At 39.9% G+C, this 72,089-nt stretch overlaps 1 protein-coding gene across 4 annotated transcripts; it reads left to right on the top strand.

Moving 5' to 3' along the window:
* The first annotated feature begins 26,026 nt into the window (after positions 1-26,026).
* On the top strand, positions 26,027-59,063 carry HMGN3 (high mobility group nucleosomal binding domain 3). 4 transcript variants are annotated; one of them, XM_066253000.1, is made up of 7 exons: positions 26,028-26,202; positions 46,689-46,739; positions 52,912-52,941; positions 56,764-56,820; positions 57,947-58,060; positions 58,179-58,265; positions 58,589-59,063. In XM_066253000.1, the coding sequence occupies exons 1-7, from the start codon at positions 26,188-26,190 to the stop codon at positions 58,625-58,627; spliced, it is 393 nt and encodes a 130-aa protein (XP_066109097.1). In that variant the 5' UTR covers positions 26,028-26,187; the 3' UTR covers positions 58,628-59,063. The 4 variants fall into 4 exon arrangements, with proteins under 4 accessions (XP_066109096.1, XP_066109097.1, XP_066109098.1 ...); XM_066253001.1 differs by having other exon boundaries at positions 58,179-58,278; XM_066252999.1 differs by lacking the exon at positions 58,589-59,063 and having other exon boundaries at positions 26,027-26,202; positions 58,179-58,325.
* The last annotated feature ends 13,026 nt before the right edge of the window (positions 59,064-72,089 follow it).

Raw genomic sequence — 72,089 nt, 5'->3', positions numbered from 1 at the left:
TATTTAGATAGTAGAAAAATAGGCCCTGGCCGGTTGGCTCAGCGGTAGAGCATCGGCCTGGCGGCGGGGGACCCGGGTTCGGTTCCCGGCCAGGGCACACAGGAGAAGCGCCCATTTGCTTCTCCACCCCCTTCCCCCCCCCCTCCCCCGCTTCCTCTCTGTCTCTCTCTTCCCCTCCCGCAGCCAAGGCTCCATTGGAGCAAAGATGGCCCGGGCGCTGGGGATGGCTCCTTGGCCTCTGCCCCAGGCGCTAGAGTGGCTCTGGTCGCGACAAAGAGACGCCCGGGAGGGGCAGAGCATCGCCCCCCGGTGAGCAGAGCGTCGCCCCTGGTGGGAGTGCCGGGTGAATCCCGGTCGGGCACATGCGGGAGTCTGTCTGACTGTCTCTCCCTGTTTCCAGCTTCACGAAAAAAAAAAAAAAAAAAAAAGATAGTAGAAAAAGTCACTTAGTGAGCCCTCTTTGTTTCATTTTTATCTTGTTAAAACTTCTGACAAATCTCTAAGGGGGATTAGGAATGGTGGTGACATAAATGAGAGAAGCTATGTTAGGCAGAGAACAGCGTAGGTGATTGAGTAGAAGAAGATGCCAATTGCTTCAGGTAGTTAAGCAACAGTTTAATGTTCTGTTTTTATGGAACAAAATTCTGTAAACCTTAGCACTTAAGGAAGAAAGCCCAGCAAGAATATTTATCACTTTGTCTCTGCATTTTGAAATATTGAAAATAATTCATGATACCCCATTACCACCTTTGTAATTATTTAAAGATCTCAGACTAGACACCACTGTACAAGACGATCCCTGAGGTCCCTAGAAAAAGTGTAGTCTAAAATAAATTTCCATCAAATGAGCTTTGGGATCACTGACTTCTGTAATCAAGTGTGGGAAATTTTTTTGGAAGGGAGAAGTTATCGCTTGTACATATGAAATTACATGTAAGAAGACAAAAATAATAAATTATATAAATCAAAGAAAAACATTTTTTTCTTGCAAGTATTTCTCTTATAAATATTTTTTATCAGCGGTTTAAATTCATTTACAATATGGACTCTCACTGGGGCATTACTGCATCCAACAGGAAAAACATTGTTCATTAGAAAATATTTTAAAAAGAAAATCTTGATAATATATGAGTATGGCCCTCCAAAGCTCAACCATATCTAATAAAATATTATTCCTTAGTATTTAATTCCTCTTTTGGGTTTTGGGTTTTTACGGGTATCATATGAGCAGCATTGGCATTGAATTCAAGAAAGGTACACAAAATGCATGCCAGGTCAGTCCTATGAAACAGTGGCTATAGAAAGCCTATGAATCAAGGACTTTCTCTTGCTCGATCTCCAAGTCATACTGTGAGAGGTGGACTACACACGACTACAGGCCTCTGTTGGCCTTGTGAATGTTTTCATGTTTGTTCTTTACACTTTTGTGTGCAAGTTGGATTTTAAGAACTAGGTAAAAACAGTTTATATCTTATTTGATACAACAAAAAGTATTTAATGCATTACTAATTATGTCAAGAGCTAAACAATATCAGCAATATCTGCATAAATAGCTAACAGCTAAAATAAAAATTATATTCTCATATCAAGTAAAAATCTAAAGTTTACTAAAAAAATTAAGAAAGTAATTGAATTCAACTATTTTACTTTTGCTGAAAAAAAACCACTGATTTTTTTAAAAAATTCAGGTACATTAGTACCATTATTATGTATTTATATACAGTACATTGTTAGGCTTTGTCCCCTCTCTAGAATGTATTTCCTTCAGACTTGTACTAAACAGCTCTCGTCTTTTTTAAAATACTCTTTTCTCGTCGGCCTGGTGTGCAGGAGTCCTGGGTTTGATTCCCAGCCAAGGCACACAGGAGAAGCACCCATCTGCTTCTCCACCCCTCCCCCTCTCCTTCCTCTCTGTCTCTTTCTTCCCCTCCCACAGCCAAGACACCATTGGAGCAAAGTTGGCTCCGGCGCTGAGGATGGCTTTGTGGCCTCTGCCTCAGGCACTAGAATGGCTCTAGTTGCAAAAGAGCAACGCCCCAGATGGGCAGAGCATCGCCCCCTGGTGGGCGTGCCAGGTGGATCCTGGTCAGGTGCATGCAGGAATCTGTCTGACTGCCTCTCCGTTTCCAACTTCAGAAAAATACAAAACAAACAAACAAACAAACAAAAATACTCTTTTCTTTGTCTACTATTTTTTAATTTAAGTATGGACATGATTGTCAGTCACAACTTCCTGCATCCAAATGGGAGCAGAATGCCACTTTTTTTTTTTTTTTCATTTTAGAGAGGAGAGGGAGAGACACAGAGAGAGAGAGAGAGAGGAGAGACAGAGAGAGAGAAGGGAGGGAGGAGTTGGAAGCATCAACTCCCATATGTGCCTTGACCACGCAAGCCCAGGGTTTCGAACCGGCGACCTCAGCATTTCCAGGTCGACGCTTTATCCACTGCGCCACCACAGGTCAGGCCTGCCACTTATTTTTATTTTACCACTTTGATAAAGAATTTTCAAGGATTTTACATGCTATACAACAGTGTTTTTCAACCAGTGTGCCGTGAGACATGGTCAGGTGTGCCGTGGGGAGATTAAACATGGGTCCCCAAACTACAGCCCGCGTGCCGGATAGGCCCGCAGAGGCTATTTATCTGGCCCGCCGCCAGCCGCCTCCATCCAAACATAAACATTCCCCTCACAATCCCTCCAGCTATCAGCAACAGGAAGAGTGGAGGTACAGGGAACGCTCACTGACCAATCACCTTCTAGGATTCATCTCGACCACTAGCGATGAACCAATAGTAGGCTGCCTCTCATCCACACCCAGGAAGGTCCCCGCTCGGACTGCCGTGCACTTGTCATTGTGTGGCCGGGCAAGTAGTTGAAGCTACTACTCCTCCCCATGGTCCCAATTTCTAATACTGGTCAGGACTGGAGGTAAATGTTGCCACCAGTAGATGAAGCCTCAGCCTCAGCTGGTTATGTCTATCCTGATGGTGTATATAGATATTTGACCTTTTTCTTTTTAAAAGAGGCCCCCGCAGAGGGTGATATACAATCCATCACAATGCATCACAATGTTATCTATATTGTATATGGCCTCCTGAAGGGTCATCTTCTTAAAGAGCTCAAATCTCTATATACACCATCAAAACAGACAGAACCAAGGTCCCTGCACCCAGCTGACCATGGGATTTGAACCCACAACCTCAGGGAGAACTCTAGTACTTATCAGAATCCTTACCTAGAAAGCAAACTTCTCAATCTGATAGTAGAGATGCTCTGAGGACTTATGATGTTACACAAGTACCCAACATTTTCTAAAATTGATTTTGTCCAGTCTCTATATAGAGTATTTGCCAAATTGATTTGAACCCACAACCTTGATGAAAGCTCCAGTATCTATTAGCAGGACTGTATATATGAGGGGATACATGGGACTGTATATATGAGGGGTTACATGGGACTGTATATATGAGGTTACATGGGACTGTATATGAGGGAATGTTATGTGGGACTGTATATGAGGGGATGTTATGTGGGACTGTATTTATAAGGGGATGTTATGTGGGACTGTATATATGAGGGATGTTACATGGGACTGTATATATGAGGGGTTATCCTTTTTTATTTAACTTTTTTTTAAAATAAATGTAATTTATTTAAAGGACCTCTGCCAGGCATATTTCACTCTTGTGACAGTTTGAGATCTCAGCAAGACGAGCAAGTGACAGTGATGGAGAAGTTTTTGAGAAGGGAAAATGCAAATGCCGAACAGGGCCCTGGACAAAATTCTGACCCAGATGAAGGCCCTAGTATGAGTGGTCGACAAAAGAAAAAAGACAAGACGGTGAGCTCGAGGCAATACAGCGAAAACTATCTTTCATCTGGATTTACTTTCACTGGGGATGAGACAGCACCGACTCCGCTGTGCTTGGTGTGTGGTGAGAAGCTTAATAACACCATGGTGCCAAGCAAGCTTAAACGCCATCTCCAAACAAAACACCCTTCCGTTCAAAACAAGCCAATGGACTATTTTGTACGCTTACATACAAACAATGAGAAACAGGCAACTTTTTTGAGAAAAACCACAAAGGTAAACAAGAAAGCCCTCAAAGCTAGCTACCTTGTTGCTGAACTCGTAGCTAAATCAAAAAAGTCCCACACTGTGGCAGAAACATTAATACTGCCAGCTTGTAAAGCCATTGTATATGAGATGCTTGGCCCTACTGCAGCCAAAGAGATAGCTAAAGTACCTCTCTCAGATAACACAATTGCTAGGCGGATTGATGACATATCTGGGGACATTGAAACTGTTGTTTTGGAAAAGGTGCGCATCAGTAAGAAATTTGCCTTGCAACTTGATGAGTCAACGGATATTAGTGGACATTGTCAGCTCTTGGCCAATGTGTGTTTCGTGGATGGAGAAGCCATTAGAGAAAACTTCCTATTTTGCAAGGCACTGCCAGAAAAATCAACAGGAGGGGAAATATTTTGGGTCACGTCGGAATATCTTGGTAAAAGTGGGCTTACATGGGAAAACTGCACAGGTGTCTGAACTGATGGAGCCACAGCCATGGTTGGGCGCTTCATAGGCTTCGTAAGTAGGGTCAAAGAAAGAAACCCACCCTGACCTGTGGTGGCGCAGTGGATAAAGCGTCGACCTGGAAATGCTGAGGTTGCCGGTTCGAAACCCTGGGCTTGCCTGGTCAAGGCACATATGGGAGTTGATGCTTCCTGCTTCTCCCCCCTTCTCTCTCTCTGTCTCTCTCTCTCCTCTCTCTCCCTCTTTGTCTCTCTCTCTCCCTCTCTCTCTCCTCTCTAAAAATGAATAAATAAAAAAATTAAAAAAAAAAGACCCCGGTAGGAATGGGGCCAACTCCTTTAAATAAAAAAAAAAAGAAAGAAAGAAACCCAGATGTTATTGTTATGCACTGTTTTTTGCACCGTGAGGCCCTTGTTGCAAAGACCTTACCTGCAGATCTACCTCCTGTGTTGGATGATGTTGTGAGCATAGTGAACTTTGTGAAGACGCCACCTTTGAGATGTCGCTTATTTGCATCTTTGTGTAAAGAAATGGGAGCGAAACATAAAATCTTATTGCTCCACACGGAGGTCCGGTGGCTGTCATGTGGCAAAGTGCTGACCTGTGTGTATGAGTTGCACGAGGAACTTAAAGTATTTCTGACAAACGAGAGGTCTGATTACTCAAAGCTGCTTGCAAGTGATGAGTGGTGTGCAAAGCTGGCATACCTGGCTGATATATTTCATTATCTGAATGAACTGAACACACGGATACAAGGCCGAAATGAAAACCTGCTTATAAGCACTGATAAAATGAACGGATTCCGTTTAAAGGTGCAGCTCTGGCAACAACATGTGCAGCGTGGCAACCTTGAGATGTTCCTGCTCACCGAGAAACAGCATGATGGCAACACTGCTGCAATGTGCGAGGTGATTGGCAGACATTTGAAAACTCTTGAGAAGATGTTGTCATTTTATTTCTCTTCAGCCTTCACAGAATGCCTTGACTGGGTTAGGGACCCATACAGTTCAGTATCCATTGCTGGAAAGGACATGACTTTAAAGGAGCAAGAGGAACTCATTGAACTGAAACAAGATCGTGGTTTAAAGTTAAAGTTTGCTGATCTTCCTTTGGACAGTTTTTGGTTATCTGTTGCCAAGGAGTTCTTCATTCTGGCCAACAAAGCTATTTTGACATTGCTCCCGTTTTCAACCACATATCTGTGTGAGCTGAGCTTCTCAAGCTTGACTGCGATAAAAACTAAAAACAGAGAGAGGCTGAGAACTGTTGAGGAAGAGCTTCGTGTGTGTCTTTCTACCATTCCTGCCAGGATATCCCTTTTGTGTTCATCGAAACAGGCCCAGGTTTCACACTAAGTGAGTATAAATACATTTAGAAACTATATTATTAATTATATGTATAATATGTACTGTGTTAGAGTGTTATTTTGTGTCATTTTGGTAGGTGGTGTGCCCCAGGATTTTGTAAATGTAAAAAATGTGCCGCAGCTCAAAAAAGGTTGAAAATCACTGCTATACAAGGATTTTATATGTTTGAATTAAACCTCTAAGGAAGAAGGGGCACATCAGCAATTGAGATGAGGATTGCTTCTGTCTAAAGACACTGACACATCAGGTGATTTACTCTGAAGGAGGTCTCAGTACAGGGAAGTGGCCCAAATGAAATTTTTAGAAATGAGCCACACCACTGGAGACAGTGCTGATTCTCAGATTGTGGGGCTATAGCTCTTTAAATTTGTTCTTACAGATAGTCAGTTGATCCTCACCTTTGAACTAAAAATTTTCATAGTTTCCTCGTAGGGTCAAAAGCAGATGTGAAACCTCATTAGAGCCTTTCCTCTTTGGTCTAGTAAAAGATGTTTTTAAAGTAGTGTAAAATGTGAGTAGATCAAAGATCAAGAGAGTCATTCTAGTTTCTGATGTCACTGTATGATGATCCTCTGCTCAGCAGAGAGTATAGAGGCCAGAGCCAGGCAGAGCATGTGTCCTTCGCAAGCTTTGTTTTCTGATAAGTGAGCATGCCCCTGAACTGAGCGGTTTTTGTACTCCAAGTAAAGAATGCAATAAGTTAGCTGAAAACAATGCAAAAACAATCTGAACATAAAAAATATATATATAATCATTTTGTTGTGTAATAAGATTTGATTTATTATATTGAATGTTTCTTCCTGCCTTCATCCTAAAGCTTTAAAATGCTTCTTTGGAAACCACTGACCATTTCTCAAAGCTTTTCTTCAAGGCAGAAGACGTAAGTTAAGCTCCTTCACCTTCTTCCTCCATCTTTGGGAAACAGAGGCCAGTGAAATTCTCAATTTGTTCATGGTCTAAAATACAAAAAATAGTTCTGAACTTAATCAAAATGTTCAAGGCTTTTCCCATTATCAAGAGAAGCAAAACAGGCCCTGACCGGTTGGCTCAGCAGTAGAACGTAGGCCTGGCATGTGGATGTCCCCAGTTCAATTCCAGTCAAAGCACATAGGAGAAGTGACCACCTGCTTCTCCATCCCATTCTTTCTTCCTTCTTACTCTCTCCTTCTTCCCCTCCTGCAGCCATGGCTTGAAAGAGCAAATTTGCCCCAGGTGCTAAGGATGGCTCCATGGCCTCACCTCAGGCAGGTGCTAAAATAGCTTGGTTGCTGAGCAACAAAGCAGTGGCCCCAGATGGGCAGAGCATCAGCCCCAGACAGGGGTTGCTGGGTGGATCCTGGTCGGGGCACATGTGGGAGTCTGCCTCTCTGCCTCCCTGCCTCTCACTTGATAAGAAAAGAAAAAAGAGAGTGAGAAAGAGAGAGGTAAAAAAGTTTGTTTTATTATATCTAATTAACAGGGGTCCCCAAACTTTTTACACAGGGGGCCAGTTCACTGTCCCTCAGACCGTTGGAGGGCCACCACATATAGTACTCCAGTACACTGACCACCAATGAAAGAGGTGCCCCTTCCAGAAGTCTGGCGGGGGGGAGGGGCGGATAAATGGCCTCAGGGGGCCTTATGTGGCCCGAGGGCCGTAGTTTGGGGATGCCTGATCTAATATTACAGAGTTAGATTTAACATTAAGGAACTGTCCCAGTATCTAGTCTTCCTTACAGCAAGAGGAATGTATCTGTGTGATGGCTAGCCACAGTGAAGATCATGCTGACTCCGTACCTCAGTTTTGCAGAATTTTGTAATCTAGGATGCACGATATCCAATTTTCATGAAGTAGACAGTTAAAGCAAAACCCATCTGGGTCTTTGGGAAGCACAGCCTAACACAAAAGTTCCCATTTACACAGCAGATAGCCAATGTAGAAAATAGTTAAGGTACTCAAAATGCTAGCAATAAAAGACTGGGGAATGACAGCCATATCTCCTCCAGTTCTTTTCTTGCTTTCATCACTATGAGCTCTCAACACATTTGAATGACAAAATTTACCCCTCAATGATCCATCGCAGAAATGCAGCACCACCCATTAAAATGCAGCTTTACCAAGTTCAACTCACCCAATTCCCTGATGTGACTTAACTGGTGTCCACAAATAAAAGCACAGTGCAGCAGAGAATGCAGCTAACTACACCCTGATTCTTCTTCAGTAATGGAAGTCCCAAATGTTAAGCTAGACACATAGACACCCAAAATAAAGACTGCATTTTCCCTTGTAGCCTGGACTGGCTATATCAATAATTTCTCACAGATGGAATAGTGGGTACAACCAACAGAAGATATCTTTAAAGGGAAATAGGAAGTCCTTTTCCTTCTCTTTTCTTTCTTTCTCATATCTGATGGCTCGAATGCAAACACATTGGCAAAAGATGGTGCAACCACTGTAGACCACAAAGTAGAATCTGTATTTTGAGGACTGATAAAGTCTGGGAATCCAATAAGTGTGAAGCTGCCGATCAGCCCCAAACCTCACTTGTATGTGAAACAGAAAAAAGTGCTCACCTGTTTAAACCACTGTTGTTTCTGATATCTGATACTCACAACAAACCTAATTAGATTTGGTACATAGAAGTCTGGTGATACAATTAACAGAATCAAACATGTGAATTAATGAAAGTGGCCAAACAATGAAAGAGAAGCAAACTAGAAAACTGATAATAATTGTTATTCTATAGCAAACATTTGGTAGTAAAACGGCCATAGAGCAGCAGGGGCAATGGTAAGAAAAACTCAGAATGTAAGTATGTATTGAATGGTTCTTGCTACCTTCAACAAAGTCTTACAAGGAAAAGATAAGCTCAAGCTAGAACTGAATGATGCAAAGTCAGAAAAAGAAAGCAATATAGCTTAGCTAAGAGAAGGATATTTGCTTATAGCTTGCGAACGAAAAACTCTGAGGATGTGGGGTTAATGGGGTTAAGAAAGGTGGTATGCTCTGAATCAAGACATAGCTAGAAATAAGACTATGACTCCAAGTTGTTTTTCAAGCTATTTCTAATAAGATTATCTGCTAGACAGTGAGAGACAGTCAAGCAGCAAATATCAGAATAAAAGTATTTTTTTTCTACAAAAGTCTTTTGTTTTATATGCGCTCGAGGTAGCTATCATTTTGTTGAGAGGGAAGGACAAGAGAAGCACAGAGCCCAATATTTAAAAGAATAATCTTAAGGCTTAAAAATTGTATCTAGCCAATATCTGGCTATTACTAATTTCCAATGCAACTGACTGAAAGTAAATAAATTGGAAGCCTACCAAGTGATAAGAAGTATATTGCCAAAGAAACTACAAACTTAGAGAACCCAAAACTATTTAACCTCCAAAGCAATCCTCGAGCACTGAAACCCATACCAGAAAGAAGCGGGATACCAACGTTCAGCAGCCTCCAAATGGATGAACTCTTCAATGCCCACTTCATCTTGGCCCTGGAGGATGCAGCACAAGGAAGACCTTCCTAGAGGGCAGAGACAAAAGGTACGCAAAAGAGTAGGCATGGGAGATCCTCTTGGAGAGGGTCAAGGCTGCCAGATGAGCCAGTCAAGGAACTTAGTGCTAAGGAATGTGTCTTTTCTACCCCAGGGTACTAGGTTAGGTGTTCAGGGAGCTGATAATTTGGCTACATCCAGACCCAATGGATAGGACTGAATATTTCCTGGAAATCCTGGGCTTTGAGCTGGACAATCTAAGTGGAAGAGATGGATGAGAGAGTTGAGGGGTTTCTCCCTGAGACAGAAGGTGAGTTTGTTCTATGTGTGAAGAAGAGAATGTGCACAGATACTTGGGTGGACAAAGGGAAGCACTGTGGATGACATGCTAGTGTATTAGTTTTCTATTGCTGCTATAACAACTTGCCAGAAAATTAGTGACTTAAGACAATAAAAATTTATTATCTTACAGTTCTATAGGTCAAAAGCCCAACATGGCTCTTCACTGAATTGAGATGAACGTATTGGTAGATCTAGGGGAGAATTCGTTTCCCTGTCCCTTCCAGTTTGCAAAGGCCGCCTGCATTCCTTGGCTGATGATCCCTTTCTTCTTCTTCAAAGCCAGAAGTGGTGGAGTGAGTCTTTTTCACATGGAATCTCTCTGACCCTTTTTCTGTAGTCACATCCCACTGTGGGGGAAAGTTCTCTGCTTTTAAGAATCTATGTAATTAGGTTGGGCCCATCTGGATAGTCCAGGATAATCTTCCCATTTAAAGGTCCTTAGTGCAGTCCCTTTTCCATTAGCATATTCACAGGAATATTCTGGGAATTAGGATGTGGATGTCTTGGAGAGGGCCAATTATTCTGCCTACCACATCTAGTTATACTTCATATCTGTTTTCCTCTTCTTTAAAAGTAAGAACTTTCATGTTATTTACTGAAAGCAGGGAGCATCACAGCCCAGAATGAAGACCATGTTTCCCAGCTTTCCACGATATGTTTGATGGGACTATATTCTACCATGAGATGTAAGTAGAAGTGGTATATGCAGCTTCTGAAGGTTGGCTTAAAGAGAGGGCATTTCTTTCTCTTTTATCCTTCTTGCTGGCCAAAATGCACACATGAGGAATGCAGTTCAACCAGGAATCTTGGACCATGGCATAGAAGCTGCGTAATGAGGGTGACAGAGCAATGTGATGGGAGGCTGCATCCCAGCTGGTCATGGGGTCATGGAGCTATCACATCAATGTGATATGGAGAAAACTGACTTGTATTTTCTGAGCTTCTGTTATTAGGGGGATTTGATGCTCAAACTTACCCCTATCAAATATATAGGGTGCAATAATGTCAATTCAAAATATAGAAAACAAGATAAATGGATAGAAAATTAAAAAAAGGATTTGGGATTTCTCCAGGTTTTACTCAGTTAGAAAAAGGGAAGTCATAGGTATGACCAAAACAAAAACAAATAACAAACAAAAAACCACTTTGAGAAGGTGTAACCAGAGGGACAAAGGTATAGGATTCAAATACAGCAGTCTTCTCCACTACGGGAGCTTCCGACAAAGGGTTTTTTATCTGCAAACTTTGAAAGAGTCAAATTTTAATTTTAAAAGTTAAAACTTATCAGTTTTCACAAAGAAGAAAAAAAAGACCCCAAACTCTCAGTGGCTTAAAATAATAAAGGCTTTTTACTCACTATACATTCTATATGAATCAGTAGGGAGCATTGTTCATTTTAATAATTCAGGGACCCAGGCTGAGAGAGGCTCATCTTAATGTGAGCTTCTTTGCTCACAGCAGCAGGAAAAAGAGAGGATGGTGAATCATACACAGGGTGCTCAGCACAGCAGCACTATGCTGAGCCAAGAGGTGGACACAACTCAAATGTCCATTGAGGGTGAATGAATAAACAAAATGTAGGATAGTCATACAATGAACTTCAGTCAGTCTTAAAAAGGAAGGAAATCCTATCCCGTGTTACAACATGGATGAACCTTGAGGACGTTATGCTAAGTGATACTGATAGTCACAAAAACACAAATATTGTACAAATGATTCCACTTCTAAGAGGTTTTTAGAATACTCAAATTCATAAACACAGAAAGTAGAATGGTGATTACCAGGGACTAGTGAGAGAGGGGGCAGAACAGTAATTGTTTAGTGGGCACAGAGTTTCAGTTTTGCAAGATGAAAAGTTCCGGAGCTCTGTTTTACAAGCACACTCATGTGAATGTACTTAACACTACAGAATCGTATACTTAAAAATAGTCAAGATGGTAACTTTTATATTTTGTGGGTTTTACCACGAAGAAAAAAAATGCTGCTCAGGAATAACAAATGTCACTTCTCACATTTAATTAGCCAAAGTAAATTACATAGCTATGCCTGACTTTAAAAGTGGGGGGAGGGGAAGGATAATCCTAATCTGGGCCCATAAGAAGTAAAGCAGACATATTGGTCAGTCTCCTCTCCTGAAAATGAAATATTTCTTCCTACATACAAAATGCATTCATTCACTCCCTTTCCAGGAAAAATAACTAAAAAGTCCCAGTGATGACATCAAGCTCAAACCCAGTGATGACATCAAGCTCAAACCCAGGATCTGTGGGTGAAGCATGGTTGTCTTTATATCATGACTTAAAGTGCAAGTGCCTCTACAACAGGTACACCTGCAACTCCTCTTGATCCACAGACCCTTACTTTACCTCCTCAAACACACACACACACACACACACACACACGTTGTGGAGCAGAGTAGGACACCTTTAATAAATGCTCACATTAAAAATAGGAAGAATGAGAAACACACAAACTGTTGCAATTCTGATACTAGATTAGGAGGAAGTTCTAGGCCAGTGGTCTTCAACCTTTTTTGGGCCACGGACCAGTTTAATGTCAGAAAATATTTTCTCGGACCAGCCTTTAGGGTGGGACAGATAAATGTATCATGTGACTGAGACAAGCGTCAAGAGTGAGTCTTAGACGGATGTAACAGAGGGAATCTGGTCATTTTTTAAAAATAAAACATCGTTCAGACTTAAATATAAATAAAACGGAAATAATGTAAGTTATTTATTCTTTCTCTGCAGACCGGTACCAAATGGCCCACGGACCAGTACTGGTCCACGGTCCAGGGGGACCACTGTTCTAGGCCCTTAGCCTAGAGGTGAAAAATGCTCCGTGAACAAGCTCCTGGAGGGTTTCCTGGGAGAGGTTTCCCTGTCTGTTGATCTCCACCTTCTTTGTATTTTTCCTTTGGGAGGCTTCTCCTTTCCATTACCTTTCTGGGCCTTTTCTGAAGTAGGCATTGAGAAATATCTCTGCCTTACAGGTTGAACAGTTTTCTCAGCGTACTTCCTGTCCATCAATGGTAGGGAATCCAAGGGTCATTTGAAGTTTTGTTTGTTTGTTTTTTGTATTTTTCTGAAGCTGGAAACGGGGAGGCAGTCAGACAGACTCCCGCATGCACCCAACCGGGATCCACCCGGCATGCCCATCTGGAGGCAATGCTCTGCCCATCTGAGGCATCACTCTGTCGCAACCAGAGCCATTCTAGCGCCTGAGGCAGAGGCCATGGAGCCATCCTCAGCGCCCAGGCCAACTTTGCTCCAGTAGAGCCTTGGCTGCGGGAGGGGAAGAGAGAGACAGAGAGGAAGGAGGGGGGGAGGAGTGGAGAAGCAGATAGGCACTTCTCCTGTGTGCCCTGGCCGGGAATCGAACCTGGACTCCTGAAAGCCAGGCCGACGCTCCACCACTGAGCCAACCGGCTAGGGCCTCATTTGAAGTTTTAAATAGCCACAATTGCATCTAATCCAGGTTGGTGTTTTCTTTAGTAGTAAAACTGTTTCAAACTTTTGTGTGTGTGTGTGTGTGTGTGTGTGTGTGTGTGTGTGTGTGTCTTCAAACCTTAAACTTGGTTGACTACTTACTTAATCCCACATTTCCTTTCTAGGCGTATTTCTGTCCCAGTTTTTGCCAGCCAGACACCCTCCCACCGGCTGGCCCCCACTCCCGGTACTGGCTATCCCAGGCATGGCCAACATACGGCCCATGGGCTGGATCCAGCCCGAATTAGTTTATCCAGCCCGCGATTAAATTTTTAATATTTCTGCTACTTTAAAATCTCAGCTACTCAGAAGCAGAAGCGTCTTTGATTATTGGAAATCGAGATATTTAAGAAGATAAATAATATGCAGAAAAGAATTCTGCTTGTGACTAATCTAGGGTTAACTTCCAATTGGTCGAATGGAATTGCGATACTTTTTTTTAATTTTCATTATAAAGATTTACAAAGTTTGTACTCATCTGTACTCAATATGAACTGTTTGACGTTTAGCGGTGATATGAAACCCACATTCTTTTAGGCGGAGTTTGCCAGTGCGCACCCAAGGTCAAACAATTCATTATTTTTGTGGTCAAGTGTGCTGAATCGAGTGACATTGTAGCATAGACAATAGCTGCGTTGATAACTGAAAACGTGTCCAGGTTGTTTGTAAAACGAAATGTTTTATTTGCAATATAACACCTTCAAGCTCATTCTATTAATATTGTTTTGATTGATTGTGATACAGTTTGGATATTTATACAGTATGTAATTATATTTTTATTAAAATATATCTTTATTAAAATAATATTGTATATTAAAATTTTTTCCCGCTCACTTACATTTATTCATAAACAAATTACAAAATAAAATTTTGTTTACTTAAACGGATCATTTTTGTATTTAACATTTTTTAAATTTTACTAGTTCATCTGGCCCAGGAAAAAAATTTTCTTTCTAATCTGGCCCCAGGGGCAAACACTGTTGGCCACGCCTGGGTTATCCCCATGCAGTGGGACATACTACGCAGACTGTAATGTTGTTTGGTTTGCTTCGTCCAAACTACTCTTGACATGATTCAGAGGATTCTACGTGGGCTAGCCCAGTTTCACTTCCAGAGGAAAGACCTGCACCGACAAGTTGCAGTTGAAAGCATGGGCAATATTTATTCACTCAGTTAGATGCGGAGATACAGCCTAGGTACTGGCTTAAGAAGGGGCCCCACCGGTAATGCTCCTCTTGGCAGCGTCTGGTTCAAGATCCGGTACCACGGGGAGACGTGTCCACTTTGTGTTGGAGTCAAGATGACTAATGACTAACTGACTGCGGTTTTGGGGTCCCTCGCTTAAAAACCATTACATACAGCACCTCTTGCCATATGGTTAGCACAAATCACATAAACAGCTGGCCATTGCCAGGGTTCACTCTTATCACTTCTTCACATTTCTTGCTTGGCTGTTCGCCCAGTGCAGAAATATTTTTAGTTTCACTTTGTATTTATTTCAACTATTTACAATTTTTTTTCTATTAATATTTCCACAACTTATTTTACTATGTTTACTGTAACAATTTCTTTGCTGTACTTCTGTACCCCCTTCCCCTAATGACCCCCTCCTCCCTTTCTCCCCTCTTTTCTGCCCTCGCTCCCTAACTGTAGGTTCTTTGAGCCCAGCAGTGAGAACACCTTTACAAACCCTGAACCATTTTAAGTCATTTTAGCCATTTTTCCAACTGAGAGGAATTTCAGACCACCAAACCCAAACCATGTTTAATGATCTGATCCTTACTGGAAAGCTGAGTTTTGATAAGCCTTTGTTGTTCAAAGTATCAATTTTGCCTTATACTATATGTATTGAAAAGCAGTTGTCCTTTCCAACCTGATTAGATCTCTGAATTTGTAGACTCTTTTGTCTTTTTTACTTATCCTTACAAACTAACCAGTTATTCTCCAAATATATCTCTTGTAATATCTTGCTAAATGCAGCTAATAGCAACCAATTGAACAGGAATAGTAATGTTTTCCATCTCTTCCCCAAAGTTAGGTATGCCTTTTACCTTCCAATTTACTGTAGGCAGCACTTTACCAAATGTTTCACCATTAGAAAACCTGGATTTTCATTCTTCTAGTCTTTAATAATGGTTTCCTTGAGTCTCTGACCAGTTGTTAAGCCAATGCTACAGATTTTAGGGCTTATTTTATCATTAAAGCAGCACCCTGGTCTAAAGTTCTAAATTCTGTGTCATTTCAGGATAAGATAAATAATCCTGTGGTAAAAAAATTTCACCAAATATCAACAGCTTGAAGAAAGATTTAATTTCATTTGTGCCTTATCTCCATTGAAAGAGTCTTCAAAAGGTTCTGTTCACCGTGGTCACTCAGGGATGCACATAGACAGTCTCCATCACAACAGCCCTCTCCATTAACACCGCTTCAGGGCGAAGAGACGGCTCCTCTCAATGCTGAAACTATTTGGTAAGCAACACTACTAGAAGCTCTACATCTCTAAGTTCAGATGCAGGGAACAGAACTCACGGTATCTAATTTTAGGAGGAAGAAATAAATTCAAGGATTCAATGGCTTATGGATAGTTGGGAAGACTAAATAAATAGACTCTAGGATGAACTTTCAGAAAACTCTCCCAAAGTCATATCCCAGAACCAGGTCATCAAAGGAGATATGCCTCTTCTGCAGTCAGGAATGCACTAGTGGCAGGACTCCGTGAGAACAAAGACTCTTAATCAGTAAGTCACTATTGCTGCCACTTCTAGACTACACCACACCTGCTACAGTTTACATCTACAGAGTGGGTTCAGAGTGTCCTGCCTCTCAAAACCCACAAAGCTGGTGCCTCAGATCTCTGCTGATATTTGTTGCAGGAAAGTGGAAAGCAGCAGATGTAGCTGAACGTGGCCTCCTCCTAATTGTTACTTTCCAAATCCCATGCTAACACATGCAGCTGGCCAAATCCAAATCATGCCTAGAATCTGAGCTGAGCTACAGTGGGCTCTGGAATATGATGTTTACACTCCAGCATCAACAGTACAGGGAGGCACACTACAGCAAAAATGAGTTGAACAAAGAGCCAATATGTCCATCTTTTCTACATGGCAGGAGGCCACATATAGGGCAGCACATTTTACGGCAACCATAATATTTATAGATAATTTTTTATCCCTGCCTATTTTAATTTTAAGAGGCTTACACTAAGTGTTCTTAATCAGACCCTTTGGGATTCAGGACAAGTTAAAAATTTCCTGTGCTCTCCTTTATAATCCTTGGGGGAATATAAAATACTTTCTTCAAACAAAATATGTTAAGTACTATGCTTCAGGCATATGTGCATTACCATAGTTTGTCACCTTCGATTTTCACACCAGTTCTGTGAGGTAGAATGTCAGTTAAGGATTGCATTCAGCTGCATGTCACAGACACCCACCTACAGTGGCTTGATCAAGCATGGTGTTCACTTTCCATATGCAATAAGTAGTCTGGAGTTGGGCAATCCAGGGTCAGTCCAGGGACCAAGATGCCTGTCTTTCTGCTCTTTCCCCTAAACTTTAGCCCTCATCCTCCTGGACATAAAACACAGCTGTTCTGCCTCCAGACATCAGTATTAACTTACAGGATGGAAGAAGGGGAAAAACAAAGGCAAAAGACAGCTGCGGGGCTGGATCTGCCCCTGTTACAGGTGGTGTTTGCTCTACTACCTTATGACTTCTGCATGCATCTCATTCACCAAAACATTGTCACATAGCAGCCTCTCTCTGTTGGGGACCTGGGGAACTGAATGTTTTGTTTTGTTTTGGTCAGGACTTTTTGTCAAAATCAGAATTCTATTAATAAGAAAGAAAGCTAGTATGAATATTGGGCATGAAATTAGTAGTGTCTGCCTAGGATAAATATCATTATCTTCATTTTACAACAGGAAAACACGGTTCAAAAATGTAATTTAATCATAGTTCAATAACTTGAGATTTAAATTCAGGCCTTATCACTGCAAATCCATGGCTTTTTGATAAGCATTTATTTTAAAAAGTTAAAATTAAAAAAAAAATTTGACATATAGAGGCAAATCAGATTTTTCCGAAAATAAAAGAAACCCATTTGCTAATGATTCTAAATAGCAAAAGTGGGAATAGGATTGAGAAAGGGGAAAAGGATGAGATTCTTCTGTAGGAACAGAACAGTCCCTTGCTTAAAAACTACAATAACAAAAACCCTCTGTGCTTAAAAGCAGACTTAAAGACTATGGCACCATTTCAGGCTAGTTTTCCACTACTGGGTAAATATTTCTTGCTTTGTGGCTAGGATTTATTATGACCTGGCAAAACTCATTTTATTGCCTATATGAACTCTTTCTTACCTAGTATTTGAGAATTATCATAGTTAACGGAGCTATCCTGAAAATCATCTAATTGTTATATGGTATTTCCAGAATGACTCATTTCCCCAAACCTGGATTTTTTTTTTTTTTTTTTTTTTTTTTTTGGTCTTTTTTCCTTCATTGAGAAAAGGAAATAGTCCTGTCTGCGCTGAAAGGCAGGACTGCTGCGATTATTGATAGGTCGGGGTGTTGGACTTTTCTTACAAGCTCCCAAGAATTCTGAGGTTTGAAGAAAATGCAGAAGACATCAGAAATGGGGAGCCAAGACCGCCAGCTTAGGGGGCAGGGTGTGGTCCTGGGTGAGAGAGTGCTGGCAGCTGCAGTTGTCCAGAAGAGTGTATTACTCAGTCTGAGAATGGTGCATCAACACCTAACGGGCCTTTGGCAATGGGCAATTTGTGGCTTTTCCCCTAAGGGGATGGGATGTTTACTTACCTTGCTGTGTCCTCTCCATGAACCGAAGGAAGTCCCTCCCTTCACTTCTGACTCCTTAAATGTGGCTGGCTTTTGGCACAGGACATGCTAACACTCCGGCAAAAAGGGCTGGGTGACCAAATGTAGCCCAATCCCTGGTTCTAGCTACTGAGCATGTTTAATTCAACCCCAAATAGTCATTTGAGAGTTACAAAGAGCAAATTAATTACGCTCTGAGTTTAAACAGCAGCAATAAGAAGGAGACCTAAATAACACAGAGTATGAACCTGAAAAGAGTTGGGGGTGGGAAATCTGTGTAAAAGATACTTGAGATAAAGAATCAGCACACAGATTAAATTTGATTGAAAGCTGCTGGAAAAAACAAAAACTGGCTTCCTGTTAGATCACAGAACACCTTGCTCCTCCTTGCTGTTAATCCAATTACAAGGTATGCTTGTACAGTCATTGAAATAACAAAACCTTGAAAGGGTGCAGCTTGTGGGGCTTTGGGCAGGTTGGCTTGCCATTGAGGATGTGGGGTCAGGGAATTTTTCTCCTCCAGGGCGCTGCCTGGGAAGACGGGAGGAGGTGCTCTTCTAGGGATCTGGAGGTGTTCAGTTTTTAATCACCCTTCAGAGTCCTTGCAAGTTGAGAAGACGAAGAAGAATGTGAAGTAAGCAGGTACTGCCAAGTGAAACCGGATTTGTGGCGAGAAGAAGCACAAGCACAAGGTGAGGTCTGTGGGAGACAGTGGAGTTTCACCCACAGAATTATGTTTCTGCTTTGAAAGTGTGTTAAAAAATCAACAAGCTTTCACAGATAAATATCATTAGAGTCTAATTACCAGCATTCAGCAAATATTTGTTGAGATATAAGGCCTAGTCTATGTAAGGTATTTTTCTCCCGCAGAGAAGGAAGGAAGGGGGACGGAGTCACAAGGTGTGGAATAGCAAAGGCTTTATTGAGTACAGAGCAAGCATCCTGCCCGGTGAGGTTCCCTGGCCCCGAGGTAAGATAGAAGCCAAGGAAGTCGCAAGGAGTGACCCGTGTGAGGGATATTTAAAGGGTCCCTATGGTGGTCGAGCTTATATGACGTGGTGAAATCTCACTGGCTGGCAGATGGTCGCTTTTTCCAAAGGATTCCTGTGAAGCCTCTTTTGGCGCACTTGGTTGTGGGCGGTCCTAGCCAAAGTTAGCGAGTCTGACCTTTTCCATTATCCACTGACCTTACAGTCTACAATTCTCAAATTCTATTATTAGCCTGATCTGTGGTGGCGCAGTGGATAAAGTGTCGACTTGGAAATGCTGAGGTCACCGGTTCGAAACCCTGGGCTTGCCTGGTCAAGGCACATATGGGAGTTGATGCTTCCAGCTCCTCCCTCCTTCTCTCTCTCTGTCTCTCTCTTCTCTCTCTTTCTCTGTCTCTTTCTCTCCCTCTCTCAACTCTAAAAATGAATAAATAAAAATTTTAAAAAAATTTAAAAAAAATTCTATTATTAAAAGTCACGTGAGAAGTTTGTTTGAAAGGCAGATTCCCAGGTCTAGCAATAAAGATTTGGATTCACTTGGTTGGGGTCTGGGAATCTGCATTATCATCAGGCAGTTCCTGGAATTTGGGATGGGTGGCTCTTAGTCTAGTCTAAGAGCTAGGACTTTTGCAAAGTCCTAGCGACTGTAAAAAGGGAAGATGGATTCTTCAAAAGTTAGCATCCAATCAAACTAGAGACTGAGTCGATAAAAACAAGCAAAACAGAATATTCTTTTGCCAGCTCTTGTTTGTTGTTTTTGATATTTTTGTTACACTCCTAAATTTACTCACCTCTTGAATTCTTTGGCCTATTTACTGAATAGTAACATAACCCAGAAACACAGAAATATCAGAAGCATCAATATGTGGATTCTAAATCTGACTTCCCCAGTAATTTGCCACTACTTAGAGCAAAACCCTAAGAGGGAAGGAGGGGCAAACCCAGAGGATGGTGATTTGCAAGTGATCATTTTCTTTCAAGATTTGGAGTTTAAGGGCTTTTCTTCCAAAAGAAGAAATTGCTGGAACCCCAAAGATTCAGATTCATTAGGGTGTGAAGCCAGTAGGCACAGCCACCATCACAGCAGCCTGGCCCATGCAGGTTCGCATTGGATTCGGACAGTTGGTAAAGAAACAATGGAGCCAAAAACTGGTGGGCCATCATCTTTAATCCTAGCTTGCACCTGGCGGGCAAGTAAAAACACACACTGGGCTCCAAAACCCACTCATTCAGTGCTCACAAAGCTACTGACTTATCTGAGTTTCCTAGAATCAAAGGTTTCTAGCTCACCAGACTTATTCACCTCTGTTCCCCATCTCCTTCCTTCTCCCTGCACAAACTCTGCACAAACTGGCTTCTCCCTCAGCACTCCACCATCTTGGCTGCTTCTCCTGGCCTCCTCCACATGGCCTCTCTCTGCTCTCCTCTCTGCTCTCTCCTCTAATGTTAATCTCAGGAACCAAGAGCAAGCTCCTGTTCTGCCCCCATTTTATAGTGTAGAAATCAAAACCTTTAATCCAATATACAAAATAGGGAAGTCTCTAATTCAAAGTCACTTATCTGAGGCATGATGGGATTGTACCACCCCACATCAGAAAGGGTAGGAAGGGCTTAGTCCTAAAATCAAGCCCCAGGCTACAAGGATTCTGCCTGCCCCCAACACACATTAATATCACCTGGGTGACAGGCTTCCAGGTGGGCAGCACCATCTTTAACAAAGTGAGCATATTTTATCTGCCCAACAATCCACCCCTATGCTCACTTTACTACCCACAATCTACATCACCGGCATCCCTGTGCAAGGATATTAGGCACATTACACAAATTACAATGACATGACAAATCATACCATTTCAACAATTACAAAGGTACATTTCACCAGTCTCTGAGCACTTTGCCAAAAACGCAAAATGTCCTCAGCCTTCTTTCTAGCCATGGGAAAAGCTTCCGGGGATAGGGAAGTGCTTCCAGCAAAACCACTCCCCACCCCAATCAGAGTATTTCACATTGTCCAAAATCCATCCAACAAAGCAGCCAGTGCTCACTCTGGTCGTAGTTCAGGAAATCAGTCCACGCACATGGGGCATCAGCCACCCCCCTCATTCCTGCTGTCCTGGCAGGTCTTACACTGTCCCTAGACGGAGCACATGGCAATGACAGCCAGCATTTCCATCTCTGCTCGGGAGAGCATGATGGCATCCATCTCTATGTTCCAAAACTGCAGACCTACCAGGAGCATAACAAGTACTCCTTCCAGCTGGGCTCTCATCTTCTGGAGACTGCGGATTGCAACTCCATCCCGATTCTCCTCATCCTCCAAAGAGGAACTGGAAACATCAGCTCTTGTTGGCGGCCTTGCAGCCCCAGGCCCGGCCTCAGCCTCAGCCCCGGCCTCCTGCCGCTGCTGGCTTTCCTCAACGTCTAGGGCAATCTCCAACTCACGAACCTGTGAATCCTTCTCCAGCAGCTGCTCCATTTCCAGGTGAATCTCGCAAACCTGGTCAGACTCCTCCAGCGCTTCCTCCAGCTCCAGGGTCAGCATCTCTTTCTCCCACGTTTGCTCCAGCTCTTTTCATTGCTCGGTTTGCAGGTCCCAGGCAACCTCTTCCACAGAGCTCTCAGTTTCCTCACGCATGACTGTAAAAGTCAGCCAGCCTGCGGTCCCCAAAAGGACAGCCATGGGGAACCATAAAAGAGCCAGTCCTCTCTACCGCTCAAAGGTGATGGTGGCTCCTTGCCGATCTGTATCAAATCCTGCCACAGACTACGCCAAATGTGAAGCCAGTAGGCACGGCCACCATCACAACAGCCTGGCCCATGCAGGTTCGCATTGGATTCGGACAGTCGGTAAAGAAACAATGGAGCCAAAAACTGGTGGGCCATCATCTTTAATCCTAGCTTGCACCTGGCGGGCAAGTAAAAACACACACTGGGCTCCAAAACCCACTCATTCAGTGCTCACAAAGCTACTGACTTATCTGAGTTTCCTAGAATCAAAGGTTTCTAGCTTACCAGACTTATTCACCTCTGTTCCCCATCTCCTTCCTTCTCCCTGCACAAACTGCACAAACTGGCTTCTCCCTCAGCACTCCACCATCTTGGCTGCTTCTCCTGGCCTCCTCCACATGGCCTCTCTCTGCTCTCCTCTCTGCTCTCTCCTCTCTAATGATAATCTCAGGAACCAAGAGAGCAAGCTCCTGTTCTGCCCCCATTTTATAGTGTAGAAATCAAAACCTTTAATCCAATATACAAAATAGGGAAGTCTCTAATACAAAGTCACTTATCTGAGGCATGATGGGATTATACCACTCCACATCAAAAAGGTTGGGAAAGGCTTAGTCCTAAAACCAAGCCTGCCCACAGCCCACCCCCAACACACATTAATATCACCTGGGCGATAGGCTTTTAGGTGGGCAGCACCATCTTTAACAAAGTGAGCATAATATATTTTATCTGCCCAACATTAGGACTATGCAGTAGCTTTAATGTTTTTTCACCAAAACCCATCCTAAAAATACATTTCAAATCAGAATACCAAAAACACCCCCACACAACACATATGTGTACTTATGTGTGGTGTGTGTTTATGTGGGGATGTATGCCGCGGACCAGCGCAGCTCCTAATGGCGTGGAATTAAGGAAACATACTTATTAAGAAAAAATGGGACCAGGAGGACTCTTCAAATGCTGATGGCAATATCAGAGTGCCCCATAGCCCCAGTTTGCTTTATATAGCCATATGCAAATCAAGGAAGTCCTTGTTACAAAGTTACACATCTGAGGCTAAAGCAGGAACTCTCCCAAGGCATAAACAGGAATCCCCTTACCATGTATAAGTGAAATCAACCAACATCTGAACAAAGAGTAAGAGGAAGGGCATATAAATTGCTTCCAGCAATTTAAGGAAGCAAGTGAAGTGGGTGCAAATACTCAGCATCATAGCCAATATGGAGGTTAAGGGGGGAGAATTTAGCCTTTTGCTAAGCCTCGAATCTAAAATGGCTTTTTGCCATTTACAGTCCACAACAGATATACGCAAAAATGGATACATTTTATAAGACACTACTTACCTTTGGCATGTGAAATGCACTCTGATACTTTCTACACTCTGCCTTTTCTCTTTCTCCCTCTCTTCCCCACCCTCTTCCTTAATGATTGTCAGGACAGTATAAATCAGCAGTTCTCAACCTGTGGGTCGCCAACCGCTGGTATAAATGGTTTTGCCCTGGTCTTTGAAAAAGGCTGTGGTGGGTGTAGAATTCTAACCTCTTTGAGTAGTATAAAAAGACAGAGGAGTTGGAATTGGAAAAGAAGCTTGTTCATGAATTTGTCCTTCTTTCTTCCTTAGGCAGTAACTCCCTTCATTCATCCATCATTTATCTTGGTTTAGATAGTATCCACATTCTGTAGAGAAGACTTCACTGTCTTAGAGGTTAATATGCCAAAACAGGAAAAATGCTCAGCTGAATATACTGATAAACAAATGAGTCTTAATTTCTTATTAGGATGGCCTCCTCACTGTCTTGCATGTGGCCTGTCCATTTTTCCTTAGTGTCTCCTAAAACTGGAATTCTAGCTACCCACGAAATCTTTCTCTTTGCCTACCCCTCTTACCTTCAGGGCTTCCAGAAGGGGTCTACTTCTTTTCCTAAGCATTGAAGGCTGCTGAAGGTACAGGGAGAATCCTCCATTCCCTAGTGTCCTGCTCAGGCAGGTGCAATCCATTTCAAAGAAAAGAAAACCAATGCTGTTATTCATTTGATAAACAAAGGTCTTATTTTTATCACTCTGTATGAACTAAGAGACTCAAATGACCCAACATTCCCCCCCAACTTTTTTTGTGACACCTTTTTATTTCCATAAAGAAAAACAATTCAACCCAGATCTTACTGTCTACCAAGTTTCCTTCACACACACATCTTATTAAAAAATATCTTCACTGTTTTTTTTAAATCACTAAGCACTTTGCAGATTAATTCTCTTCAAAGATAACTTCATTATTGTTATTCTTATATAAAATTATTAACCTTTAAATTTCTATACAGTTCTAAAGCCAAGAACTGACTTTATCCCAGTTATTTTGAGTATATTATGATCTACTGAAAGCAAAGATTCTATAAGCACTAATTTGAAAAGGTTCTCATATTGGTGCAATATGAGGATAAAAAAATAGCAATGATGGTAATATAGATTGAAGCACACCAAACATATAAATATCCATGAGTTTCTTAAGGTATTGTAAAAAAGAAAGTTATTGACCACTTTTGGAGTTTGCTAGGATACCAATTAATTACTCTAAAGTTAACAAAGAAAATAAGCATTGCAATTAATTACTTTATGACATTGTTTTCTACATATTTACAGCCTCTGTCTGACCAAAGTGGACCTGACCATATTTATAGTGTAAGGCTCCAACATACTTTCTTGTGGTGTAAACTTTTGCAATCCAATATTATTATGAAACTAACCTTGACAAATTTTCTTTTTTCAATAATTTCACATCAATTAAATTATTTAGTATTTGTAGTCTTTAGTATTTGACTATTTTCAGGCAACATTTTGTTTTTGACATTTACCTATGTAGGAATATTTTATTCCTCTTTATTGCTGAATGGTATTTCATTGTATATGTTTATCACAATTTGTTTTCTCTCTAGTAAGGCTTTTACGGTAGCTGTTAAAATGATCATATTGATTTTTCCCTTTATTCTCTTAATATGGTGAATTACATTGAATGATTTTCCGATGTTAAACTAACTTTGCATTCCCAGGATACATCTCACTGGTCACGATGTAGTAGTATCCTTCTAAATGTTGATGGGCTTGATTTACTAAATTTATTTTTCAAGATTTTTAGGTCTATGTTTATGAAAGATATTATTAGTCTTAGCTCTCTTTTCTTTAGAGAAAAAGTCATGCAGTGGCTTTTGGTATCAGGGTAAAACTGATCTCATAAAATAAATTTGCAAGTTTTGTTTTTGTTTTTTTTGGTATTTTTCTGAAGTTGGAAACAGGGAAGCAGTCAGACAGACTCCCGCATGCCCACCAGGGGGCGATGTTCTGCCCATCTGGGGCATTGCTCTGTTGCAACCAGAGCCATTCTAGTGCCTGAGGCAGAACCATAGAGCCATCCTCAGCGCTGGGCCAACTTTGCTCCAATGGAGCTTTGGCTGTGGGAGGGGAAGAGAGAGACAGAGAGGAAGGAGAGGGGGAGGGATGTTGAAGCAGATGGGCACTTCTCCTGTGTGCCCTGGCCGGGAATCGAACCCAGGACTCCTGCACGCCAGGCCGATGCTCTACCGCTGAGCCAACTGGCCAGGGCTGCAAGTGTTTTTATAATGTCCATTTAACACCTGTCAGGACTTTGAGAAACATCAAATTATGCACATTTAAAATATGTATATTAAAATATATGGTTCTAACATAAAATAACCTGTTCTGACCTTGATCATCTTCAAGCCTAGTTTGAAATAGCCTAGATTAGTGAATAAATTGTAATCACAGATTTCAGAAAGTAAGACCTAGGCAATTTTAGGGATTACTATCACTAGATATCTAGAGAGGAAAATCAAGACCCTTAGAGATTGCCAGACTCTTCCAGAACAGAATACTTTCTCATTCTTGTAGGTCTCCATCACATAACATTCATTACAAGCTTTTATGCGTAGCAAACGTATAGAGTATGGGCTGTGTATATACTTACACTGTAAAGTTAATGTGTCCATCCTTACTCTTTTCCTCCCTATGAAGGCCCTCCCATACTGATACAATCCAAAGAGCAGCAAAACAATGAAACTCCAGGGTCGTGCGGCTTGGGGTTTACTAGTTGAACTGGGCATGCTCAGTCACCAGGCAGATTTTTCCCGTGAAGTGGAAACTACAACAGCGTGTACTGGGCGCGTAGAAATGGGAGTGCCCTCGTGGAATTTAGAACGTTGCCCCCGCCAATGGGGCCTCGCGGCCGGCTGCCGGCGCTTCTCATTGGAGGAACCGGGAGGCGAGAGAGTAGAGGGCCCCTGGAGGGAGCAGACGAGGTGCAGGTCGGAGAGGCCGTGCCCCGCGCGTGAGCAGCTGCAGTGGCGGTGGCAACATCCAGCGGCGGTACCAACAGTTCCAGCCCGTTGTTTTACTTTTTAGCGGCACGAACATAGTCATTATGCCGAAGAGAAAGGTAAGTCTTACCGAAAAAGATTCCAAAGGCCTTCAAATTGTGCTTACAACAAACCTTGTCATTGCAATGGCTTGCGCGGAATGCTCTTAGTAATAAGTCGGAGCTTGCGAATCTCTTTGCTCTCTACGCTTGTTTTCAGATGCTTTCTGTAGACATTTTCCCCTTCTTCTCTCTCTCTCTCTCTCCCTCCCTCCCTCCCTCCCTCCGTCCTGATCGATCTCTGAATGTTACTTTCTGTCTAGGGACTCGCCCCCCCCCCCCTTTTAACTCCTTCTCTGGAATGGTTTCCTTCTCCAGTAAGAAGCACGAGCGATTTCCATCACCCTTTCCAGGAGGGGAGTTTTTCTCTGCAAACTGCCAGGTTGTGATTAGTGCGAAGAGAAAGCAGCGAGAGGGTAAAAACAAGTACGTGCGTAGGGAGATCGAAAAAGATAAATAAGTGGGAAAGATGTTGGGTTTATCCCTCTGTGGGCAGTGCCCACGGCTGAGTACGCCGCGATGGCTCTTGAGGTTAAGGGAGAGGGAAAGCCATGTTTAAAATAGCGCTGACCCCCCTGCTCGCCTCCGCTGCAGACCCGTATGTACCAACTCCGGTGTCAATCAGAGCTGGGGACGGCGCGGGCGGAGCCGGGGCAGCCGGACTTGCCCCGCCGTTCGCGGGAGAGTGGCGGAGTTGGCAGCGTGCAGGGCGGGCGGCGCCGGGTCACCCAATGCGGCTGCCAAGGGCAGGGGCCACCAGGTCCGCTGCCGCGACCCAAACCCACGCTCAGTCCCGGAAGGTGGGGTCTGCCCCCCCACCCCCCACACACACACCCAGCGCGCCTCCATGCGTAAAGGCAGCTGGGGTCACATTAGTCTCATCTCTCCTTGCGGACTATTATGTCCCCTTCCGCGGCTGCTCCGGGCACCAAGTGTCTCGCACAGGGACGTGTATTTCTCTCGGGATCTGGCTGCAACTTGTCATTGTCCTAGGATGGGAAGGGAAGGCTTCCTTCCTTCCCTCCACCTGGAGAAAACAAGTGTATATGGTCGTTGTTCCTAAGAAAATGTTTTGGACCTCCCCACTGGCTGCCCCAGTGTTCCCAGCAGCGTCAACCAGTGAGGGTGTGAGATTTGAAGCAGAATTACAAGTAATATTCTACTTTATCCGTTAACGATTGTGGAATGATTTGTGTGTTTAAGTGAGTGCATTACTATAAAATATTGAAGTTTAAATATACCGAAGCTTTTGCTTTATCTGTCGTTATTGAAAATTTGATGAAAACTTGTCCCTACTCTGCTTTTTAAAAAAAACATATTAATTAAACCAGGTTCTTAAAAATATTAGAGTTTATACTGCACATACTGAGTGCCTCTTACTGTGGGAAGAGTTTGACTTGCCTTATTTCATTTAATCCTCAGAACACCTGGATAAGTGGTATCGCCACTGAATTGGGGCTTGGAGATATGAATTACCCAAAGTCTCGCCAATAGCTGGTACCAAAGATTTAATTAGATGCTATAGGCCCAAAGTTCTTACCTTCAAACATTAATTACTCATTCCCTTCATTCAGTGTTGGGTGGGTCAAGAGGAATTTAGGAAATCCAAGGAGACACCCAGCCTAAGAAGATGGATGGCTTACTGAAAGTGCTAATATTTGAGATTCATGATTTAAACTTAATTTCTATGAAAGTATTGTTTTTCCGTCCCGTTGTACTAAAATGAGGGTATTAAAATGATGCCACCATTTCCAGCATTTTATCTGAGCTTTATGACAAGATTTGGAATTCTAGTAGAGTCAAAGGGGCTAATCATCAAGCAATGGGTTACAGGGTTAGTTGGTGCCATCTCCTTAACTGGGAGTTATTAACAAATTTAGATGAACAAAAGGTTAGATGTGCATGAACCCTTTATGTATAGTGGACCTTGACATATAGAATCCTGTTGTAAAAGAGCTGGAGTTGGTGAAACTATTATACTACCATTACCTCACTGCCCACCTCTCTTGAGGATATAGAAGGGAAGAAAAGGAGAGCAATAGAGGAACTGGTTTTTTATTATTGTTTTATTTCTCTGGATGGCTGGGAGGCCCCATGAAGAAGCTGGCCAGGCATTATGGGACTAGGGGCAGACCGGTGTACAGGAACCTGTGTGTCATCCCTCAGGACATCAGAGTATTTTTCAGCGATGACAGACCTCTCTACTTGATTAAAAGGAAAGCTTTTCATTTATATAGAGAGCTTAACGACCTAGGTGGGAGTAGCCACAAATTAAACATGGCTACCTTGGGCATCCCATCCATCAATTAAACCTTAGAGCTGCCTAATGAAATCCTGGAATTCACTAGAACTTCTATTGGAAGCCATTGTCATTAAGTAAAACCTGCCTAAATGCAAAGAAAAGAACTGGAAACAATCTCTTAGAGATCTGTAAAGCTGGAGTAACTGTCAAAACATTTACATCTACTACAACTCAGTGTTGACTAAAGGACTGCCTTGTCTATATTATAAGTTTTAAAAGTGCTGCCACAATACTTTTTGCCATTTTGGCTTCTTCTTTTTCTTTTCCAAGAAATCAAAGGAAGTTATTTAATGAACACACGTGTAGGCTTTGGAGAGTAAGCAAAGTCATTAATAATAAAATATCTGGATAAAAGTATAAATAAAATTTTAAATATAAAAGTAGGAAAAGCGTCTGGAATCCTAGCACTACTTTAATGCCATAGAGATACACAGGTTACTGCCAAGGAATTTATATTTGATCAATGATGAGGTAAGAGCAGCAGATATAAAACAATTGAATAATATTAAACCTCTATATATGTTTCAGAACATATAGTACGGATTTTAAAAGCTGTAGGATGAATAAGAAAATAAGGTTGAATTTGGGCTGATCTTGAAAATGTGGGTAGAACTCATATATACAGAAAAAACTATCATTCTCTATTATCAGGCATTTGAATGATTCTGATTGTATCTTAACACGAACAGTCCTCTGTTGCACAACTCAGAGTCCAAAAATCCACATTAATGTAAAATATTCTTACGACATTTCTTAACTATATCTTTGTGGGGGTTTTTAAATGTCTTTTGATGTCATAGCTACATTGAACCAAATGGTTTTTTTATTACTGCCGTAGTATTTTTTGAAGCAGTACATTACTCAACAGTGAGGAGTTCTTTAGTTAGCATTATATCTCTGAGTTTGTAAGATTTAAATAAAGTAAACTTTCCTGTATTCATTACCTAATGGGTGATGGATCAGTGGGTTACTACCTATTAATAGTACAGTGGTGGTGAGACAGTGTGTTACTGGAGTTCTAGACTGTTCTGGTCAGACATCCACAAATGCTTGCAGTGATCATGTTCAGTGATGATCTGATGATGTTCTACAGAGTCATCAGCCATTGAGGCCGACTAGAGTCATAGTTCTGCCATGATTACCAGCAGCAAACATGCTTTCAAATCCTCTTTATTTTTCCAGTTTCACATCACTAGGACTAGAAATGTCTAGTGTATCACATCACAGATTCTCTCATGAGACTATTTTCTATCAATTTGGGATGTGTAAATACAAGTGTTTCCTTACACTTAAAACTTTAAGGGAGGAGATTGTCTCCTGCTTTGAAATATGAAATTAGTTTTTATCTTTTTTCTTAAGATGGAAAGGCCCAGTCATACATGGCATAGCACAGGGGGTGATTAATTAATAATACTCAAGCTTTCTCATGAATCTTTCATAATATAAAAAATTATAATACCAGAGAGTCTGTAAATGAAAATACAGATATACTTGACCGTATGAAAATGAGCATTTCAATATGGCAAAAATAAAGAAACACCCACTTTTAAAATTTAAAAACTTATGAAAACCTGGGAAAAGATATTTTTACCAGATACAGCTGAAAAAAGTTTGCTGTTTTAAAAAGATAGTTTCAGATGTCCTTGTGGGAAATATCCTCATAAGAAAATAACAGGCTCAAATAGATGAAAATGTTAGGTTTAGCAGAAATCAAAGAAATGTATCTTATGAAGAATGATGAGATTTAATTTTTAAAAACCAGTCTGATTTTAAAAAAAGATTAAAAGTACCACTGCCCATTGCTGAGTGGTACTGACACTCCATCAACTCTTAAGCAGTGTGGTTGAGAGTATGAATTACTCTAAAACCACAACAACAAACCCTCTGTTGAGGTATGATCTACTTACTATAAAATTCAGCCATCTATTCAGAGTATACAAATCAATGATTTTTAATAAATGTATAGATAGAGTTGTATAACATTACCATAATTTGGTTTTATAATGTTAACACCACTCCAAAAAGATCTCTCTGTTAGTAACCAGTCCTTATTTCCACCCCAGTCCCAGGCAACCACCAAGCTACTCTCTATAGGTTTGCCTTTTCTGGCAGTTTTTATAAAAGGAATCAAACAGTATGTTGTCTTTTGTGTCTGATTTCTTTCATTCAGCGTAATGTTTTTCAGGTCTACACATTGGTACTTCATTCTTTTTTTGCCCAATAACATGCCGTGAAATGGATATATTACTTTCTGTTCATCCTTTCACAGGTTGATGAACATTTGGATTATTCCATTTTTCAGTTATTATAAATAATGCTGCCATGAATATTTGTATTTAAGTTTTTCATGGACATATTTTCATTTCTCTCTGGAAGTTTCCTAAAAGTAGAACCATTAGATGGTATGAAAGTGCCTTTAGTATTTTAAAAAATTTACCAACTATTTTTTAAAGTGATTGTACCATCAGTGCATGAGAATTCCAGTTTCTTCACATCTTTGTTCATACCTGGTACTGTTAGTTTTTTGTTTTGTTTTTTTTTTTTTTTTTTTTTTTTTTATTTATTTTTTATTTTATTTATTCATTTTAGAAAGGAGAGAGAGAGAGAAAGAGAGAGAGAGAGAGATGGGGGGAGGAGCAGGAAGCATCAACTCCCATATGTGCCTTGACCAGGCAAGCCCAGGGTTTCGAACCAGCGACCTCAGCATTTCCAGGTCGACGCTTTATCCACTGCGCCACCACAGGTCAGGCACTGTTTTGTTTTTTTACTATAGCCGTTCTAATGAATTTAATTTACATTTCCATAATAACTAGTGATAATGAACATCTTTTCATGTGCTTACTAGCATGGTGTATATCTTAGGTGAAATGTCTATTCAGATATTTTGCCCATTTTTTAATTGGATTGTTTGTCTAATTATTGAGTTGTAGGAGTTCTTTATATTTTTCTGGATGCAATTCTCTCTCAGATATATGATTTGTGGATATTTTCTTCCAGTCTGTGACTTAAAAAAAAGGAAACTGTCTTAATGGTATATTTTTAAGAACAGAAGTTTTAAATCTTTGCCTAATTCAAGGTCATAGGTTGGTATTTTCTTCAAGAACTTTTATTGCACAATTCTTTAGGTCTGTGATCCATTTTGAGTAATTTTAGATATACAGTGTGTCCGTGAAGTCATGGTGCACTTTTGACCAGTCATAGGAAAGCAACAAAAGACTATAGAAATGTGAAATCTGCACCAAATAAAAGGAAAATCTCCCAGTTTCATACCTATTCAGTGCAGTTCGATGTGGGCTCTTGCACAGATTTTTTAGGGCTCCTTAGGTAGCTATCCCGTATAGCCTCTACAGACTCGTCACTGACTGATGGCCTACCAGAATGGGGTTTCTCCACCAAACTGCCGCTTTCCTTCAACTGCTTATCCCACTGAGTAATGTTATTCCAATGTGGTGGCGCTTCGTTATAAATGCGCCGATATTCACGTTGCACTTTGGTCACGGATTCGAATTTAGCAAGCCACAGAATACACTGAACTTTCCTCTCTTCCGTCCACATCCTGACTGGCATGGCCATGGGCTGCTCCACTGTATACGCCGAGTTACGTCATCATCTGCGTGTGCGCACATGCTGCCACATCATCCTACAGAAACTGGGAGGGTTTTCCTTTTATTTGGTGCAGATTACACATTTCTATCGTCTTTCGTTGCTTTCCTGTGACCGGTCAAAAGCGCACCATGACTTTACGGACACACTGTAGTTGAGATAAATGTTTATTTTTGCGTGTGGATATCCCGGCACCAATTGTTGAGAAGACAATCCTTTTCACACTGAATTGATAGGGTACCTTTGTTGAAAATCAATTCATCATGAATGTAAAGGATTCTTTTTGGTTTCTAAGTAGTGTTCCATTTCTCTATATGTTTATTCTTACATTAATACCTCATTAGCTTGGTTTCATAGTAAGGTCTAAAATCCAATAATGTCAGTTCTCCACTTTGTTTTGGCTAATACAGGCTTCACATTTTCATATAGACTTTAGGATCAGCTTGTAAATTTCTATAGAAATGCCTGTCAGGATTTTGATAGAGATTGAATTAAATTTATAAATCAATTTGGAGAAAATTGCTGTCTTAGCTATATTGAGTTTCCTGGTCTAAATATGAAAGTACCTGACAGATAGTATTCCATCCATATGTGCGTACTGAGTTTGAATTAATGTTGATATAGAATGTATATTTGAATGAAGACTCCAGAATGGCAGAGTTGTTCATTTTTTTCATTCACTCAATCCATGTTAAATAAGCATTTCTTGAGCATCCTTTATGCAAGGTACTATCACTTTGGGAAAGTGAGTGAATTATTTTATTTCAGTCCTTTTTGAAGTTAATGATAAATGCCCATATGTTAAAGATCTTTCAGTAATATACATATGCCAGTATTTATAATTCATGACAAGAAGTGATAGCCACAAGAAAAGCTGTGAGCTGTGTATCAAGCATTTAGAGCAGGCGTCCCCAAACTGTGGCCCTCTGAGGCCATTTATCTAGCCCTTCACCATACTTCCGAAGGGGCACCTCTTTCATTGGTGGTCAGTGAGAGGAGCACTGTATGTGGTGGCCCTCCAATGGTCTGAGGGACAGTGAACTGGCCTCCTGTGTAAAAAGTTTGGGGACCCTTGATTTAGAGGTTTAACCAGAATGCATGTCCAAAGGAAAAAAACAACAAAAAGTGTTTTGGTTTAAATGGTTGGGGATTGTAACTTTTTCTGTTTTTTTTTTTTTAATCTTAAGAAAATGGATGCTAGTTTGTTACTAAAAGTCATCTGTCATTGTTTTTTCTGTGAAGTATTGCTTTCTTTGCAGTATGAGGAAGTTAAAGGGAAGGCCTTTTTACTACAGTTAAGATTAGATTGTAAACAGTAACCATCCTCTCTCCTTAGTGGGCATTCAGTGACTTCTTGGTCCCTATGCCTTTCTGTGAATGACCCTCTTGTGTTTTGAAGGTGGTTGTCTGGCACCATGCTTCTAAGCTAGCACACCTTATTTGATTACCTAATTTTGAATGAACTTTGTAATCCTAGTTCCAGTTGAGCATAGAAGTCTTTGATGGCTCTGATCCTTTTTTTATCCGGATACCTCCTAGCACAGGTATTGTAACTGTTTGTTGAATGTGTACATGTACATGAATGAATGATTTTCTTTCTTTTTTTTTTTTTTTTTTTTTGATAGAGACAGAGAGTCAGAAAGAGAGGCACAGAGAAAGGAAGGGAAAGAGATGAGAAGCACCAATTCTTCGTTGTAGCTCCTTAGTTGTTCAGTGATTGCTTTCTCGCATGGGGGGCTACAACAGAGCAAGTGACGTCTTGCTCAAGCCAGACACCTTTCTGCTCAAGCCAGCGACCATGGGGTCATGTAAGTCAGACACCCCTCACTCAACCTGGTGAGCCTTGCTCAAACCCAATGAACCCACTCTCAAGCTGGCAACCTCAGGGTCTTGAACCCAGGTCCTCTGCGTCCAGTCCAACGCTCTATCCATTGCGCCGCTGCCTGGTCAGGCATGTATGAATGGTTTTCGAGAGAAGGAAGTATAAGTTTAATAATTTCTTATACATGTTTGGAAGATAATACAATTTGGTCTGGCTTTACTGTTTCTTAGCTATATGATTCAGGGCAGCTCTATGATTCCTAAGCTTCTAAATTCCTAAATCTCTGAGACTCAATTTCCTCATCTGTAAAACCAGGATAGAATTATGTTGTACCTCATTAGGTTATTGGAGGAATTAAATGAAATAATGAATGCAGAGTTCTTAGCACAATACCTGGAATGTATAAAACAGTCAATGGATGTTTATTATTGTGATGATAATATTTTTAATTATTAAGAGAACAAGCTTCCATTTTGAAGGAGGACAAATGGCAAATCCAGTGGGTAGGAGGCAAGCATATCTCACCTGGGATGAATGGCTGATTAACTGCAATTATAGGAGCAAATGTTCAGCAACCAAATAACAAGTATAGGGCTATTGAAAAAAACATAAGCTTTAATCTGGTTTATTTTTACATGTTTGATTTTTCTTACAGAATAAAAAGGTTTAAAAATACCTTCATATAACATTAAAATTCCCTTGGCAAATCAGTTTTCAAGTGATCCTCTTTTCTTATATTTTTCTTCTAAAACACTCCTCTTGTTTACATCAAATTTAAATGTATTCCACTTTTCTGCGGGGTACAGTTTGGAAGTGGTGACTGAAATAAACAACATTTAAGCTGTCTGCTTTCACAGTACCTAGCTTATTGAAATATGAGGTTAGTCTCCCGAGTAATTTAAAAATCAAGTGCTGATGATAACAAACCAAATCAAAATGTTGAGTTCTTTTTTCCACTGGCTGTTTATTTATTGTACCTTTCATTTAAAAGTTCAATTGAATCATATGTTGGTTCCTAGTCAGGATTTTTATTGAGTCTAATATTCTTATATCTGTGGACATGTCCAGACAGGGCCATTTAGATATGCCCAAGGCAAATGCATATTCGAACCATGTAAAGTAAATGATATGCATATTCAGAAGTAGGGAAGTAGAGGAAACAATTTTAAATTTCAAAAATGGTTCTAAAATGTAATGTTTTAAGAGAAACTTGTATCCGTAACCACACTTGTTACTATTAAAATTTAAATATACATAGCTACCAGTTGTTGAATGCCTGAATGTACCAGACCTGAGTGAGCTGTGTGTTTTATATTCATTAAGCACCTTAGTTTTCATAAAAATATGTGAAGTTATTAGAAATGTATGTGGAAAGAATTACACTGTAATTTCATGTTATTTCACTTTACTCTCATGACAGTTCTATGAGGTTATCCTCATCTCATAGATAATGATATGACAGCCACAATAAATAACATTTAGGTTTCTTTCTATGACTAAAACACTACTCTGAGCACTTAGCATTAATGAACTGAATCCTCCCAGTGAGGTGTGGACTGTTCACACTGCCATTTCCCAGAAAGCCCCAGGGCTGGGAATGGCCAAGGTGAGACTGCAGTCCTGGTAGCCTGCCTCCAGAGCCTGTGCTTTTTTTTTTTTTTTTTTACAGAGACAGAGAGAGAGTCAAAGTGAGGGATAGACAGGGACAGACAGACAGGAACGGAGAGATGAGAAGCATCAATCATTAGTTTTTCGTTGCGCATTGTGACACCTTAGTTGTTCATTGATTGCTTTCTCATATGTGCCTTGACTGTGGGCCTTCAGCAGACCGAATAACCCCTTGCTCGAACCAGCGACCTTGGATCCAAGCTGGTGAGCTTTTTGCTCAAGCCAGATGAGCCCACGCTCAAACTGGCAACCTTGGGGTCTCGAACCTGGGTCTTCCGCATCCCAGTCTGACGCTCTATCCGCTGCGCCACCGCCTGGTCAGGCCAGAGTCTGTGCTCTTAACCACTGAGCCCTTGGCCTTTATCATAAACAGTGAGAATAATGGGATAAGTAGGGTAGTGATAGAATCAGGAATTCTAACCCAGCCCTCATTTACTCAAGAACTTTGCTCTTAACCATTCCACAACACTTCTCATAAATGTTTATCTCTAATAACCTCGTGTACTTTTATTTAGAGAAAGGTTCCCAGTGAATGGAGCAAGGAAGAATAAAATATTATATAAACTAGTGTTTATTTGTTTAAATGTTTTTGTTAAGATACAGGCTGGTGTCATTGCTTCTAGGTGCCAGTCAGAGAAAGTTGCCCAGCAAGTCATTATTATCTAGGATCGTGCCCTAAGGCAGGCCTCAGGGTCCAGGCCTCTGCTTCTGGGAGAGGCACATTACCAAGATTCTTTTGGACATTTCAGTAACCGATGGACGTAGGGTTATATACAAGATATTTATACACAGTTTTTTCATCCAGGTATTAACTTCACAGACTTCAGATTGACAAGATATATTGTCTTTGTTAATTTTTTTATGTAGGGAATAACAGGGATACTCCCCTGTGCCCAGAAACATATAAAACACTTTTATGATATATAGTCAATTGAGGGATTTTAATGTATCTATTAAGCCACCATTAGTTAGATATTGGATTTTAAAAATCAGCAAGTACTTTTGTGTTTGGAATTCATCAAATAAGATAAAAGATTTAAAGCTTGAAAAATCTGTTGAACCTAGAACTAGATGGATTTTTATTTCAGTGTTCTGGATTACCAGTTGATTAATTTTTAACTATAAAATTTTTTTAAAAAGCTATAAAGTGATATTATTTTAAAATTATATCTTGATTATTTTGAGCCGATACAAAGATAAAAACAAAGTCTACCCTGAAAGGTATTGTTTTTCTAAATTTCTTTTTTTTTTAATCTTTTTTTTTTATCTTTTTGGGGGGCATAAGATATGGTTTTTTACAATACTGGACAGAATTAGTTAAATTCTACTTGTGGGGAATTGTATTTGGCATGGTATATGTGGGAGATACATATATATATATATTCCATATAATACACTTTTTTTTTTTATTTTTTTTTATTTTATAATTTTATTTTTTTAATGGGGTGACATCAATAAATCAGGATACATATATTCAAAGATAACAAGTCCAGGTTATCTTGTCGTTCAATTATGTTGCATACCCACCACCCAAAGTCAGATTGTCCTCTGTCACCTTCTATCTTGTTTTCTTTGTGCCCCTCCCACCCCCTATCCCTCTCCCATTCCCCCCTCCCCCCCCCCCGTAACCACCACACTCTTATCAATGTCTCTTAGTTTCACTATTATGTCCCACCTATGTATGGAATAATACAGTTCCTGTTTTTTTCTGATTTACTTATTTCGCTTCGTATCATGTTATCAAGATCCCACCATTTTGCTGTAAATGTTCCGATGTCATCATTTCTTATGGCTGAGTAGTATTCCATAGTGTATATGTGCCACATCTTCTTTATCCAGTCATCTATTGATGGGCTTTTTGGTTGTTTCCATGTCCTGGCCACTGTGAACAATGCTGCAATAAACATGGGGCTGCATGTGTCTTTACGTATCAATGTTTCTGAGTTTTGGGGATATATACCCAGTAGAGGGATTGCTGGGTCATAAGGTAGTTCTATTTGCAGTTTTTTGAGGAACCACCATACTTTCTTCCATAATGGTTGTACTACTTTACATTCCCACCAACAGTGTAATACACTTTTTTTTATGTGAGAGGACGGGAGATAGAGAGGCAGACTCCAGCATGCGCCCTGACTGGGATCCACCTGGCAACCCCCACCTGGAGCCGATGCTTGAGTACCGGGCTATTTTTACCACCTAATGCTAATTTGCTCGGACTAACCAAGCTGTCTTCACTGCCTGGAACCACACTTGAACCAGTCAAGCCACTGGCTGTGGGAGGGGAAGAGAGAGAGAAGAGGGAGAAGGTGGGGCAGAGAAGTAGGTGGTCACTTCTGTGTGCCCTGACTGGGAATGGAACCCGAGATGTCCATACACTGGTCCGACACTCTTATCCACTGAGTACCGATCAGGGGCACATTTTAAAAATATATTTTCTGTCTATTTCTCATTGTTTGCTTTTACATATTCTCTTGATATAATTTTTAATTTTACTATTTCCCCTTTTAGTGGTCACTTGTCTGTTACTTCAGAGCCTGCTGATTAGTTTTGTAAAAATATCAATACAAGGAACATCATAACTGTGTTACCATTTGCTGGAAGTTAATTTAGATGTAGGCAAAAAGAACCATCTAGTAACACTTCTCAGAGCCCAGGTATAAAAGTTGGAAGACATATTTTTAGTGTTGACTCTGCCACTCTTTAGCAGGGGAAAGTAACTTGACCTTTTGAACCTTTATTCTTCATCTGTAAAGTGGCAATATTAAGACTGCCCCTGTATTTCTCAATGCTTTTGAGAGGAGCAAATGCAAGAACAATGTGCAAGTGCATTGAGAAATGTAAAATACTATAAAAAATTATAGGAATGATTTGGTGTTTTGTCTTTAGTTTTTAATAGTGAAACAGAAATACTTATAACTGTCTGTGACCATTTGCAATCTCAGACTAGTAAATTTATGTGCATCTCAACATATAGTATTTTAAATGTGAAATTGTTTATTATAATTCCAAGAAGTTCATGAATGAAGGGGAATAAACACTCCATTACATTTTATGTATTCTTTGGCTAGGTATACAGATTACTTTCTCAAACTGGAAGCATTTTGCCCTTCTAGCATCCCAGATCTGCATCCAATTTTGAAATTGAGAAAATTTAAGAGTGGTGTAGTGGTTAAGAGAATGAACTCTGAGCCAACCTACCTGGGTCTGAATCCCAGCCCTTCCACTTACTAGCAGGATTGCCAGCTGCGTAATCTTGGGCAAGCTACTTAATCTCTCTGACCTCAATTCCTCATTTATAAAGAGTATGTGATGCTATTTTACCAACCTCACCGAGTTGTAATAAGGGTTAACTCGTTTAGATCATTGCCTTGACCACAGTGTAATATGCATGTTTATTAAGACTATAATTATTCCTCTGGGTCTCTTCTCTTGTCATTTTCCAAGACCACAGTACCTGGAATCTCTATAATTTTCATGTGACACTTACTTCTGCAGTTCAATTAATAAGTAGATGAGCAGCCACATAAGTCAGTCAAGTGAGAGCTTCATGTCTATCTTCTTAGTTTTACTCTTGAGAAATTTAGGCCCAGGAACACTGAGAGATTGGAGGCCAAATAGAGTGCAGCCTTCTGACCTCAGTCAGGTGCTTCTTCCGTGATCCCATTCCATACAAAACCACTACACGTGGAAAAAGCTTACTTCTCATGAAAGAGGCAACTCACACTAAGGAGCTGTATACAATATTTTGAATTAGTTATTTAATATTAACAGTATACTCCCATCGTTGAATTATGCATATTTATTCTAATAAGATTTCACTGAACCTAATTGAACGTTATCTTTTACAGTGTGAGATCTTTTCCCTAAAACTATCCCTCAGAAAAGAGAGAGTTGCTGTTTATTTCAATTCATCCAACGTATTTTAAAGCAGAATTATTACTCAGTTACTTTTATCTTTAACAACAAAATATTACTTTGGGAAGATACTAGCCTGACATGACTTTAATAGGTGCATTTTGGGTTTATAGAAGTTAATGAAATTCACATTAGCAAAGAAATTTCACATTCATTTTCTTATTAATTCTCTGCATATGGTCTGTCAATTCCAGGTATTGGATTTTTAAAGATTATTTTAAAAAGCAATGCAGTATTGGAAGCTCCCAAAATACACTTCCAGGATGGATGAAAAACAGCCATACTAATGTTAAACAATGGTCCTGATGGCTTTGAATAAAAATTTTACTATTTCATGTGTTATAGGAATATTTGAATTTAAGAGAAATGTTATTTGAAAAGCCTCATAAGATTTTATGAACAGTGCCTCCATTTGTAGAAGCAGTTATGTGTTACTCTTAGCAGAAATAGTTATAGTCACATTTCAGCCTTCTCTGGATGGATTATTTGGATTTTTTGTCCTAGAATGGTTGTCCTCTGCTAACCAGCTCACTATTGGACTGCTTTCTTTTCTCCAGGTTTGCATTTGTAACAGAAATTGTATATTGCCTGACCTGTGGTGGCACAGTGGATATAGCGTCGACCTGGAATGCTGAGGTCGCCGGTTTGAAACCCTGCACTTGTCTGGTCAAGGCACATATGGGAGTTGATTGCTTCCTGCTCCTCCCCCCTTTTCTCTCTCTCTCTCTCTCTCTCTCTCTCTCTCTCTCTCTCTCCCCTCTCTAAAATGAATAAATTTAAAAATTTTTTAAAAACTTTAAAAAATAAATTGTATATTAACTTTAAAAGAAATTTTAAATAAGTAAATAATAATTTGAAAATAACAGCCAACAAATTAGAAAAGAATCACCTCCAAGTAATACAGTCCCCACATTTAAAAAGTGATTATTGGTTCTGTCTGCTCCCAGCTTTTCCACATTAGCATTGTTAGAAATGAAATTAAGCAAGACTTGTGGAGACAAAATACCTCGGCAAGGCAGCTTTAATAGCTTCTGCAGAAGTGCGTGCTGCTGCTCTTCAAAGCCAGCTAGCAAGTGCATGGGCAGAGGGCAAATTCTGTTTTTATCCCTAATGCAGGCCCTAGGATGCTGGGTCTTGCTCCACCGGCTGGAGTGTTGACCGTACAATCTTATTTTTTCTCGATTGGCTAGTTTAAATGCCGCTCCAGGGTGGAAGGGAGAGATGGGGATATCATTAACTAGGTAAGGGGGTTGAGGAATGGTCGGATGACCAGACGAAGGGGGCTGAGGGATTGGTAAACAAGTTAGCTATTTCTCATTCTATTCCCCGGTCAGAGGAATTCGAATGAAAGGGGGTTGGAAAGTTAGTTGAAGAAAAGAAGCTGAGTTAAACATTTCCTTCAGCATGAATAACCCAGGAATTGAGACTGGATTTGTTCTATGGCTGCTGGCAAATGGTTAAAATAATTCAACTAATTCACTTCAGTTATAAAGCAATATAACTCTATGTAAACTTAATATAAATCCTTTGTCACTAAAAACTTTAGAAGCACAACTCTGAGAACCTGCATTTACTAGTAAAGACTTTTTTGGAACTTTAATATAAGGTCCAGTACTCTTTGCTGAGAATCCTGAATTCCCCTTTCTCATATGGCTGAGAAACATGGCACAGGGTACTACACTTACACTTCCCAGCTTCCTGCCACACCCTCAGTCTGTCTTCCTCTGCACTGACAAATCCACAGGCTATTGCCATCTAGAAATGTTCCAAACAACTGTTGAAAGGCGGAATGATTTTGTCATCTTCTCTGATACCTTCCTAAGTTCGGAGAAAGAAAATTGGGTTCATGACCCTCATAGTGCCCTCTATAAGGTGATAACTGCTGTATATGGAAAGAGAGGTTCAGACCCTGGTCAGATAGCTAAGTTGGTTAGAGTATTGTCCTAAGACACCAAGGTAGTGGGTTCAATTCCTGATCAGGACACATACAGGAATAAACCGATGAACGTATAAATAAGTAGAACAATAAATCAGTGTTTCTCTCTCTTTCTCTCTCCTTCTCCCTCCCCCTCCCTCTATCTCTGTAAAAATCAATAAATAAAGGTTTTATTTTAATTTTTAAAAAAGGAGAAGCTCAGCATTTGGGTAATTTTTCCTGTTGATCCCATATGGATGGTCTACAGAATGAAATTTCAAATTTCTTTTCATGGTTTCTTGAGAAGGACTGCTGGTCCTGTTGTCTTACGGAAAATACAGTTGTGTCCCATTCAGTACACTTTATTGTCCTCAGAGGCAGAACCCAGGCATCTTTGTATAAAGCAGTGGCAGTCAACCTGGTCCCTACCGCCCACTAGTGAGTGTTCCAGCTTTCATCGTAGGCAGTAGCGGAGCAACCAAAGTATAAATAAAAAGATAGATTTAACTATAGTATGTTGTTTTATAAAGATTTATTCTGCCAAACTTAGCGAAAATCCAACATAAAGTACTTGGTAAGTCATTATTATATACTTTAACTTGCTGTAACTCTGCTTTATAAATTTTATAAAGTAAAGTTACTTCCTTACTTTATAAATCACCATTACTGTGGAACCGGTGGGGTGGGCGGTTAGAAAATTTTACTACTAACAGAGATACAAAAGTGGGCGATAGGTGTAAAAAGGTTGACTACCCCAGTATAAAGTAAGGAAGGTTGTAGTACAGCTGGTCAGGCACTGAAAGAATCCATGCTTTCTCGGCCCCACCCTCCTTCCACACTGGCGCAAGAGGGAGAGTTTTGAATCAGTGTTTATAATGCGCTCGGCTTCCACTCTTGTCCTACTCCAGTTTCTTCATATCAGCACAAATGAAGCGATTATGAGTTATTTGTCTTGAACAGAAAATGAAGAGGCAGTGTATGAATCAGATTTATAAGCCATTTAAGAAACACAGGAAAAGCTATGAAGTAAACCCAGTGGTGGGATTTGTGTTAGGCAATAGACACAGCACTGTTCAACTGGCCTTTGCTTCTAGCCCTGCCCCTAATATTGGTAATATATTTTTGGAAAAATTTAAATACGGAAACATCCAGGAAGTAATATAACATTCCTATTTACCCACTGCTCAGAATGTACAGTTTTAAATATTTTTTTATATTTGCTTCACATACTTCAAATAAATAAAACAAAACATTACAGATAAAGTTCAGTTTGAAACACCCCTTGGTTTCTTTCTCTTGTCAGCCTCGCTAGAGACAACCATTATGAATTTGATGTATATAATCCTATGGATTATAATGTATAATCCATAATATTGACTTGTTCATGTTTTAAAATTTGTGAAGTGGAAGCATATACATATATTCTTGTTTTCTTCTGTCACTTGACATTGTAATGAGTGAGTATAATTTGTTTAGGTATATTGTGATTCTTAATGTAGTTGAACCTTTTCTAATGACTGACTTTGTGGTTTCTATGTATCATGTGTTTTCCCTGGCTTTGTTCTTTTCTCCCTTACCTTTTATTTGTAAAACGTGCTTACTTTCACTCCTCCTGGTTGTAAGTTTATAGATTCTATTTCTTTTCTTAAAAAGTTTAATGACTTATCTTTAAATTTTATTATAACAAAATCTAAAATTTTTCTGTGTCTGTGTTGTCCTTCAGAACAAAACAAGAACCTTTAACTTCTGATGTATTCTGCTCTCATCTTTTATGGTGGTTATTGTCTAGACCTGTGCTGTCTATTATGGTAGCCAGTAGCTTTATGAGGCTGTTAACCACATATTATTCATTTCTTTTTACTTCTTGTATTCTGGGCTAATTTCTCAACAATTGATGACAATTCAATATTTCTTTTACTATCTGTGGTTTAGTATTTGTGTTTCAAGTTTTTATTCCAATAAGCTTTTAGTTTCAAGTTTTCTTACTAAAAAAGAATTCAACTGCCTTTTGATTTTTGCCAAACTTCAGACTTTCTTGGCCAATTCTCTGTCCTCATTGAATCAGCAGGTATTCAGTGATTTTCCTGCCTGTTGGCTTTCCCTCAGATCAGCTATCAGTGGTGTTCTAAACGTCAAGAATCCCTGTTATGCCCTCCTTTTGGCCACCATGTATGTCTCCTGCCCCGTGCTGGCTCTCAATGCAGTCCTGTGCCACTTGGGTGCTGAAGGAACCTTAGATATGTGAATGGCACCTTTTTGTTTGACCACGGTTCTCTGTCCTCTTGACCATCCTGAGTTCAAAAGGATTAGCATAAACCTACCCTATAAGGAGTGGGGGCAAGAACCTCTCTGCCTTGGAATCCTCCCCCATCTTAGCTCCTTTCCATCACCCTGGTAGAATACTGAAATAGATCTGAGATCATCTATGTACACTCAAGCCTTGTTTGCCCCTTTTCTTTGATTTTACTCCTCACCATCCCTTGGGACAGAAAACTTCAGACTTCTCTTTTAATCCCTTTACCATGTCCTCGTTATCTCCAGCCTCGTGGCTAAATGTTCATGTTAGACAGGGTGTGTGATAAAATAGCCTGAAAAGGTTGGTCTTTTTGAAATGTAACACCTGTTCATCTGTGCAAAAAGAACAGATGACAAGGTTGCCAGGAATCTGTATGTAAGAGGTCATGTTCAAGTTCAAGGCTCTACTGAATATAATTTTATATTTGATAATTCAGAAGACTAATTAAGAGCTTATATCTTTGTTGCATAACATCTAGATGACTATTTGCAGTCTATGAAATGCTTTCCCCAGCGTCTCACTTGATCACAAGCATGACTCTTTGAATTCCATATCATTATCATCTATCATTCACAGATAAAGAGGCAGCCACAGTGATCAAGGCACTGCCCCAGATCACACAGCTCCTACATAGAAAACCGAGATTTAAGCTAGTGTCCTGACCTGCATTCATGCCATAGTACCACACTGATCCCAGGGTAAAGATCAGTTGGGTTGTTCCTGACTGTAAGTTTGTTACATGCTTGTTAGTAGAAAGCCCTGATGGAGAGATTTCCCAGAAACTAACTTTGCCTAGAGTTGTAGTTTTCACATCTTTAGTCTTACATTCTTTCATCTGAAGGCATTAATATTTTCAATTATACTTGCTTTTTTATGTGGCATCTTTTCAAGTTTCTCTTTTTCAATAACTTACATCCAATTCAGACATTATTAGATCAGTGTTTAGAGAATGATCTCTGAGTCATATTGCTTTCACTAACCCAATGAAAATAATGTCATTAAGTTATTTTTAATGTTGTTTAACATCAGCAATAGCTATGTGCTGTTTCTTTAAATGCCTATCCGACTCTGGCCAGGCAGCTCAGTTCGTTCGAGTGTCATCCTGATATGACAAGGTTGCAAGTTCAATCCCCAGTCAAGGCACAAGTAAGAATCAACCAATGAATGCATAAATAGATATTTCTTTCTCTCTTCCTTCCTTTCTCTCTTTCTCCCTTGCTCTCTAAAATCAATAAATTAAAAACACTTTTAATAAAATGAATGCCTATTGATAACAGGTAGAGAGTACCTTAGATTTAAATCTACTAAGTAGCCTGAGAGGTATGAAGGACAGCCCAGGAGTCCTTGATAACAGAGTCTGTCTACTGGTTTAACGCCAGAAGGGTGGAGTTTGCAGCCAAGGAAGTGAGCACACCCAAATGGCCCACCTAGGGATTGTCTTTATGTGGTCAGACTTTTTAAAACTTCACCCTCTCTAATTTGGCTGACTGATAACAGCACTAGATCTGAGAACCCGACAATCTTCTGCAAGAGAGTGGAGAACAGAAAAGAGAAGCTTTGTTTCCTTTCATGATAGAGAAGGTTCCTTGGAGGAGGGAAAATATTCAGTTGGTAAACAGAAGAGAACTCCATGGATCTGAGAAGTTCTGGAGAGAGGTGAACTGATAGACTGGGTAACAGGAAAACCCTAGAAAGAAGGGAAGGTTTACTATGTCCTTTGTCTTTCTCAAAGATTGTATATACTTCTGACCTATGTTTTACATATTATTTTATATTTTTAATTTAGCATTATTTTATGTGGTTTTTCTATTGTAGTCCCATACCCTTACTATTTTTAATAGTTGCATTAATAGTAACATAGTTTACTTAAACATTTCCAGTTATTCTATATTAGAAACAGTACAAATAAAACTCTATTTTCACAGTCTTTCTTTGAGTCCTGGCTCTAAAATTGGAATCACTGGGTCATTGTATGATTAGTTTTATGTGTCTTTTTCATATTGCCAAGTTGTTATTTGAAAATATTATATTCATTTACAGTGTCACCTGCCCCAGCAAATACTAGGTTTTATGTTCTTACATTTTTCTCATTTTATTAGATAAGGCATTACCATGTAGCTGTTTTATTTTGCTAAGCCAAATACTGTGCCAAATATTGGTTCGCTATTTGTATTTTTTCTTTATGGCAACTCTATTCATATCTTGTATTAAATAGTTCAGTTTTCTAATTAGTTTCATTGTTTTAATCTTATTATCTTTAGCTAATGAAAATATATTGGGGTAATTGCTATGTCATGTAAGTCTAAGTCTCTTTTCCTTGTATGCAAGCCTGTGAAAGAGGCAGGTGTGAGCTGTCATGAGGGCGGGTAGGTGCTACATTGGGCTTGATTAAATCAGGGAACAAGTCAGTTGGGGCACCAGCACACTTGGTTGGCTGTCTTGTGAGGCTGAGAGTGTGGTAGAGGGGCTGGAGTGGATAGTGGAAAAACAGTAGTATTTTATAAAAATAATCAATATCAAGTCAGATTAGGAAATGGACTAGAAATCAAAACTAGGGAAGTATGAGATGAAAATATTGCTTTTGCAATTAGCTTGGGCTTTCCCCATACTCTGCCCTCATCTCAGAATGTCAGAGCACCCGGAACATGTGGACGGGTCCCAGGCACCCTGGACACTGACTGCTGGGTCCCTGTTTTTTATCCCACATGAAATCATCAAAGAATGAAAATTGTTTAGGGCGAATGTACATTGAGAACACAGACTCATATCAATTCTTACGCTGCTCCTGGTTTAAAATGAGAGCAGTTATGCAGATAAATGTAGTGTGTGTGTGTGTAAAACATATCCTCTTACAAACTTATTTTTTCCCCACAAAACATCTGTTGGTTTATGTGACCCAGAGAATTTAAATAAGATTTTTTTTAAATCTCCCTCTAATGTGTGTTTTCCAATTTAAATACAATTCACTGAAATACCTTCTTTCCAGTCTCCAGAGAATACAGAGGGCAAGGATGGATCGAAAGTAACTAAACAGGAGGTAAGTGTATCTTTGACATCCTATATTTAATTATTTAACTGGAATTTTTAATATTATTATGATTGTTTGCATCTAAATAAATACTATTCCTGTACAAGGTTGTTGAGACCACATAAACCAGAGATAACGGTGTCACTGTGTAGTCATCGGTTCACAGATGAGGCATTTTCCACTTACTATGTTGTTTATGTTTTTACCTGCCGGTCCTGCTGTCTGTTAATACAGATACTGAGAATTCCTTCTGGGCAAAAATTGAGATAATAGGTAAATTCATCAAGGAGAACAAAGTCTGCTTTCACAGCAAGAGAATGATAGACTGTTGATTTAATAAATTCACTGCTCCAGTGAGTGAATTATAAATTACTTTTTGGGGTCTGAATATTTGCCTAAGAGGAGTCATCCCTAAAGTCAAAAACTATGTAAGGATACACAGGATGTCAAAATAATAAAGTTGGGTTTTTTAAGTCAGAAAGATTAATTAGGCAATAATTCAAAGCAGCTCTGTATTAAAATACAGAAACCTCCAAAAAGCTAGAACTTGGAAGAGATGCTTGCATTTGACCTTCCATGGTAACAGGAACTTCTAAAAGGAGATAGACGAAATAGTACCAAGTAAGATGGTAACTATGGTGACAGGCACTCACTTTTGCACAGAGTTTGCAGTGTGTTGTAAAACTGCAGCTCTTACTGTTGAACTTATAAACTTAAAATGGATCATGAGATAAATTAAAATAGTATCTAGTTACAGATTCTTTGATTAGGTGATTCATATTGTGGATAATAATTCAGAGGCATTTATCATGAAAATAAAATCCCTACACAAGATTTGTACAAGGAAATTCATTCTGCCAAATGGAAATTCTTTAACAGAATCTATAAAGAAATAATTTAAAAACAGAACAAAACTGCCTATACTGTACTGCCTAGTCCCCACCATTCATATATCTAACATTCAATGTCTAACAGTTTAGAAGGTGAAGTTTGTGATCCAAAATCGTCACTATACAAATGCTAGAACCACCCAAAAAATAATGAATGTTTGAACTTTCTTGAAAATGGAGAAATATAATTTGTTAGACAGTTGACTAAGTATAATGAACTTTAATGATTTTAGATTTGGGCATGAAATGCATTTGAATTTCTCCTTAGGGACTACTATTGAAATTGACCTGTCAGTCAGAAAACCTAGAAACCATTGCACACAATAGATCTTGGATGGTGAAAACAGTCTTTCCAGCCCTTCTTCATTAAAAGCAATCAAACTCGTTAGAATTTATGTAAAAGAATATTGCTTATGCAGCTGTCTCATACATATTATTTTACCACCAGAGTTTTTACTATTTATATTCCAAGCATACCTTGTTTTATTATGATTTGCTTTCTTGTGCTTTGCAGATAGGTCGTGCATTTTTTACAAATAGGTTTGTGGCACCTGATGAAGGCTCAGATGATGACTAGCATTTTTTTTAGCAATAATGTATTTTCTATTAAGGTATGTACATTATTTTTTTAGGTATAATGCTATTGCGCACCCATAGACTGCACTACAGTATAAAAATTCAACTGTTATATGGATTGGAAAGCCAAAAACTTTGTGACTCGCTTTTATGGCAATATTTGCTTTATTGAGGTGTTCTGAGAGATATGCCTCTATTTTTATTTCTATATTATTATTTTTAATATTCTACTTTATATTATTATATGTGTTATATTATTGCTAACAAAAGTCTTTCCTTGACAAGACTCTACCTGTCATTTAAACCCAAACCAATTTAAAACTCATGATATTTCTTCAGAACATCAGCTCAATTGTTTGGGAAGTAAAAAAGGTCAGTGAGCTAGCTGATGGTTTAGGGGTTAGGGTAAGAACTATCAGACAGTATATTTATTGATTCTTACCCCCACTGAATTGTTTGAATTTTCTGGTGATGCCATTGATTATACACATGCCCGACTATAGCAAAGATACCAGTTACAAAGGATTTGAAAAGCCTCTATCCTCGCTGTGATATTTGAAGGGTGTGGTGCAGAGTTAAGTATTTGCACAACAAATGAGCAAAACAATATATTAAAGTCATTACACTCCGCAGTTTACAAAGCCCTTCCACATACATTTTTTTAATCTGATTCTTATAATAACCCTGAAAAAATGAGGGCAAAGCAGATTTATTCCTTGATAGAAGCGTATTGAGCACTTGTACTGTACCAAGCACTGTCCGAGGCCCTGCCGAGTCCACGGGGAACAAAAGAAGCAAACGTCTGTCTCTGCCGTTGTGGAGCTTCCATTTTAGCAGGGGAGAAAGAGAGTAAAATAAAGTAATTGGACATTTGCTATAAAGAAAAATAAGCAAGGAAAAGGCGTAGCAAATGTCAGAGAAGTGCTGTGTTTGATAACAGGCAGATGTTATCACCTTCATTTTCACTAATGCAGCCTGTGTCCTCAGAGACATATATAATTTTCCCTACATGTTGCAACTTGTAAATTGCAAAACCAGGAAAGATAACTGAATGTCCTGATTCTGAGTCCTCTGTCCTTATGCACCTTTTGTGGTCGCCGTAAAAATCTGATTATCTGGGGCTTCTGCTCTGCCGTGGCTCTGATTTACATCTTTCCTACCTCCCAGTTTTGCGAAGAAGGTCATTTCTATTTAGTTCCTCATTTGTGTTTGGGAATTAAAAGCAACTAGAATTTTGGGTTTTGTTTGGAATACATGGTCAGGCTCAGGAGCATTAAGAAATCTCATAAAAATAAACATACTTCCAAATTCCTATGCAATGACTGATACCTTTCAAGCAGTATTCAGCAAAGTCCAGAGATTCTACTTGAATCTAGCTATCTCTAGCCCAGTGAAACTTGTCACAGCAAGTTTAGACTTTCATGTTGCTTTTGCCTCCAGGACATAAAAGGAAGACTCCGTGTCTGTCAGAGTAGCCTTCACCAGATTTCCTCCAACCCAGGGAATGATCATCTACTCAGCAAATGCTTACTGAATAATTCCATTGTGCCCAGCACCTATATACACAGTGACAGATCCTGATCTGTTCTAAAAGCCTTCCTTCCTGCCTTCCCTAAGAACTATTCTTTTGCCCACTTTTCCTGAGGATTCACAATCAACAAAATTGAGACAAATTCTTACATATTTATTTTCATAATGGTCCTGCCCAATAGCCTGAGTCTCAAAAGAATACTTCAAAATTCTAGTGTTTCAAAGAGGGAAAAATAGCAGTCTAGTCTATTTTATAACTAATCAACATAGTCCAAACCTTTATAGATCGTATGGCTGTGAAAGCTGATGGAACTTTCCAGGAAGGTGCACACACTGGCATGTGTACCCCGTCCTGCTGACTTGAGTAAAAGGTCTGTCTCTGCCTCCACTGTTTGCAGTGAAAAAGAAAATCTCTTTTGATGGTCACCAGAAAGGAAAATTTAAGAAAATTCTTATTTTTTATAGCACAGAAAGAAGAGCTGGTAACTTGTAGGCAGGAAATCATAAAATGATTTTACAGTAAAAGATGTGCTTTTAGAGATTAATTAGAAGCAAACCTTGTTTTTACATTAATTTCCTAGATTTTTGATTTTGCAACTCTCACACTGGACCTGAATTATAAAAGAGGTAGTGAGTCTTCACATGGGAACAGCCTTCAGCCCCTGCAGAGTGGCAATTTGATTGGAGTGTCCCTCTGGAAATCCCGAAGGGTTCTCTGACATCAACCTCCCTCTTGATGTGGTTCGGTGCTCACATTGGGAGGAAAGGAGCAGGGGCATGAGCCGGGGAGTTTCTCACAGGATTGGGCCTCACTCCACTGTTCACCAGGATAGCTAGTTGGTGGGTGGGGAGGTGGTTATGAGTAGCAGTGAACATATTTGGCTCCTTTTCAGGCCCCAAACTAAATAGTACCTGAGCACAGTCATACCCCGGAGATATTGCAAGTTTAGTTCTAGACTACCACAATAAAGCAAGTATTATAATAAAGCAAGTCACATGAAATGTTTTGTTCTGTGGTGCATATGAAAGTTATATGTACACTCTACTGTAATGTATTTAGTGTGCAATAACATTATGTCTAAAAAAGAATGTCTAGACCTTAATTAAACACATTATTCCTAAAAAATGCTAGCGTTCAGCAAGTCATAATCTTTTTGTGGGGGGAGGGTCTTCTTGCCTTGCTGTTGATGAAAACACAGTCATCTGAAAAGTGCAGTAAGTAGTGACCTTAGTACCTCTCCCAAGTTCACACTTGCTGGTACTTACCCCTTCTGTTCACCTCCACATTTTCTGAGGGGCCTTAGTAGGCAGTGGAGCTACAGAAATGTTAGAGAAGATGGTCCTGTGCAGGAGGGGTGCAGACGTGCGACAGAGGAGGTGAACAGGGAGGTGATGCCAGCGTGGAACACAGAAGTTGGCACCAAGTGGAGAGGGCTTCAGATAAGGTCTGTTCACCCCTATTTAGTGTGAAGTCTGCCACTTCTGCTGGCTGTGCTTTGCTTGTGAGATAGTGTGGGTAGTTCTTGAGGCCACGGAAGCATCAAAACTGAGCTCTTTTTGGTAATTTGCTGTGTTCATTGCTCCTCTATGCTCTGACTCCGTGATGAAGAAGCACAAGTTACCGGCTTGCTGCCTTGTTTGACCGATACTGGTGCCTTTTCTTCAGTGATACCCAGTTCATGCAACTAAGCATTCTGGAAAAGGCATCACAGAGTTTGAGTTCTGGTTCCCAGTGACTCATGATGTATTGTCATGATAATTCTAACAGACACCATGGTAGTCCCTGCGAAGCACCTGGTACAGGCACCCCTCCCATGCCCTGTGCCAAGCAATGCCTCCTCTTTCCCTGTGTAATGAATACATCACGGCCAGCCCTTATCCTGCACGGTCTCTGCATCTCGCACGTTCAGCAAGCTAGCCTTAAGTCCAGTTCTGATCTTTCCTTGAGACCCCAGGGTTAAAATTATTCATGAAGGCTCTGGCCCTTCATTTCCTTCTGTAGTTTAAAGGAAGATGAGTTTAGCTTCCTGTGGCTATTTTCAGCAAGAAATTTCTTAGATGTGAAGATGGCAAGAAATATATTTCTTCCAGTTTTGCCTGAACACCTGACCTAGACTGACCTAAGCACATCTTTAAGAATTACATGATTTCTTGCAGTCATGGCATGGGCTGCTACTGATCATTTTTGCTGACCCCCTTAAAAATTATTTTAAACATTTACACTGTTGTAATGAGGCAAAGTCAGCATAAGACAGCAAGAGTTAGGGAAAAGCTTGAGTGTATTTTTTTTGAGCAAATATTACTGAGTATCTACAATATATTAGGTGGCATACTATTTATTTCTACTAGAGTTAGAGCAGTGAATAAAATAGACAAGTATGGAGTATTTACTTTGAGACACTTTTAAAGAGAAGCAGTTGTACCCTTAGAATGTGCAATCCCTCTTGCTGGTGGTAAGTAGAATATCAATTCCGTATGCTTATTTCTGAAATGCCTAGAAGAGTTCTGTTGTTTTAAATTTTCTTTGTCATCTCATTTGCTAACTTGCACTAGCACTGAAGAAGAAAAGGTTTCCTGAAAAACATCAGTCTCCACACAGTTTCTTTCTAAATTCTCTAAACTCCCAAACTGAAGGAAGAGTTTAGTGAACTTCTTACTCTATTTAAATCTGTAAACATATGCATTTAGTAGGTGTTTCTCGTTAACTGCCTAAGACTTGCAGTCACTTTCTTTTCTAACATAGTAACAAGGCAGGGAACTCCTGCTATTTTGGTTTCTACACAATAGTCTCTTGTATTAACTTATAAGCTTTTTTTCTTCCATTGTAAAGAACAAGAATCAGAGTACTTAAAGAGCACCTCAATGTTCCCAATATCAGTTTTACCACAAAAGTAGAAATTAGGGTTCAGAGCCTAACTTCACCTTCCTTTTCTTTCTTAGTTGCCACTCTCTTAATCAGAAGAGGCAACTTCTGTGAAGTGTGGCTATTCCCTGTCAGAAACACTTTCTCTTGAGCATTTGGGTGTCCAGGGTCCCTTGAGGTGTTTCACTGTGCTTACCCGGAGAGGGTGATGGAGTCATACATTACATTCTTTATAAATACAAAATATTAAGAAAGAATTTTTAAAAATCAACTTGATTGTGTATAACCACCAAAAATGTGTATTTTTCCATTTCCTCTGCAGCCCACAAGACGGTCTGCCAGATTGTCAGCGGTGAGTATTTTAGAAACCCTTTGGTGTTAGTTCAGGGGTCCCCAAACTTTTTACACAGGGGGTCAGTTCACTGTCCCTCAGACCATTGGAGGGCCAGACTATAAAAAAAAACTATGAACAAATCCCTATGCACATTGCACATATCTTATTTTAAAGTAAAAAAACAAAGTGGGAACAAATACAATATTTAAAATAAAGAACAAGTAAATTTAAATCAACAAACTGACCAGTATTTCAATGGGAACTGTGGGCCTCCTTTTGGCTAATGAGATGGTCAATGTGCTCCTCTCACTGACCACCAATGAAAGAGGTGCCCCTTCCAGAAGTGCGGCGGGGCCGGATAAATGGCCTCAGGGGGCCACAGGCCTCCCGCAGGCCCTGTATTAGTTCCTGTGACTACATGCTCCCTCTGGCCAGAGCAAAGCAGCAAAAGGAAGATTAAGGGTTTCTCTTGAGAGTTTTTGTTTGCTTTTTGGAAATTAATGTGGGTCACAATATATATAGCAAATTCTATCATTGTTGCCAAGCAGTTCTCATGATCAGATGTGATAGTGCAAAACAGTGGCCAGCCCCATGACCAGGAATATAAAGCACAGACAGTTAATGTTGCGAGATCTCTGAAACAAAAGAGGTACGTTACGCAAAGTTGTATCCTTCCGATTCTGCCTGTGACGAGCTACAGTGGACGAGAATTCTGATTCTCTGTCTACAACTCTTCCTTTAGTCAGAATGTTTTGAAAGTTACCTGTCTCCATACACTTGAGCCTCACTTCAGAACCAGAGAATCTTTGAAAGAGTACTGATTCCACTTTGCCACCTGGAGTCTCCCCCTGTGGGCCAGGCCCAGGGAAGGGATAAGGGTTAGATCCTTAAATCAGGGATGGGCAAGTGTGCCAAGCCTCGGCAGTGAGTGTGCCCCAGCTCTCTCACCACACTGTTCCTCGCCGGCTCTTGTGCTCCTCCCTGCTGTCCTGCCGGTTCATGTCCAGTCTTCATTCTGCCAAGACAGGTCTGCCTGGCTCTTTGTGGAGGATTTTGGCTAAAATAGCAGCAGCCACACTGCCCACTGAGATGCCAGGGAAAGGCATTGACCTCCAGGCTGACAGCTTTTATCCTCACACTTAGGTAGTACAGGAGTCGCAAGCTACTTTGGCCTTCGGGGAAGCATGGATTTCATCCTCGGCCAACACCTATGCCTGGCACAGGTTAGGAAATCAAAGCAGAAATGTATGGTAGGACCAGTTACAAGCTGAGAAGTATAACTGGGTTTGAGGTGAGGGAGCCAACTCAATTCACGTGTTTTACATAAGTCCTGACCTAAGGAATTGATGTCAGAGTCACCAGAAAGAGTAGGAGCGGGGAGGTGCAGTTGTGTGTATACACAGTTAATACAGATTCTCCTGAAACCCCTTAAAGATGGTGTGCTCTAATAGTAACTAACAATAGCTTTAACCATGGTTCAGAAATTAGTCTTGGCCTTGGCCGGTTGGCTCAGTGGCAGAGCGTTGGCCTGGCGTGCAGCGGTCCCAGGTTCGATTCCCAGCCAGGGCACACAGGAGAAGTGCCCATCTGCTTCTCCACCCCTCCCCCTCTCCTTCCTCTCTGTCTCTTCCCCTCCCGCAGCCGAGGCTCCATTGGAGCAAAGATGGCCCGGGCGCTGGGAATGGCTCCTTGGCCTCTGCCCCAGGCGCTAGAGTGGCTCTGGTCACGACAGAGCAACGCCCGGAGGGGCAGAGCATCGCCCCCTGGTGGGTGTGCCGGGTGGATCCCAGTCGGGCGCATGCGGGAGTCTGTCTGTCTTTACCCATTTCTAGCTTCAGAAAAACACACACACACACACACACAAAGAAGTTAGTCTTAACTTTTTTTAGGATTAACTAGAGATTTGACTGAGAGCCATTGTATTCCATGGATCTCTAGTCCATTAAAGGGATAGACCTTGTAAGTCAAATAATAATCAAAACTCATAACAAAGCTTTTCCTGAGCGTCAGGAACCAGCAATATAAGCACCTTCCACTGAGATCATTGCCCAGGGTGCTGTGCAGAGCCTCCTCAGAGGCCAGCGGGGTTCGGCTGAAACCTGGTCATTTCCTGTCCTCTCAGAACACTGGAATGCTGAGTCAGGGGGCCGAGGAGAAGAGCTGTCTTACAGAAAATAACATGAAAGGAAATTTCTTGCTGTAAATTGAGAACACAAGTGTATGTTAATACGATATATCAAAGCTCAAAATAAAATGTTTAAAATCCTGAAAATTTAGGAACCATGCAGCTGCTGCATTTGGGGAACAGATTGCAGATTTAGAGTGGTAAGAAGATTAATAAAAACATTCCTTACTTTTCAAGCTCAGTTTTCTTTTTTTTATTTGAAATGTCATGTCTAACAGCCGATCCTCAGGAATTGAGCTGTCCACAATTTTATTTTATGCCTTTGATGAAGAAGATGCAGATTCAATAGGAACCTGAAACACCCAGAGGCCTTGGGAAGGAACATGTACTTTTCTCCACAGGGGGAGACTCTGCCCAGTGTTTTCCATTGAAAAACCATTCCCCACTAGTGCCAGGAGAGGTTTACACTCTTTTTTCCTAGCTCCATAAGAGAAATATTTGCCCTAAAATAGCAATAGGAAACTAGTGATTTAAACAGGCTGTCTTCCCCAGTGTCACTGTGTATCACCCATTCTGAACCCTGGGAAGCAGGCCAGGGCTGCGGGCCTGTGTGGAGGAGACCATGGCCACAGGGCAGGCCGGCCCAGCTCACGGGAATGGAGAATAGAACCATATGAGGCAACAGAAAACTAGTTGCCTAGTGGGTTCTTTGGCTAATAAGATCTGTGGGCTGACCAAGCGGTGGTGCAATGGATAGAACGTCAGACTGGGATGTGGAGGACCCAGGTTCGAGAATTCGAGGTCGCCAGCTTGAGCATGGGCTCATCTGGTTTGAGCAAAGCTCACCAGCTTGGACCCAAGGTCACTGGCTCGAGCAAGGGGTTACTCAATCTGCTGTAGCCCCACGGTCAAGGCACATATGAGAAAGTAATCAATGAACAACTAAGGTGCTGCAATGAAAAACTGATGGATGATGCTTCTCATCTCTCTCTGTTCCTGTCTGTCTGTCCCTCTCCTGACTCTGTCTCTTTAAGAAAAAAAAAAAAAAGGTCTGCAAAAAAACAAACTTTGGGGGCTAACAGAGGACATGTAGTCATTATAATCATATTCTTAATACAAAGCTCTAGGGATAAAATGAGCCCCGTGTCTGGGTGGGCAAAAGATTCTTCTCACCTTGAGCTGGCCTTGGAGATGACGGAAGTAGGAAGACACTTGGCTACAGAACTTGAAATCGACATCGGAGGTGGAAGGATTTGGAAATGATTTTGAAATACTTCACAGGCAACAGTCTTCATTACCGGATGGGCTTTGCCTGTGATTGTGCTGTGATTTCTAGCCTGTTGGGAAGGGTAGGGTGGCTGAATTCATTGAGTCATTTGGCTGAGAGCCTGAGTCATTCCTCTTGCTACTGTGCTGTGATAAAAGGAAGTACAGAGACATCAGAGATAGAAGTGAAACCTGTTCGCAGAGAGCTATTCTGGACTGGGGAATAATGAGTCGGCTTTTAAATCTCACCTGCTGTTCACTTGAGAACACAGGGTGAAGAGAGTTATGAAATGCTGTTACCTGATGCTAAAAATAGGACAAAATATTTTTTAAATGAACAAAATCATAGGCATAAAGGTCTGTTGTCTTTTGTAGTCTTTTTATGTTCCTTTTGGTGCTGATGGTTGTCCTTGTCAGTATTTGTTTTATTTACTTTCATATCTTTGCAGAAACCCACTCCGCCCAAATCTGAGCCTAAACCTAAACCAAGAAAAACATCTGCTAAGGTAAGAGGTGCTCCCACCTCCACTTTGGCTTTTTACACAGTGAATAAATTATAATTTCATATCCAGAAGTCATCTAAGGAAAGATCGCATTTAATGGTTCAGGCTAAATGTATTAACTGGAAAACTGTTACCCCTGCTACAGGCTTTCTCAAAAGGCATAAAGCACAGTTTTATGTTTTACCGGGAATGTGCTTCCCTTTTGGTCAATAAAACAAAGGCAATCAGAGCTTGTTGTTTTGAGAAGCCTCAGGTCCAAGGGGTTTGGGTTGGTAGCTTTCTTGTGAGCATGCCATTCCTACGAGCTCAGATGGGGGGTGCCTGTCATGGGCAACCCTGGGGAAGGGGCTACTGACTTCGCATCCCTGGTCTTAGTAGGCCTGTCTGATGACTAATAATAATCACATAATAATTAATACTAGCAAATAACTTAATAGCAACTCACATTTATATGGCCCCTATACTGTGCTAGGCCCTGTTCTGATTGTTTTTCTCATAGGTCCCTCACATCAACCCTCCTGAGATAAATACAAATAGCCTATTTTGCCTATGAAGAAACTAAAGCACAGAATAATTAAGACACCCTGAATGGCCTTTCTCTACTCTGCCCTTCAGAGTATTGCCTCTTGTTGTGAATTGTCTGAAGCTATGTGTGTTGTGGTATGAGTAGGTGATTCTCAACCAGAACTTGCTTCTGTAGCTTGGCCTTAAAGTGAGGATCTAGGTCTTCATTGTCATGTTCTTTCAGCTTTCTAGTCCCTAAAGCCCATGTCCCAGTGGGAGGTGTTTCGCTTGCTGGGTTCACCAGTCTCTGCTGTTCTCTGCATGACAGAACCACTTCTCACTTTGTTGAAAGCAGAGAGGTAACCCAGACAAATAATAAGGGAAAATGTCGTGTTTTCCCAGAAGGGAAAGTCCAGTGGACTCTCTAAGCAGCCTGTTACATTTCCAGAGACTCTGAGTAACTTAGTCGATGCCCAGCAAAACTGGGTTCCCATTTTCTTCTAAAGCCACCATTTTGGCCGTAGGTTATACAATACTTTACCTGCGTCTAGACGGAGGCTGACGGATCTGAGCTAACATCATGCTGTGTCTAACATACTCTGTCTGTGCTTTGATCCCCTGTTAGAAAGAACCTGGAACAAAGAGTAACAAAGGTGCTAAAGGGAAGAAGGAGGAGAAGCAGGAAGCTGGAAAGGAAGGTACTGCACCATCTGAAAATGGTGAAACTAAAGTTGAAGAGGTACTTTGCATAAATAGCTCCCACTGATTGAATCCGTGTTTTAAGAAATTGCTGGATCCTTCAGCTGGTGATAGCATGTTCTTAATGTCTCTTTTCATTGACTGTAATGTTATTGCAGATCTACATCTCTCGCTCAACTGTTAGTGTCTCAACCTCCAGAGGTACCCTACCCAGCACACTGTCAGTAAAGGGCCAGATTGAAACAGTGAGAGTTAAGGGTACAGTAGAAAATTCTGCATGTTTGCAGTGACTAGATAAGATAGTGGTGTGGTTTTGTTTATTATGAACAAGTAGAAGCTTTCAGGTAATGCTTTGTGGTCATTTGAAAAGCAGAAAGCAATAAATGCAGCAAACTGTTTGCATAATATGTTCCTTCCTTTTCTGTTTTACACCCAGCATTGAAATAGGTTTTGTGGTAGAGCTGCTAAAAAAGATATTGTGAAGTGTGTGTGTGTTGGTGGGGTGGACTTTAATTTGGTGTATAGTAGTTTTAATAGTAACTATATCTTTTTTCTTTCTTTTTTACAGGCACAGAAAACTGAAACTGTAGATAACGAGGGAGAGTGAATTGTCATGTAAAATTGGGGTTGATTTTATGTATGTACCTCTTGGGACAACTTCTAAAAGCTATTTTTACCAAGTTTTGTAAATGCTAATTTTTTTAGAACTCTACTAGTTGGCATACGAGAATATACAAGGATGGACATTTTACCTTCTCATAATCTTTTTGAAAATTTCCATCATCCTCAAGTAAGATAAATTTAATATTGGAAGCTGGCTGTAAAATTGATTCAGCATTTCATACATTTGCTTTAAAAGATTATTCCTGTGTATACTGTGGTGTTTTTACTGTGCATATTTGAAGTTTTCATGCAGTTTTTCTAGAGCAATAATCAGTGGTGCTTTTGTACCTAGGTTTATGTGATTTTAATGAAACATGGATAGTTGTGGCCATCTGCTGACTATTTGTGGTTTAAAATAAAAAGTTTTCTTGCCTGCAATATATCTGTCTCTTAGTAGTGTTTTTACTAAATTTAGGCAGTGTTTCATCTTATTGTTGTAGAAGATACAAAGAATTTATACAGTCTGTGCCATGATGGAATCTCTAGTAAGTCAAATAAGGTTGTTTCTTAACATTGTGGCATTTGAAAATGTTTTTATTTTAATAAAGTCATCTGTGAGTGTCAATGTAGATTTATATCTAATACACTTCATACCAGAACTAGCCCGCAATGATTACCATAAATAAAATTTAATCAAACACCATTTTTTTTGAAGTCCTTATAAACAGATAGTGTTCTGCTAAACCAGAACTAGTGAAAAACCATAAACTTGGGCTCATCCTTGAAAATTACCCACTTTCAAAATAATACTGAGTCACAGTTGTACTAAAATACTTTCTCATTCATTGAAGACTTCACAGCTTTGAAAACTCGTTACCTAGCATGACAACATTCCAGTCGCGGGTCAACCTAAGAAAGGAGTTGGCAAAGTATTATTAGAGCTCTTTTCTAGGAAAATATGTGACTTACTTCAGGCCCACAGGAAGAAGAATGACCAGAATTTGTACCTGTTCTTTTGAATTTTATACATAGTGTCTATCTTAGTCTGTTCAAGTTGCTATAAGAAAATATCACAACAGGAATTTCTTTCTCGCAGTTTTGAAGGCTGGAATCTGAGATTGAGTACCATTCAGTCAGGTGAGCGTTCCCTTCCAGGTTGTAGATTTATCGTTGTATGCTCAGATGGCAGAAGAGGCTAGGACCTTTTTCATAAAGGCACTCTCCATTCATGAGAGTCCCACCCTCATGATTTAGGTACCTCCCAAAAGCTCTACTTCTAATGCGATCATCTTTGGGAGGTAAAAATTTCAACATGAACTTTGGAGGGACACAAACATTTAGACCATAGCAATATCCTTTTGTTTTGGAAAGACATAGCTGTGCTAGGAACAGAGGAGTCCTTTTATGAATGTAATTTTTTTTGTTTGTGTACATTCCTGAGAAGTTTGGTAACTGCATGAGCACCCTGAGACAGCTGAATTCTGGGGATTCCTCTTAGATAAAGACTTGAAAGTTTTAAGATGGTGAATATTGTTTGTGCTGCTTAAAGACTCTTACAACAAAGCTGTTGTTCCTCAGGACCTTAGATGTTTTTCTGTTGTGGTTATCAACAAAAGCAGCCTCCTCCCCCCGCCATCATTCTTAATTCTATCACTGTACCTAGTTTATCATTAAGCTTCTGCAGAAAACAACTACCATATTATACCGAATAATCTCATTTGCAGTTTCCTTAGCTTCTGATTAGGAAATGTACTTTAATTCATGAGTGTTAACCACCTTTAACCTAAAGAAAAATAGCTGGTATCCTGTGAACACTCTACAATATTTTCAACATTTTTTAGTACACAGTTGAAATACATTGCTGGCTAGCTTTCAATTCAGAAGTGGGCTATAAACTCCATAGATTTACTTTTAAAAAATTATGAAGGTGTTATAGGTTATTTTTCTAAATGTCAGACAATACAATAATATATAAAAAGAAAAGTCAAAGTTCTCCTTTCCCCCATTCCTGAGTTCCAGAGATAATCACTGCACACCACTTTTTCTATGACTATGTAGATGTGTGTGTATATGCACAAACATATGTATATGTAATTTTTAACGGAAGAAAACATCCTATTTATACTTTATTCAAGCAATAAATTATAATTGGAGACAGACTATTTCAAATATTGCAATGCTGCCATAGATACTGCAGTAAACATTCTTGTACACAAAACTATGCCTACTTACATATTTCAACTCAATTTTCTAGAAGTGGAATGTCAAAGGGAACGTACATTTGACATTTTGACTGTTGCCAAAAACCATGCCCATCCGCTTCTGTCAACAGTATATAAATGCCATCTTCTACCTTTGCCAGTGCTCTTATTTCAGACAGTCCCATAAATGAAAAATAATGCCTTACTGTTTTAATTTTCAATTTGTTTTACTACTCATAAAATGAGCTTTTTATGTATAACGGTCATTTGAATTTCTTCTATGAATTGTGATATTTCTCCTATTTTTTTTAGTGAGAAATCAGTGTTAATCATTATTTACAGTAACCATTGATGTTATTACTTTTATTTCAAACACCCAAAGATCAGGGGTCCTGTAGGCCATGAGTCTATTAAAACGCATGGGTATTACTGCCACATTGACAAAACAAAAGATGACTATAGAGCAGCCAGCTACCAAAATAACCCAGGAGCCCCAAATTGGTTCCCCAGAACCTGAAAACTTGATGGATACACTTCCAAGGATATGGATGCACTACCTACGAACACATAGAAAGTGTAGGATACCCATTGCTGCAACATTGCTACCCCTTTGGTAAATTTATTCAGGTTAGGATAAAGACCCCCTTCTCCAAACACGTGTCTGTTCCTGTACTGGAAAGTTAAGACCCTTTGCATCTGTAATAACTCTGAGTCAAATGGCACCCCCTGAGGTTAAGCAATGAACTGCTCGCTTTGTACAATCATATGATGTCCTAAAATCCTCCCTGGAGACTGCTCCCATGGATTATAGTGGAGTAAGAAGGCTTTGAGAGGCGAATGCCCTGAAATACCCATTTTTAATTCTGTGAGAAGTCAAGTTGGACCTTGGTCCAACTCTAGGTGAACTGTCCCATAATGTTTTTTTTTGTTTTGTTTTTACAGAGACAGAGAGAGAGGGATAGATAGGGACAGACAGACAGAAACGGAGAGATGAGAAGCATCAATTATTAGTTTCTCATTGTGCATTGCGACACCTTAGTTTAGGGGTCCCCAAACTTTTTACATGGGGCCAGTTCACTGTCCCTTAGACCGTTGGCGGGCCAGACTACAAAAGAAACTATGAACAAATCCCTATGCACACTGTAAATATCTTATTTTAAAGTAAAAAAACGGGAACAAATACAATATTTAAAATAAAGAACAAGTAAATTTAAATCAAACTGACCAGTATTTCAATGGGAACAATGGGCCTGCTTTTGGCTAATGAGATGATCAATGTCCGATTCCATATTTGTCACTGCTAGCCGTAACAAATGATATGACGTGCTTCCAGAGCCCCAGAGCCCTGACGCGTGTGTCCCCCGTCACCGGAAGTAGTTCTGTATGTGAGCAATGTTGCGCTTTGCGGCTGCAACATACAGTACTCTCACCACCAATGAAAGAAGTGCCCCTTCCGGAAGTGCGGCGGGGCCAGATAAATGGCCTCAGGGGGCCACATACGGTCTGTAGGCCATAGTTTGGGGACCCCTGCCTTAGTTGTTCATTGATTGCTTTCTCATATGTGCCTTGACCGTGGGCAGTCAGCAGACCGAGTATCCCCTTGCTCGAGCCAGCAACCTTGGGTCTAAGCTGGTGAGCTTTGCTCAAACCAGATGAGCCTGCGCTCAAGCTGGCGACCTCGGGGTCTGGAACCTGGGTCCTCGGCATCCCAGTCCGTCAGTCTATCCACTGCGCCACCGCCTAGTCAGGCCCATAATGTTTTTAATGTACATTTACATAGTAAAGGAGTTTGAACAGATCATGAAACAAAAGTTTTTCCTGTCCCTAAATTTTAGAAGACTTCAATCTTGATTAGAGATACAAGTGCCAAGCCTAGGAGACAGGGAACTTGTCTCATCTTCTAGCTATCACATCTGCTAAGTGTTTCTTCTTTGGATATTTTCCTCTTAATCATGAGTTCCAGACATTTTTTATTCTTTTCTTTTATTCTGAACCTTGTTTTAAAATCTTATAATAGTTATAATTATTAAGATAATAATAAAATCCACAATTTAAGGACTTAGAATATGTACTTTATATAAATTAATTTGGGAGAAAATTTGTGAATTCCTCAATTATTTTAATATTGTTTCCATCACCTAGTAAAAATAAGCTCAATGTTTCCAATGCCAAAGAGAAGTTCACATTCACTTAAAATGGCACAGAGATTATACATCATTCCCTTGTGGGAGAAAAGAAAGTCTGAAAGTTTAGTTTTAAAGTTATATTTACATGTAAATTTCATGACCTTGAATTAAGCAATGTTTTCTTAGGTATGATACCAAAAGCACAAGCAACCTAATAAAATACAGATAAATTGGACAACATCAAAATTAAAAACTAACAAACTAAGGAGCCAACCCACAAAATAGGATAAACTATTTGCAAATCATATATGTGATAAGGGTCTAGTATCCAGAATATAATAAAACATTCTTACAATTCTACAATAAACAATTTTTTAAAAATTTTAATGGACAAAGAATTTCATAGATATTTCTTCAAAGACACAGCCAATATGTAAATGAAAGGATGCTCAACATCATTAATCATTAGGAAAATACAAATCAAATCATAATGAGATTACACTAGGAAGGCTATTTAAAAAAAAAAGAAATGTGGAAAATAAGTGTTGGAGAGGATTGAAGAAATTGGACCCTTTATCTTGCTGGTGGGAATGTAAAATGGTACAACCTGTTTGGAGAACAGTTTGAAAGCTCTTCAAAAAGTTAAACATAGAATTACCATATAACCCTGCAATCCCACTCTTAGATATATACCCAAGATTATTGAAAACACACGTTGGTACAAAAACTTGTACATGAATGTTTACAGCAGCCTTTTAATAATAGCCAAAAAGTGGAAATAATCCAGATGTCTATTAACTGATGAATAAACAAAATACAGTATATCCATATAGTAAAATATTATGTAGCCATAAAAAAATGGAGTATTGATATATACTACTACCTGAATGAACCTTGAAAACATCATGCTAAGTGACAAAAGGAAGTCACAAAAAAACACATATGATTTCATGTATATGAGTTGTTCAAAATGGACAAATTCACAGTGGCAGAAAGTAGATTCATGGTTGTAGAGGCTGGGAAAGGGAAGAGTGGGAAGTGATAATGCGTACAGAATTTTTGTTTTAGGATGATAAAAAGGTTCTGGAATTAGTGGTGATGGCTGTCCAAACTTGTGAATATACCAAAAACTACTTTTAAAATGACATTTATGAGGCTACTAAAAGCACAGGTTTTAGACTCAGGAGGTCTGGGTTTAAATCCCAGCACTATTTCTCACTAATGTGTGAACCCAGACAGATCATTTAACTGCTGCCTCTTGGTTTTCTCATTCTTATAATAGAGATACCTGTTTGATAAAGTTGTTAAGATTGAATGAGTTGGTCACTTTGAAATCACTTAGTGCAGTGCCTAAGTGGAAAACTATAGATTTTCAATAATGCCAATTGAATTGAAATTGGATGCTTATGAATGAGCCTTGTAGGTATGCTCTAATGAGTATATATCATGTATGTTTGTCATAGGGAGACAGCCTCGGCTCAGTGTGTCTCCTCTCAACAGTGCAAAAGGAAGAATTGTGCTTTGCTAAGAAGGCAATATAGTGCAATAGCTAGGTTTGTGGACTCTGCAACCACCATTCGGCCTGGATTCAAATCCTGTTTTCATCACTTACTGGCTGTATAAGCAAAAATAAGTTACTCAGTGTTTCCATACTGCATATACCTTAGAGTTTCCTTCTGTATATGGGAATAATAATACTGTACCTAGTACTTGCTTTATAGGGTGTTGTAAGTGTTAAATGGCACAAAGTAAGTATTCAGGAAGTATTATTAGTCAAAGCATGGGCTGGTGAGATGTTAGCTCCCTGAGGGCAGGGAGTGTTGTCTCATTCTTCTTTGTGTCTCTACAGCCTGACACAGAGAGGCCCAGTAAATATATTTGTTGAACTGAATGTGGTCTTTAACAGGGAAGAACCAGACTCAGGGTTGTTACCACCGCTATATCCGTTTCCAAGTTAAGCTAACTGGATTGTGTAACCCAAACATATAAACCACAATTCTGGCCAATATTCCTTTAAATTAATAAAAATATTAAACCATGATTATTTTATTTACTTATTATTTATGCTAAAGCCTTTTAAAACACCAATGCTATAAGTTTAAGAACATGTTAAAGTTTGTTGCGGTACTATTCCTGTAACAATTCTTGTTTCATCTAGGTAATCATATTTTTACTTTTAATTTAGAATTACAACATAATTACCAATTAAAGAGGGAACATTTATTTAGAGACAAATACACCTGAACCTGGGTTAATGGGTCTCACTGAGTTCCTTGAAGCCAAGTCATCAACTCTGAAGATGGAAAGAACTCTAAGTTCCTGTGGAGTCTATAGTCTCCTTCATGACAAGACCAGCAGCAGGTTTCCCAGACTTATTTTAATGTAGTTATAAGGAAATTATCGCTCAAACAGCTCCAAGAGTTAGAATTTTTTTTTTTTTTTTTTGTATTTTTCTGAGGTTGGAAATGGGAAGGCAGTCAGACAGACTCCTGTATGCGCCTGACCGGGATCCACCCAGCATGCCCACCAGGGGGCGATGCTCTGCCCATCTGGGGCATCGCTCTGCTGCAATCAGAGCCATTCCAGCGTCTAAAGGCAGAAGCCACAGAGCCATCCTCAACACCCGGGCCAACTTTGCTCCAGTGGAGCCTTGGCTGCGGAAGGGGAAGAGAGAGACAGAGAGGAAGGAGAGGAAGGAGAGGGGAGGGGTGGAGAAGCAAATGGGCGCTTCTCCTGTGTGCCCTGGCCGGGAATCGAACCTGGGACTCCCGCATGCCAAGCCGACGCTCTACCACTGAGCCAACTGGCCAGGGCCTAGAATTTTTTTCTTTTTTTAAGAGAGAGAGACATGGCCCTGGCCGGTTGGCTCAGCGGTAGAGCATCAGCCTAGCGTGCGGAGGACCCGGGTTTGATTCCCGGCCAAGGCACACAGGAGAAGTGCCCATTTGCTTCTCCACCCCTCCGCCGCGCTTTCCTCTCTGTCTCTCTCTTCCCCTCCCGTAGCCAAGGCTCCACTGGAGCAAAGATGGCCCCGGGCGCTGGGGATGGCTCTGTGGCCTCTGCCTCAGGCGCTAGAGTGGCTCTGGTTGCAACATGGCGACGCCCAGGATGGGCAGAGCATCGCCCCCTGGTGGGCAGAGCGTCGCCCCTGGTGGGCGTGCCGGGTGGATCCCGGTCGGGCGCATGCGGGAGTCTGTCTGACTGTCTCTCCCTGTTTCCAGCTTCAGAAAAATGAAAAAAAAAAAAAAAAAAAGAGAGAGAGAGAGAGAGAGACAGACAAGGAAGAAAGAGAGATGAGAATCATCAATTCATTGTGGTACTTTAGTTATTTACTGATTGATTCTCATATGTGCCTTAACCGGGGGCTCCAGCTGAGCCAGTGGCCCCTTGCTCAAGCCAGTGACCTTGGGCTCAAGCCAGTGACCATGGGGTCATGTCTATCTATGATCCCACACTCAAGCCAGCAACTCCATGCTCAAGCTGGATGAGCCTTTGATCAAGTCTGTGACTTTAGGGTTTCAAACCTGGGTCCTCAGCATCCCAGGCCAATGCTCTATCTACTGCGCCACCACCTGGTTAGGCAGAAAATATTTTTTTATTGTTGAACCACAAACCTTTTCCTTGTACCTTCCAATTACTGATCCTAGTTCTTCTAGGATAAAAAACTAATTGATTCTATCCCAGAAGACCTTCAAACATATAAAAACACTTGTTAGGTTGGAAATACCTATTTCTTTCACCCGTCCTTACAGATTATGGTCATAGTACATAGATATCTTAAACATTCAATGCATTTTAATTGGCCTCATAAATTTTGATGGTTGAGAATGGGCACAGAAATTTTCAAAACAATCACATAAGGTTGAACCATATGAAATGCCTAGCTTATCATCTCTTTTGGACCTTCAGAAACAGCAATTCCACAGGGATCAACCTAGGCTTTCCTTAATTTTAAACCCTTTTGCAAACTGGATCAGTATATCTCCTGTGACTTCATTCTGATCTCTAATAAATAAATATGTTTATAGGGCAAAGAACACTTCAGGATTGTACCAAAGTTCATCTTCCAGGTCCATCCATTTATCAAAAACATATTGTACATCTAAATGCTGGGCATTTCGCAAGGCATTAGGGACAAAGTGGTGAGATGGTCAGTGTCCCTGATCGTATGGAGCTTAGAGTGTCCCGAAGAATCTGATATTAATTTCTTAGTAACACAGATGAATGTATATTTGTAAGAGCCAATACTGAATCTTAACCTCTTCCACAATAAAGCCTTCATATACCTCTAATGGATTCCATTTTAAGAAAGATGTTAGCCACAGACAAACCCACAAGAAACTTAAAAAGTTTACTTATTGAGTTGCATTTTTAAGAATTGTTCACCTGATTGCTGTACAGTACTTATGAAACAAATGACAATCTGGGCTTGACATAATGTTTAGTTGTACTTCAGGATATAATTGGTCCTGAGTGTTTCTTGTGGCTCTTACACTGATGTCTTTTTGACTAGAAGAATCCAGTCCATCACAAAAGTGACCTGTGGAATTTGAATGATTTGACTGGTAAAACAAACTTGGAGTGAGGTAAAGGATGGAAGGAAGGTGGCCTCAGGGTTAAGGATCACAGAGCTGGCATAGACTTTTGTGGGTATCTGATGTTGATTTCCTTCTTAGGAGTTCCAGAAGAATTGCTTTATTCCTGGGAATATTTTGAGGTCTTCTAATAGTAAGCTCTAAATCAGGATAAGGTGATTTTAAAATATACATTCACTCTTTTTGATGGAATTCAATTTGAGAAATGGGTGATGACTAGTACTCTTAAAAACTGGTTTGTCACATTTTATGAGGCCAACATAACCCTCATACCAAAACCAGGCAAGGATGGCACAAAAAAAGAAAACTACAGACCAATATCTCTAATGAATACAGATGCTAAAATACTAAACAAAATACTAGCAAATCGAATACAACAACATATTAAAAAAATAATACATCATGATCAAGTGGGATTCATCCCAGAATCTCAAGGATGGTTCAACATACGTAAAACGGTTAATGTAATACACCATATCAACAAAACAAAGAACAAAAACCACATGATCTTATCAATAGACGCAGAAAAGGCTTTTGATAAAATACAACACAATTTTATGTTTAAGACTCTCAACAAAATGGGTATAGAAGGAAAATATCTCAACATGATAAAGGCCATATATGATAAACCATCAGCTAACATCATATTAAATGGCACTAAACTGAAGGCTTTCCCCCTTAAATCAGGAACAAGACAGGGTTGTCCACTCTCTCCACTCTTATTTAATGTGGTACTAGAGGTTCTAGCCAGAGCAATCAGACAAGACAAAGAAATAAAAGGCATCCATATCGGAAAAGAAGAAGTAAAGGTATCACTTTTTGCAGATGATATGATCCTATACATCGAAAACCCCAAAGAATCCACAAAAAGACTACTAGAAACAATAAGCCAATACAGTAAGGTCGCAGGATACAAAATTAACATACAGAAGTCAATAGCCTTTCTATATGCCAACAATGAAACAACTGAGAAGGAACTCAAAAGAATAATCCCCTTCACGATTGCAACAAAAAAAATAAAATACTTAGGAATAAACATAACAAAGAATGTAAAGGACTTATATAATGAAAACTATAAACCATTGTTAAGGGAAATCGAAAAAGATATAATGAGATGGAAGAATATACCTTGTTCTTGGCTAGGAAGAATAAATATAATCAAGATGGCTATATTACCCAAAGCAATATACAAATTTAATGCAATTCCCATCAAAATTCCAATGACATTTTTTAAAGAAATAGAGCAAAAAATCATCAGATTTATATGGAACTATAAAAAACCCCGAATAGCCAAAGCAATCCTAAAGAAAAAGAATGAAGCTGGGGGCATAACAATACCTGACTTCAAACTCTATTATAGGGCCACGACAATCAAAACAGCATGGTATTGGCAGAAAAATAGACACTCAGACCAATGGAACAGAATAGAAAGTCCAGAAATAAAACCACATATATATAGTCAAATAATTTTTGATAAAGGGGCCAACAACACACAATGGAGAAAAGAAAGCCTCTTCAATAAATGGTGCTGGGAAAACTGGAAAGCCACATGCAAAAGAATGAAACTGGACTACAGTCTCTCCCCCTGTACAAAAATTAACTCAAAATGGATCAAAGATCTAAACATAAGACCTGAAACAATTAAGTACATAGAAGAAGACATAGGTACTCAACTCATGGACCTGGGTTTTAAAGAGCATTTTATGAATTTGACTCCAATGGCAAGAGAAGTGAAGGCAAAAATTAATGAATGGGACTACATCAGACTAAGAAGTTTTTGCTCAGCAAGGGAAACTGATAACAAAATAAACAGAAAGCCAACTAAATGGGAAATGATATTTTCAAACAACAGCTCAGATAAGGGCCTAATATCCAAAATATACAAAGAACTCATAAAACTCAACAACAAACAAACAAACAATCCAATAAAAAAATGGGAAGAGGATATGAATAGACACTTCTCCCAGGAAGAAATACAAATGGCCAACAGATATATGAAAAGATGCTCATCTTCTTTAGCTATTAGAGAAATGCAAATCAAAAAGGCAATGAGATACCACCTCACACCTGTTCGATTAGCTGTTATTAGCAAGTCAGGTAATAGCAAATGTTGGAGAGGCTGTGGAGAAAAAGGAACCCTCATACACTGTTGGTGGGAATGTAAAGTAGTACAACCATTATGGAAGAAAGTATGGTGGTTCCTCAAAAAACTGCAAATAGAACTACCTTATGACCCAGCAATCCCTCTACTGGGTATATATCCCCAAAACTCAGAAACATTGATACGTAAAGACACATGCAGCCCCATGTTTATTGCAGCATTGTTCACAGTGGCCAGGACATGGAAACAACCAAAAAGCCCATCAATAGATGACTGGATAAAGAAGCTGTGGCACATATACACTATGGAATACTACTCAGCCATAAGAAATGATGACATCGGAACATTTACAGCAAAATGGTGGGATCTTGATAACATGATACGAAGCGAAATAAGTAAATCAGAAAAAAACAGGAACTGTATTATTCCATACGTAGGTGGGACATAATAGTGAAACTAAGAGACATTGATAAGAGTGTGATGGTTACGGGGGTGAGGGGGGAATGGGAGAGGGATAGGGGGTGGGAGGGGCACAAAGAAAACAAGATAGAAGGTGACAGAGGACAATCTGACTTTGGGTGGTGGGTATGCAACATAATTGAACGACAAGATAACCTGGACTTGTTATCTTTGAATATATGTATCCTGATTTATTGATGTCACCCCATTAAAAAAATAAAATTATAAAAAAAAAAAAAAAAACTGGTTTGCTCAGCACATATAAAGTCCCACAAGCTACGTTTAACTGGCAACTGTTAAATAGCTACTGTGTTCTGAGCACATTGCTGGATTAACAATAGTAACCCCGAGAAGAGCTAAAATTTTTGGCTTTGTTCTTATGAAATAAGGCAGGTCTTTGATAATATGTACTTCTGAATATTTTTTTACAAAAATTTAATATTGATTCATGAAAACTGAGACACAGTAAAATCCATGAGTATCTACAACATGCCGCATGCTGGAGGGACACAAATGAGAACTTGACTGATCTTCTCTGACACAATGAGTTGCTTTTCCTCCTGCATTCACATAGCACCTTGTCCTATGTTTTGTACTTACTTATTTCTGTCTGATACTCTTAAACAATGTTTCTTTTTCTATTTCCTCAAGTAAAATTTGAGCCTCTTCAAGGCATGGAGTTTTCCATTCTTATACAGATTTCTTCAAAGTACCTACTTGGTGCCTAGTACATAGTAGTTACTCAATGAATGCTTATTGAATGTTTAGGTGAACTAATTGTAAGTCCTAACTGTTCTCCTAACTTTCAAAGTGCTACTGACCACTGAGGGAAGCAAAACTAAAACATATAAAAAAGAAAAAACGACTAACGTGTACAAAATTAAGTGTTCAATATGTTCAGTTCAGACTAAAGTCTCTAGGAGACCAGAGAAGAGAACCATCTCGGACAGCTAGGGGAAAGATTTAATGACAGGAAAAGCATAGATGCTCTTGGTTTTTAAGGATGCACGAATGAGTTAGAAAGTAGCGGAAATGTCTGTTAGACAAGGTAACAACCTTTGTTAGGGCTGGAGGAAGTCTGTGGAGTCCGATATACCTGGACTAGGTTCATCTTGCAAAACCATGTTTTAGATACCTGAGCAAATCAATTCACTGTTTTCTGCTTCCATTTCTTTTGTAAAATGGTTGGATTGGATTTCATTAATAGCTTGTAAAACTATTTTTTAAAAAGAAGTAAGTTACCAGTGATTCTTTCTTGGTGGTTTAGGGTGAGGTTGGAAGCTGCTGGGGATGTGTGACCTACTCTCTTGGTCATTACCTCACACTTTGATGCAGCTCCTAAGGCTCATTGGATGAAGATTATGATGGGAAGCAATGGGAACAGACTGTGACTATAAAATTCTCAGAACCATGCCTGGCATGCAGTAAGCACTCAGGAAATGTTGTGGAAATGTGATGTTGTAGGCTAGGAATGTGAGATCCACATAGTCATAGAAACTTTGAGTGGTGGTCAACAGTGTTCGAACTTCATCCAGCAAGAAACATGGAACCTCCTTAGATTTTTGCTTAGGAGAGAGATAGGATGAGCATGGTGTATAGGGAAGAGGGGACTGGCAACTAGCTAGGTCCCTCAATTAACTTATATTTTTCCTCTAATTAGAATATAGCCTGGATATTGCATATTAGAGAATTACTGTTAGTTTCCTAAGATGTAATTATGGTTGTTTTTAGAAAATTTGTGCTGCAATTTTTTAGGGATAAAGGATTGTGATAGCTGCAACTTATTTTCAAATAATTATATATATGATGTATGTTATATATACAACATATGCAGACATATATCCATCTACATAGAAAAAAACAAATATGGCAAAATGTTCATTGATCGACCTTGTGGTGGGTATACAGGGGTTTCTTGAAGTATATTTTCCTGTATGCCTGCATGTTTTCACCATAAAAAGTTAGAAAAAAAAGTGGGTGTGAA

The sequence above is a fragment of the Saccopteryx bilineata genome, chromosome 1 (genome assembly GCF_036850765.1).
Source record: "Saccopteryx bilineata isolate mSacBil1 chromosome 1, mSacBil1_pri_phased_curated, whole genome shotgun sequence".
Lineage (NCBI taxonomy): Eukaryota > Metazoa > Chordata > Mammalia > Chiroptera > Emballonuridae > Saccopteryx > Saccopteryx bilineata.
The sequence above is the reverse complement of the archived record's forward strand: the minus strand, read 5'-3'. Positions and strand labels throughout refer to the sequence as shown.

Bases quoted from the DNA above. Each gene is read 5' to 3' on its own strand.
- HMGN3 (XM_066252999.1), top strand. The intron at 56,821-57,946 runs GTAAGAGGTGCT...ATCCCCTGTTAG, and splicing joins CAAGAAAAACATCTGCTAAG to AAAGAACCTGGAACAAAGAG. The intron at 58,061-58,178 runs GTACTTTGCATA...ATGTTATTGCAG, and splicing joins GTGAAACTAAAGTTGAAGAG to ATCTACATCTCTCGCTCAAC.